Consider the following 52,387-nt stretch of genomic DNA (forward strand, 5'->3'; position numbering starts at 1 on the left):
TCTCCTGCTGCTTGCCAGCCCAACTAGTCTTTAGGTGACAAAATGCCTCCATGCCAACAGCACACGCTATTCCTACTGAATGGAAACATCACCATCTCTTGTTTGCTGGCTGATAAACTTCTGGCCCCATTAAATGAGGGCTCAAACGTTGTCTTCAGGAACCTTCCCAGAGGCTACAAGGCTTTGGCCCTCTCCTAATTTCCACAGTGCCTTGTTCAGGCCTCTTTTTGGGAACTTGTTAGATGTGGGTAACTGCCCATTTACAGGCTAGCCCTTCCCTAGATGCTGAATCCTCAACGGCCAGTACTGGCTTCTCTTCTCTGGGGCCCCAGTGCCTCACACAAGTGGCTTTCAGTAAAGTTTTTCCTAAGGAAGGACTGTCCTGGGTGGAGATGGGCGGAAGGGGAACGGTCACAGGCAAAGTTACCAGTGTTTGAAGCAAAAAAGAAAAAAAAGTTGCCAAGCTTTATTTAGGCTGCAGTGGTTACAGACAACACTTCTAACCCTATACCCCACCCCACCCTACTTGGGCCCCTGAACGGGTTCGTCTCCCCTTTCCCTCCAGTCTCACTTCTTGTCCTCCTCCTTCTTGTCCTTCTTGCCGTCCTTGGTGGCCTGGGAGGCCAGGGAGCCCATAGCATTTCGAATGGCCTCGTTGTTGGGATCCACGCCTGGAAGGTTCTCCAAGACACTCTGGAGGAACTCAGGGTCCTGCATCACGTCATAATCATCCTCCTCCTGAAAAGGTGGCAGTGTCAGCCCAGTGAGGGGGGCTGGCTGCAGAGCAAGCCCATGTAAAAGACGGGAGTGCACTGCCACACGAGCCCCTCTCCCCACTTGACTGGGGTGGGGGGGCACCTCTGGCCAAGGACAGGAAGGAGGGTTTAGGAAAATACCCAGTGCCTATACATAGTATGCTGGGGTAGGAAAAGGCAACCCACTCCAGTATTCTTGCCTGGAGAATCCCCATGGACAGAGGAGCCTAGCAGGCTACAGTCTATGACGTTGCAGAGTCAGACACAACTGAGCAACTAAGCACATACACAGTACGAACTTCAAAACACTTATTTTATTCTATTTTGTTGTTGTTGTTGTTGCATAGGCATGGCTTTCCAGATCTTAGTTCATTGACCAGGGACTGAACCCCAGGCCTCCAGTAGTAAAAGCACTAAGTCCTAACCACTGGACCACCAGGGAAGTCCCCCCAACATTAAATTACCGACCAATTAGAGGAGAAGCCTGAGAACATTGCTTTTTGAGCTCAAAGGATAAAAACAGATGCCATGACCTTTAGGTTTCCTGCTATTAGACACCTACTCCCCCACTTTTCTTTTCCTGGACCCTCTTTTCACCCTCCTGGAAGATGGTATCACTGAGAATTGTCCAGACTGCTCCCACCAGCAAGGAAGGGAAATTACAGAATACTTAGGACATTTCTCCAACTCTGGCCACGTTCTCCTTAGCAAGATTTACCCACAAGAAACATTACCTCCATGGGTTTCTTTCCTTCTGCTCTAGAAAGAGCTCATCTATGAAACCCTGAGAGAGGAACGGTTCCAGCCCTAGCAGGCTGAGGATCTCAACACAAGGGGATTCTAAGGCTGATGGCGGCATGGAGTCATCACTGGCCCTCACCTTGGTGGGCTCAGATGTATCCATGGCTGAACTGGCATCCATGTCAGCTGACTCTGCCTGGCCAAACTCTGAGGAAGAAAGGTCAGTTTGTTCAGTTCCACTTCTTCCCGCAGTGTCTCTGTCTCAGCACGCCCACCCAGGCCCTGGCTCACCTGCACCCTGGAGGGACATCTGCATGGCGTAAGCAATCTGCTCTTCCTCAGTCATACTGCTTAGGTCAGGGAGCCCAGTGCGGCCAAACTCCTGCTGGCTGATAGTCATCTTCAGCAGGGCATCGTCCGAGTCTAGGAAAAGGAAGACAGCGGCAGGGTGGAACTGTGCCCACCTCCAAGCCCACGTGTTTCCACACTGCCAGAACCCCAGCCCCATCTACACCAGCCCTCCACAAAGCACCCTGCAGTCCCGGGACTTCAGATTCCACCTCTTTCACCTTCAGTCCCGGTTGTGGCTATCCCAGCCTCAGCGGCAGAGGCGGCAGCTGCCCGCCGGGCCTCTTCCTCTTGCCGCTGCCGCTGCTCTTCCATAGAAACACGCAGGGCCTGGTCAAGGGTGAGGAAGGTCAGACATTCTCCAGCCCTCAGTCCCCTGGGGCGCTGGGGAAGGCAGCTGAGGGGTGGGGACAGACTGTAAAGGGGCAGCTTCTGGTTTATACCCATGGGGAAGCAGCCGGAGAGATGACAGATGACACAGGCAAAAAGGATGGACTTGGGAGAAACCCGGGGTTTTGTGGGGAGAAGCAAACAAGAGAGTCTGACAGTGGTGCCCCTAGAGATCAGACAGAATCATGGGGAAGAGAGACCTAGAGGGGGTCTGGGAACACAAGCAAGGGTCCTTAGGACGGTCTAGCCCTAGAGAAGCTGGATGCTGTGTGAGAAGGATCAAGAGGCCACCTGGGCTCTCCGGGAGGTCAATGTTTGCTCACCAGGGCCAGCTCAGGGTCAGCGCTGGGATCCACTCCAAATTCAAAGTCACTGGCACCAAGACCCAGCATGGCACCACCTTCCCCAGCCAGTATGGGCGAGCTGATGAGGGCATCGGCCAGGCTGGGCCCAGGAGGCACTGTAACCAGGTGAGACCCGGTTCCGTCTTTGCCATTCAACGTGTTTACAAAGGCGGTCAGCTTTTCTGTGTTCACCTCCTGGGCAAGAAGAACACAGGAGGCTCTCCTTCCCGCCCTGCCCCCACTCTCTGCCACCAGCTCCTGCCTGCAGCTCCACACCCCCATGCAGACACTCCTCTAGGTAAGGACTGTTCCCTAGTTACAAGCAAAGCAGTCATTGGCCCCCAACTGGTCCTTACTCACCTTGTCCCCCAAATTGATAATGTCAACATTTACTTTCCCTTACTCACCTCTTCCCCAAAATTGATAATGTCAACATTTACTTTCTCCTTCTTGAGGCGTTTAGCCAGTTTCACCAGCTAGGAAGAAGGGGAGAGAAATGGGGAAGTCCGTTCCATACTACGAGGGAAGGTGACACACATCACAAGCATACAGGAGTGGGTGAACCTCTCCAAGGCCCCCTGACAGAAACACTGAATTCTGCACAACCTCCTTTCCCCAAACTGATGGACCCAATGCTTCTTCCTGACTCCCCCGAGAGCCAACAGAAGCCCCCTCCCAAACATGTGGTGGCCAAACTCCCACACTGCCACTTAGACTCACATCCTTCTCATTGTCCTCCACAGGGCTTCCCACAAAGGCAATGATTCGCATCTTGTGATTCTTGCCCTGCCGGTGCTTCAGGGCCAGCTTGAAGAGGAAGAGGAAGTTCTTGGAGTCAGCCACAGGAATCCTCCAGCTCTTTCCTATCACTCTTTTCCTTATGGCTTCCATATACTTTGAGCCTATCATCACACTCACACCAGATCTACACCCCTCCCTCCTCCCTTCCCTTCTTTCTGTGCCTCTCTGTAGATAAGGAAGAGGGGTGAATTCTCTAGGGATCTTCACCGATCATCCCACTATATCCTTTCCACTCTTTTCTCTAGATCATCTCTCTTCCCCGGTGCTGGTTCTCACTCCAAGAGTCCAGGGGGAAAATGAGTAAGGGTGAAGGCTGAATCCCAGAGCAAGGAGGAACCACCAGAGGGATCCAGCAGGACTCACGTGGGCCACGCGAATGCCAGTGCAGAAGGTGATCTTGCCCTTGGGCTGGACAGTGTGAAGCTTAGACAGGATGCGGCCAGTGTCTGGGGTGAGTGTGGTCAGCACTTCACAGTCACTGGAATGGGGCAAGAAGCACTTTTGTGATTTCAGGGCAGGACAACTGCCTCCAAACTGTGTTCGACTCATCTACTCATCTTTTCTTTAGAGACCTTGATAATAACTGTTATCTCTATTTTTCCTGAACACCTACTGTTTAGAGAGTAGATCTTCCAAGTTCTTATCACAAGGAAAAAACTTTTAACTATGTGAGACATGGATATTAATTAAACTTACTGTGGTGATCATTTTACGATATACACATTATCAAATCATTATGTTGTATACCTTCAATTTACACAATGTTACATGTCAATGACATAAAACTAGAGAATAACTGGAGAAAAATCTCTAATGTGTGGATATGAAACACAGAAAATAAGAAGGGGGTGATTTTGAGAGAAGCTTGCCCTCTTCCAGTATTTCACCCAACCTCTCTCATGCCATCTTCCTCTCAGGGCCCTGAGAATTCTCTACAATAGCTGGATGTTCCTTCTTCTCTCTCCTATCCTCTTCATTTTTAGACTCATTTTCTAGCTAATAACATGAATGCTGGGATGGGCAGTCACTCATTTGAGGATTATCAGTTCCTAAAACAAATTACTTTTGGGGTAACACGATGTGTGACATATGCCCTGGGAAGCTAACCCCAAATCACTTTTTATTGTCTTTAAAATACAGTGAGGACTGCCCTGGTGGCAGAGTGGTTGAGAGTCCACCTGCCAATGCAGGGGACACAGGTTCAATTCCTGGTCCAGGAGGATTCCACATGCCTCAGAACAGCTAGACCTGTGTGCCACAACTACTGAGCCTATGTGCCACAAGTACTGAAGCCCGTGTGCCGAGCCTGTGCTCCACAACAAGAGGCTTGGGCTTAATGAGGAGCCCAAGCACCACAACTAGAGAGTAGCCCCAACTAGAGAAAACCTGCATGCAGCAACAAAGAACCAGCACAACCAAAAAATTAAAAATAGAAAAAATAAATAAAATACACTGTGAAATTTTATCCCAGGAAATTAAGCTTCACAATTGTATTAAATTCATATGGAGAAGGCAATGGCACCCCACTCCAGTACTCTTGCCTGGGAAACCCCATGGACGGAGGAGCCTGGTAGGCTGCAGCCCATGGGGTCGCGAAGAGTCGGACACGACTGAGCGACTTCACTTTCATTTTTCACTTTCATGCACTGGAGGAGGAAATGGCAACCCACTCCAGTATTCTTGCGTGGAGAATCCCAGGGATGGTGGAGCCTGGTGGGCTGCTGTCTATGGGGTAGCATCGAGTCAGACACGACTGACGCGACTTAGCAGCAGCAGCAGCAGGTTAATATTAACTTTTTTAAAAACAAGTTCCTGCTTATATTTATATGGAATAGTGAAGAAGGTAGTCTAGGAAGGTGATGGGCAAAAGCAGACTCATGGAATCTACAAAAAGGAGGTGCCCTAAGCACTGTAGCGGGTCACAGACAGGAATCAGCCCGCCTCCCCCATACGCCCTCCCACTCTGCCCCACCTACTTGGCCAATGTGATGAGGCCCACGTTGTTCTCAGGGTTGCTGCGGGTCTTGGAGTGACAGACTATATTGACAGCATCCTGTTGGGCCTGTAGCCGGGTGGGTAAGAAGTCCCCATTCCGCATGTACTCACTGTTGTCCACGCTGCCAGGTTAGGGGTGAAGCAGGAGAGAGAGGCCACACTGTGAGGCCTGTCTGAGACATTCCCTCCAGTCCCAGAAACTATCCCCCCTACCCCCAACAACTCTCCCATGAGGGGTGCCATGGTATATGGCGGTGGCTCTCAGTCTTTGTCGAACAGAATCACCTGCAACTTTTTTTTTTAATATACACATGACCAAGCCCTCCTCTAGACTTACTGACTCAAAACCAAAGGCGAAAAACCTTTCTAAATCTCCACAAGTGATTGTACAAGTATCCAAAGTTGTGATCTATTAATGTACCATGTCCACCTTTTTATAAGGTGCCTTAAGTGTTATCAATCATGGTCATGGAGAAACATGCTGTCTGCTATTAACATAGGAGTATTCCAAGGCAGGAAATCAAGAGGGCAACTGAAAAATATTTAAGAAATAACACATACTTGGCAGCACTGAGTGCAGGAAAGTACAATCTAAATTATCTGGCTAAATTTTCAACAGCTTTGACAGCTGGACTGAACTGCAAAAATGAGGTTTCATAGATCTGGGGTCTCATCTATTCTATCCTTGTAGTTTTTCACAATCTGTAAGAATCCAAATAACATGAAATACAAGTGCCAGGTTCCTGGAGACCAAAGGAAGGTGAGGAAGTGAATAAGTTATGTACACCCCAGAACAGAATCAATTACGAACTGAGGTCCCTCAGAACACTGAAAGAAAGCAGCGTACTCAAAGAGACAGCTCATCTCTACTGGCAAGCAAAACGGGCTTGGGGGCAATTTTTTTCTTTAGTATCCTTCGCCAGGCAATAAATACAAACCAAAAATGATGAAGAAAAGTAATTAAGAAGCTACTGGAAGACAAGTAGAAAGGGTTGGAAGGATAGTGTTCAGGCAGATTCAAATCCCTACTCTGCTATTTACTAGTTCTATGATCCTAAGGAAGCTACTGAACTTCTCTAACGTCCAGTTACCTCATCTGTAAAATGAGTTTTATTATACCTACCTGCATAGTGCTGGCTATGAGGATTAAACTCATGGAAAGTACTTAGCACAATGCCTAACAGTAAGCATGATACACAGACTAGTTCTTACAGAGGAAACTCAATCTATATAAAGGAGGTCAAGGGCAGACTTTACTGACCATGCTATATTCTTTTTTCCCTGATAACACTGTTTCCAATTACTCTCCCAGCAGGGAAATAACTGCCTTCCCAGCTTCAAATACAGTGGTGGCTAAATATATGAAACAATGGAAGCTTTGAGGATCATCCGGATGGGATAGCTACTAAGTACAAAGGCTGTGGGCAAGACCAGCAGATGGATGAAGGCTGGAAGAAAGATGTCAGAGGAAGACTGGGGGGTGGGGGGGTGGGGGTGGCTTGAGAGGGAGGGAGAACCTACTGTGCAGAACAGGACAGCAGTTCTCATACTGTCATGAGTGCATCAGAACCACTTTGAGGGTGACGGTGCTGGCACTGTTAAAAACACAGATGCTTGGACACCTACACGTGCATCCCTAAAAAATGCAGTTTGGTTTTCCCAATGTTGAACTTTATACAAACAGGATAATACATGCATTTCTAGTGACTACTTTTGCTCAACAGTAAGTAATTTTTCCCAATAAAAATTCATATCAAAATAAGGGCTGACAAAATTATCCAGCTATTCCATAAAGTTTTCATCAAAAAAAAAAAAGAATACAGATGCCTAAGCTTCCCTGGCTGGGTGTCTGAGCCACCAGATCAAGTAGAATCAAATATACACAACTTTTTAATAAGCTCCTCCAGAGAATTCTGAGGGACAGCAAAGCATGAGAAAAGGAGTGGCTTTCACTGCTATTCTATGGCTGGGCTGTTAAAACAGACCTAATTTTTCCTCCTATACCTCAAGCCAGGTCAGCATTCTTACGTCCCATTTTGTATATAGCTCTGGCTCCGCCAGCCTCAGAACGTTTGCAGTAGTCCTCTACTGAAGGGTAAAGGGCAGAATTCAACCTCCTCAACCTGACATCTGTGCTCTTCTACCTGGCTACATCCCCTTTCTCCAAAAAAGGGAACCACCTTCAACCAACAACTTAATAATGAAGTCACACTAATCCATTTTCTACTCCCTAAACAAGCCTTGAGCATGTACACTTCAGCAGCTTTCCTTATGCCCTTCTCTTTACACGTAATGGCCTCTCCTTAACATTTGTCTAAGTCCCTTCAAGGCCCCTCTTAAATTTTTTCCTGAGGACTCCTTAAGCATTATGGCAACTAACAGACGTACAGTGCTGCACAGTTTACAGAGCCCCATGACACACATTTTGCCTACCTGTGCTATGAGAAAAGTAGATGTTACTATTATATTCTCATTTTATAGCTAAAGTGAAAGATTTACTACATTCTCAAGAACATGCAGCTGGAAAGCACCCAAAACACAGGTGTTTGGATTCCAAATCCTGTCCTCTTTCTGCTCTTAACTTGCTTTCTCCCAGAGGCTGCCATATTTAGCAAATGAAAATACAGGGCTCCCAGAACTCCCTGGTGACACAGTGGTAAAGAGTTCGCCTGCCAATGCAGAGGACATGGGTTCGATCTCTGGTCTGGGAAGATCCCACATGCTACACAGTAACTAAGCCCGAGTGAGCTGCAACTACTGAGCCTGTGTGCCACAACTACTGAAGCTCTGGTGCCTAGAGCCTGTGCTCCTCAACAAAAAGCCACAACAACAAGAACCCTGCAAACCCTCACCACAACAAACAGTAGCCCCCGCTCCCAGCAACTATAGAAAGCCCAGGCAAAAAGCAATGAAGACCCGGCACAGCCAAAAATGAATAAATAAGAGAAAATCCAGGACTCCCAGTTAAATCTGAATTTCAGACAAACAACAGTAACTTTTTAGTGAAAGTACGTCCCATGCAATATGTGGGACATAATTCAAATTTTACTGGGCATCCTATGTGTTATCTGGCAACAGTATCTTCCCAGCAAAAAGAAAACCCTTAGGTGTGTGTTCCATGCAACTGGAGATTTGTGTGTGTTTGTGTACTATTCTGTTTTCATTCTAGGCTCACACTTGGAAGAAACTCTTGAAACCTTGCAAAAGTGTGGTCCTCAGTTCCTAACAGCTACTCAGCCAAGTCTGAGACTGATGAAGCCAGAGAGTTCACTGGATAAGAGCCGAAGCGTCTTGGAGTCAGATAATCCGGGGTTTAAACCCAGGCTCCACTACTTAATCGGCTGTGTGATTTTGTGTAAGTCATTTAAAACTGCTGAGACGCGGTATCCTCATCTGTAAAAGGGAGGGAGTATTGTGAGGCTTAAGTGAAATGAAGCAAATTAAATGCCTAACATTTAGAAGGTAGCTTAGTCGGTAAAGAATCTGCCTGCAGTACAGGAGCCTCGCGTTCGATCCCAGGGTCGGAAAGATCCTCTGGAGAAGGAAACGGCAAACCACTCCAGGATTCTTGCCTGGAAAATCCCAGGGACAGAGGAGCCTAGCGGGCCACAGTCCATGGGCCAAGAGTCCGACACGACTTAGCGACTAAGCCACAAACACTTATGATGTATTCTTCTAGTGCCTTGACGGTAACACAAGGAAAAGCAAAGGAGTCAGCGACAAGTGAATGGGGCGAGGAAGGGATTTTTAACTCTCTTCCTAACTAACACCCATCATTTTGAAAAGAAGAGAGGAAGACAGAAGACTATCGTGGCGAGTCCGAGAAGCAGGACTCTAGCTAAAGACAGATCTAGGTTGGTCTAGACAAGACGACGCTATAATGGAGAAAAACAGCAGGGCAGGTCAATGACTGTCCGCGGACTGGGGGTTAAGGGGGGTACCTCGGGCCCGCCCGTCGGGAACTACCTCTGGGGCCCCGGGATGACTCAGGGAGTCGCTGGAGCTCCTTTCCTCCCGGCCAAAGGCCTCATCTCTTCCATCAGGCCCTTCCCCCTCCCCGGGCCCGCCCGGCCTCCGAGCTACAGGCGCCCCCGACCCAGTCCCGCTCCCCAAGGGGGCCCGAGGTGGCTCCTCACCAAACCATAGTGCTTTCCAACACCATCGTGCCTCCTTCCTCCCACCCCGACCGGTTCTCCTGGACCGCCTAACAACAACTCCTCCAATTGGCCCAGCGCGCATCACCAATCACTGATCTCGGTTGGTCCAGCTGGTTCCGCTTACCTCCACGTGTGGCTTTCTGGGAGTTGTAGGCGCCGCCAGGAGAAAAAAAAAAGGTGGGAGCTGTTTGGGGCGGAGGGAGGGGCCAAGTAACACAAAAAAGAGGGCCACGCCTCCACCTGCCATGCTTTTCAGGTTTTCTGGTGGCGTTCCTTGCCGAGAAGATCTAAGAGAAAATGTGAAGGAACTTCTGAAAGTGCTGAAGCTATATCTAATTCCAGCATCATCGTTTTTAAAAAGGGGTGGGATGACTACTGACTTTCCAGCTCCCCCGGTTCCCCATGGCACTCTGTTCCTCAAACTTCTAAGCACTTACACCTCTGAATTGCATTTATTTGTGTATCTGTCTTTCCCATTTCATTAAGGGCAAAAGAAAGTGAAAGTGTTAGTCGCTCAGTCGTGTCCCACTCTTTGCGGCCCCATGGATTGTAGCCCGCCAAGCTTCTCTGTCCATGGAATTCTCCAGGCAAGAATACTGGAGTGGGTGGCCATTTCCTTCTGCAAGGGGATCTTCCCTAACCCAGGGTTCGGACCTGATCTCCTGCACTGGAGGCAGGTTCTTTACCGTCTGAGCCACCACGGAAGCCCCCATTAAGGGCAAGAAAGGTGTCAATCTCTGCTATCCCTGAGTCCACTACAAAGCCTGACATATGATAGGAAGGCAGAAAAAAGTTTGATGAATCAATAATTTTAACTAATCTCCCAAAGAATGGGAGACAACCTAGTCAACCATTTTGGTTTTTTAATCAAGAATCACGTTTTAGGGACTTCCCTGGCGGGCTAGTGGCTAAGACTCTGCGCTCCCAATGCAGGGGGCACCAGGCTCAAGCCCTAGTCAGGGAACTAGATCCCACAGCCACAACTAAGACCCAGTGCAGCCAAAAGGAAAAAAGAATTACATTTTTAAATGTCTTAGGGGATTTCCCTAGTGGTACAGTGATTAAGACTCTGCACTTTCAGTGGAGAGGCTGTGGGCTCCATACCTGGTGGGGTAACTAAGATCCCACACCTATCATGGTATGGCCAAAAAATAACAATAAAATTATTTTAATTAAAAATGCCTTGGCTGGAAATTCCCTGACAGTTCAGTGGTTAGGACTCTGTACTTCCACTGCAGAGGGCACCGGTTTGTTCCTTGGTCAGGGAACTAAGATCCTGCATGCCTTGGCCTGGCTATAAATAAATAAATGCCTTGGCTTGCCTACACACACACTCCAAAGAAAAACTGGAAATTCCAGGTGTCTATTTTGCAGGAAGTGGGGGAAGGAGCAGGGGACCCAGACATGACTACAGAGATGGTAGATGGAGATGGCAAGTGTGTTGTAGACATTTCATAGATATTGATAAAGTTTTAATGGATATGTTCAAAAGTTATTGGTGACCATTAAAGGTATATGAGTAAAATCTCTGTATTACTATGGGGAAAAAAAATCTGTTACTATAATCATAGACAGGAAAAGGAAGAAAAAGCACAGAAAAATCATTAGTGAAAAGTTCAAATATAAACAAAATACTTAAAAAACAAGACATTAAAAAAAAAAACCTACAGAATGTAGGACCTACAAAACTGACAAAAGGTAAAAAAATAAAAGGAAAGGAAAAAACAACATATCAGGCAATAGTAATAAAAGAAAACATGTGTAGCTATATAAATATTGTACAAATAGAATCCACGGTCTCCTGAATTGCAGGTGGATTCTTTACCAGCTGGTCTACCTGAAAGCCCAGCTGTATACATATTGTACAAATAGAAATCAACACAAATAGGTCAAGTCAGATCCAAAGTATTTCATAAAATATAAGATTCAACAACAAAAAATGTTCTGAGTTAATCAGGATAATGCAACTCTAAAGACAATTTGAACATCAGGAATTATTATAAATTAGTATTCTTCTAAAATATATAAGTAAATAAACATTCAGCCCAAACTAAAGGAAGTGAATAGGAAATGAATTAATACTCTCATCACTGTTTTGGGATTCATGATGTCTATACAGGGAAGTGTCTGTCACCATCTCAGCTTTAGTCAGATACTTAACAGATTGTGACCAGTTTTTAATTACACTTTGAAAAGTCTTTGTAGATATTGCAAATACAAAATAAGAGTGGTCATAAAAAAATGAGTCAGTAAATAGGTCCTATATGATGGATTTGATTCAACCTGGAGAATGCAGAATTCATACTCTCTTCATACAGAAGATATCCTGTTAGAACTATGTCAGAAGCTTTTCAATGAAGAGATATGTGAGTTGCAAGAATGATCATGAGATCATGAGAGGTGAAATCTAATAGGATCAGAGTTCAGTAAAACAAGAGCTCTAATATGAAAAAAAGCAAAAACAATTCATTTACCTGTGGGTCAGACACTATTCTAGGCGCTTGAAAGGGAACAAAATAAAGTCTGCCTTTGTGGAGCTTGCATTCTATGGGGGAAGGCAGATAATAAACCAATAAGTCAATGTTGAATAATGATGAAACTAGAGTGGATGTGTGGGTGTATGTTTATATATAAACAGGATATTAGGGAATACTTACAATTGAAAAGAGACCTGAAGGATACCTGGGGAAAAGAGAAAGTGCAAATGCTCCAAGGCAAGAGTGTATTTAAGAACATGATGGCCAGTAGAGACTAAAGTAGAGGGAGAGAAGAAATGAGACCAGAGAGGCAAAGGGAGAAGAAAGGTCAGATTACATACAGCAGTAAAGATTATTCTTAAGGACTCTGAGATAGGAGCTGTTGGAAAGTTTCAGCAGAGGGTCTGTGTTTTAACAGATCACTCTGGCTTCTGCATTGAGAACAGACTGTGGGGGAAAGAACAGGATATAGACCAGTTAGGAGACCATTTCAATGATCAGGTATGATGGTGGCTTACTGTAGGGTGGTAACAAGATGTGAAAATAGTGACATATGGATGAATTTTGCATATGCCATAAGATATAAAAGTTAGGGATTTCCCTGGCAGTCCAGTGGTTAAGACTCCATGCTCCCAATGCAAAGGTCACGGGGTTTGATCTCTGGGTCAGGAAACCAAGATGTCACATGCCGCTTGGCCCACCCCACCTCCCCCTCCAAAATTCTAAGATACAAAACTTAGAAAATTTGCCAATGGATTTGATGGAGGATGTAAGGAAAGGGGGTGTTAAGGGGTTATTAGAGTTGGTTCTAAGCAACTAGAAGAATGGAGTCACTATTTCTGAAGATGGGCTAGGAGGGGCAGGAACCAGCTTTCAGTTTTGGACATATATTAGGTTTAAGATGCCTATTAGACACCTAAGTGGAGATGTCAAGTAAGTGGGTAGATATGCGTTTGCAGTTCAGAAAAAAAATCTGGGCTAGAGATAGAAATTTGGGAGTTTTCAGTTGATCATGAGGTGACAGGGGAGCTGGACAAATGATACAGGGCCTTTAGGACTTTGAGAGTGAATGTAGACTGAAAGAAGGGGTCCTATGTTGAGCCCTGGACTTAATCATACATTTTGAGGCTAGAGAAAAGGAGGAACCAGAAAAGAGGATGGACATGGAGCAGTGCAGCAGCACCTTGGTAAGGACAACCAGGAGAAAGCACGTGGTATCCCAGAAGCTAAATGAAGAAAATATTTATTTCTAGGCGTGAGTAATAAACTGTCAGATGCTGCTGACCTGTCAAGTAAGATGAGGACTGATATATTTAGCAACATGAAAGTCATCAGTGACCTTAGAGTTCAAGAGAGATTGGGGTCATATCTCTAAGACAAGTTTTCTAACTTTGATCACTGGATATTATTAAGGAATTATTAATTTTTAAAGGCATGATAATATTGTTGTATTGTACCTTTAGCTCTTGACCTATATGTTGAAATGTTTATGCATGAAATGATACGATGTTTGGAATTTTTTTAATTGGGGTATAGTTGCTTTTGTCTGGGATTTTAAAAACAGTATTTATTTATTTGGCTGTGCCAGGTCTTAGTTGCAGCATGTGGAATCTAGTTCCCCAACCAGAAACTGAACCCAGGCCCCCTCCACTGAGCAGAGTCTTAGCAACTGGACCACCATTTAAGTCCAGGTGAGTCCCTGTGTGGAATTTAACATAATCCTTTGGAGGTGCAGAGAGAAGGGAAGGGTGGGGTAGAAGGAGGTATAGATGAAACAGATTGGCCTTATTTACAGACAAGTATTGAAGCTGGGTGATGCATACATGTCAATTTACTATGTTTTTAGCTTGAAATTTTCCATAAAATTAAAAAAAAATTTTTTAAAAGAGAGGATAAATTGGAAACAGCTGATGCTTTTTAATGAACTTTAAAAAGAATTTATTTGGCTGCACCAGGTCTTATTTGCAGCAAGAAGGGTCTAGTTCCCTGGCCAGGAATCAAATCTGGGCCCCCTACATTCCCTACAGGACCACCAGGGAAGTCCCTTTCATGAACTTTTAAGAAATAATTTTACAAAAGATACTTTGTTTTTGTGTCCTTGAAAAGCTAAAGAATGAACAGTTTAATCTGAAATCTACTTTAACTAGCAACTCTTTGTTTAAAGAATGAGACTCCAACTGAGGTAAACAACTTTTTTGACTAGCTGAGATTGACATGCTTCAGAGTAAAACATTTGACTAGGATTTCCAGGTTATATTTCCTATAGTCTGATTTTCCTCATTTTTGAAATAGGCCCTACTTGCAAGTGAATATAGATGGCAGGGTATAGCTGTAAAGTAGTGGCTGCTGCCCACCACTAGAGGGACCCCCTGACCAACAGAGGGTATCGAGTGCACCCAGCAGTTGCCTGGGTATGTTGGGAGTGACAAGCTAAGAGCAGCAGCAGGATCATTTTTCCCCTAAATTATGTTCAGATTCAATTCCTATTTGGGAAAAAGTCTTCTTATCCAGTCTAAAGGAGGACTGAGCCTCTGGCTTAAATTCAAATTCAAAACTTTGAGAATCCTCAATTCCTCCTTCATTCCAGTCACTTGTTCCATCATAAAATTTATTACCATCTCAATTCCTTCCTCTCCAGTTGGTATCGCCATCATCCTAAATGCACATTACTTCACACCTAAATTATCCTTCTAAATTGTCAACTTTTTCTATTTGCTGTGATAGAACTGTCATCAGATTGGCTTTGGAATTCTTTTACGTTCCACTTATGGACAAAAACATTCTACATTTCCCCCACTGACTGCAGCTTAAAATAAAAATCCCTCAGCTTAGCACCCAGGGTTTCGTGTTGCCTCCATCCATGTTTATTCCAATATTTTCCCTCAGGTCTCCCTCCACCATTGCTTTCACCATGGTCTCTTCATTGCTCTCTACAACAGACCATTCTGTTAGGAGTGGAGACAATGCTGCTGTCTTCAACTCTCCCAGCACTCATGCCCATTCTCATACTTCTAGGCCCTTGTGCTCAAGTGAAACTTTCCCCAACACTTCAGGCCCAGAGTAACCTCTAATTTTCCTTCTTTAAAAAAAAAAAAGTATTTTTGATTGCAGTGGGTTTTCCCTGCTGCACATGGGCTTTCTCTAGTTCCAGTGAGCGGGCTCCACAGCACCAGGCTTAGTTGCCCCTTGGCATGTGGAATCTTCATGGAGCAGAGGTCGAACTCATGTCCCTTGCTTTGGCAGGGGGCTTCTTAACCACTGGACCACCAGGGAAGTCCACTTCTAATTTTCTTCCATGTTTTATGCTCTGTACCATTCTTTCAGAAATCACATCTCATGTATTCTTTTTGTGTGCATGTATGTTGTACTCTTCTGGACTCGGTACACCCTTTAAGGTCAATTACTTCTTTTAACCTTCAACTGCCCAGTGCATTGACTGTTCTTACTCATTAGCTGCTACATAAATATCTGTAGAATGATCTTAACCAAGTAGGGAATAGTGGTGTGGAAAGGAACATCATAAGCTCAACCTTACAGAAGTTAGAAAAACACATAGCTGAGAAAACCAGTCTCGATGCTTTTCTAAGAAAACTTGGGGCCAAGTTGAGGGAAGGAAAGGGAAAAAACCCTCAGGCCAACAAATCTTAAGCTTCCTTTTCCCACTGTCCCTCTCCTTTCCTCCTAAAGCCAAGCAAAATTTTGAGCTTTGGATCCCCAAATCCTTAGGCAACAGACCTACATTAATTCCCTTTCTAGTCATTCATAACTTTTCCTTGTCAAGTTTAAGTTGTTAAGATGGAGGAGGTGGCCAGAAGGTAATGAACGAAATCATTTCTCTCAGCCTGAGTTAGTCCAAAGCTGGAGTGAGGAAAACTGCAAAGGATGCATTCATTCTGGGCAATATGAACAAAGCAGCCTGGGGTAGAAGGATGGAGTAGATGGTGTATGAAAAAGAATCAAGAGGAAGCAAGAAGTCTAAATAACTGACAAAAGTTTAATGCATTAAAACAAGAATACTTATCGCTTTTATATTGTATTTGCCATTTCTGAACAATACAAAGTAGAGGCAAATATTGACACTTCATAAAAATGTTGACTCCCCCATACCCATCCTTAAGACCCAGCCTCCCTCAAATATTCCCTCCCACCCCTGACAGAACTCTGTCCTGAATAAAACACTTAAATACATCATAAATAGTAAATTATGAAAAAAAAAATAGCAAGAATTGTTTCTTTCCTTCTTGTAAAAAAGAACATGGCAGCAAAGACAGGCAGCCAGAAACTGGCTGGGGGTGTCTAATATAGACAGTTACTCAGGGTGTGGACTAAGCTACTATCAAGGCAGGGTGGGATGGAGAGGGGACAGTACAGGGATTCAACAATCTGCCAGACACACCAGGATCCCTTCGTCCCCTGACAGGAGGAGGAGGATCAGATGGTGAACACAGGGAGAAGAGGGATTACACAGCCCCCATTTCCACGTTCTCTGCGTGAAGAGGGGCGGCAGGGCATGGGGCACAGCAATGACTGCACTAAGGCAAGACTCTGCTGGCTCCCTATGCATTTAAGAGAACATTCTCTAGACTCACAGTTACCTGTTCAACAGACAGGCATCCCCGTCTCCATCTCAGCTCCACTAACAGCAGAACACTATAGGAAAAGGTGGAAAGAGCAAGGAAGACATCTCCTTTGGAGAATAAATCTAAAATTCATTTGATAAGTCTTCATATTTAGAAAAACAAGCAGAATACATTTCAAATTGCAAAACAGTAATAATGATTATGGCCTGGCAGTAAGTAGGGTTCTGCCTAGGAAGGGTTCTGACCTGTGAGCCCCAAGAATGCACCACTGTTTAACAAAAGGGGTAAAGACTACCCTGTGTCCCACTCTCTCCATTCCTTCAGCCTTAAGAAATTCATTAAGAGAGGAGGAGTTAAAGAGGAGCTGCTCCTAGCAAAGCAGTCACTACTTGTTTCTCAAATACCAGGGCTCTTCTGATGGAACCCTGTGAATAGGCATCTCTCCAATACTTCTGGAGTTTTGATCTGAAAACTGGTTTGAAATTGTGTGCTATCTTCCTTTTCCTTTTTTAAGGAAACAAAAGGAGAGGGTTGGGAGGTTAAACACCCCCAAAAAAACCTTTACAAAGATTACAGGAGTCTTTTTCCAGAGAAAGAGTTAAGGTAGGGATAATGTACCAGCCAGTCTGTCCTGAGGAAATTATAGAGTCCAGCTCCTGATGAAAGGTAGATGAGGGGGGAAGAAAATCGCCAAGTCCAGCAACCCCACTTCCAACAGGAAGAAGGGGGATCTGAAACCATTCAGTTGTGGAAGTCACGGCTGGTGAGTTGAAAACTGGTTTCACTCAACTTGGGAGTGGAGAGGATGCTGCTGTCCTCAACTGTCCCGGCACTAATACCCATTCATGAGGAAGGGAAAGGAGAAAAGGTTCTTCTTCAGGGGGAGATGGAGAGCTTTCCTAGCTTCCACTGCACTCCTTTTTTGATGACCAAGAAAAAGAAAACTCAGCATTGCTGGGTCAAGGGCTGACATCTTGGGATCACAGAGGTGGTAGAGTCTCGCTCCAAGTCTTCTGAGGATTTTTGCTCACTGAAAAGGTAAAGGGTACAAAGTTAAGGATGTGGAGTATGAGATAGGGGACAAGAAAGGAATTCAAGTTAATTTCAACCTAGATGGCAGACCTAAAAAGTTTCCTTCTAGTCCAGTCTCAGCTTCCAAGTACACAGTACCAAAACCAAAAAAAGAAATATCCTCCACCCCGCCAAAACCAAAAAATTTTAAAGTAAGATTTAGGAGAGGGGAGGCACCCAGTCCCCTAAACCCTGATAACTACTTCCTTGCTCTACTCCATCAGTGATGCTGTTTATACCCTTTCCAAGCAGCCACCTCCCCCACATCCCAGAAACTTACATGGACGAACTCTGACTCTGGAACTTCATGCTTTTCCAAGAGGGTTGAACTAACAACAGGAGTGGGGGAAAAAACGGGGGCAGAAAGAATTAGTAAATACATGAGAAAAAGAACTCTCAGGTCAAATCTCAGACTGCTTCTCCATATTTCACTGGCAATCAACTTAGAATTCAGAAAGAAGGGACTAAGGAGTTACCAGATCTGGAAACACATTCTTTTAATTAACAGTTTCTTGACTTCTATAAAATACTTCCTTAACACCCTCCTACTACTACTTTCAATCCCCAGGTGTGGTAGGCACCCAACAATCACTGCCACCTGACAGTCATGCTATCGTGTCATTTTCTCCTCTTGAGTGTGGGCTGAACTTAGTGAACTACTCTTTTCTAGCAAAGAGCATGCACCACAGGTGTTGGAAATCAATTCTGAGATTAGGCTATGTAGCTTCCTCTTGGGCACATGCTCTCCAATTTGTTTGCTCTGAGGAAGTTGTTGCAATGCTGTGAGCTGCATTATGGAGAGGACCATGTGAAAAGGAACTGAGGGAATACCACCAGCCAATAGTCAACAAGGAACCCTTAGCCCAAGAGCCTGCAAGAAACTGAATCCAGCCAACAACCACATAAGCTTGGAAATAGATCTTCCCCCCGGGCAAGCCTTCAGATGAGACCACACTGCTGGCTAATAGCTTGATCGTAATCTCCTGAGAGACTCTGAGCCAAAGGCACCCAGCTAAGCCATACCCAGATTCTTAAGCCACATAAAATCTGAGATAACAATATTTACTGTTTTTAGCTGCTAAAATTTGGGGTAATTTATCTCACAATAGGTAATACAGATTTTTGTACCTGGAAATGAAGTGCTGCTGTAATAAAAATCTAAAATGTAGAAGTGGCTTTGGAAAAGAAAAATGGGCTTTGAGGATAGTTTCAGTGAAAGTGTAAACGTATCCTGAAGAATTCTGGATTGTAAGGGGTTTGCCAGTAAGGCCTTAAAGGGAAGTGAGAAAAATCTTATTGGAAATTGAAGGAAGGGGGATCTTTGCAATGCAGTGGAACAAAGTGTAGTGACAATGTCATCTATACTTATGTGGAAAGTAGAATATATGCCTAATGAACTGGGTGACCCAGCTAAGAAGATTTCTAAACTAAATGCTGAAGGTGCCACCTGGTTTCTTCTTAATGCTTACAGTAAAATATGAGAGGAGAAAAACAAATGAAGGGAAGGACTAGGAAACAAAAAGAAGCCAAGACTTGAAGGTTTTGAAAATTCTGAGCCTCTCTAGATAGCAAATAATGCTAAAATTAAGAAATGGATAAAATCTAAGGCACTGCTAGTAAAACGTGGTCTACAGATGAAACCACAGGTATGACTATAAAACATCTGTTAAGAACTCAAAGTACTATTCAGTCATACGAAAGGACATTCAAAAGATTAAGGGTATGTCTCTCAGATCCTCTCAACTTGAACAGGATCTCTAAGAAGCATAGAGCTTATAAGAAGGTATTTGTGGGTATGGCTTTGGTCTAACAGTAAATCCCAATGAGATTCATAGGAAGCCCACAAAATCTCTGAGGGCATTATAGCAACAGACACAGTCCTGCTTGGACTAAAAAAGACAGAAATAGTACACAATGAAGAAACCACTGGATCCTCAAAATTCTGTCAAGTAGGCTGAGAAAATGACTCAGCTGCAAGCACATTCTAGTTTTCATGAAGACTCAGAAGGCAAAACCTAGAGTCCAAAAGGTAAAGCCAAAAGCCATGAATTATTCTCAGGCTTTGAGACATGATAAAAGAAAACTCCAGCATTTGCTGGATTTTAGGCTCCTCTGTGCCTTCTGTTCTCCCTTTTTTGTGCAGGAATGTGTCAAGAAGTTATCTCTTGTCTATCTCATCATGGTATGCTGGTGTGTGGGGAAAAGATAGCCTGTCTCTTTTACTAGTTTCATAGGTCCAAAGTGATCCCTACTTCCTGATACACGCTTAGGTACATGCACTCTCACTTGCCTATGCTAAGTGAAGCCGGCTACCATGTTCTGAGTTGTCCTCTGGAGAGGCTCATGTGGCCAAGAAGTAAGGGAGTCCCCCAGAAAACAGCCAGCAAGGAACTAAGGCCCTCAGTCCAGCAACTCACCAGAAACTGAATCCTGTCAAAGAGCACATAAATGTAAAGTGAAGCCTCTCAGTTGAGCCTTAAGATGAACCTAGCCCTGGCCAACATGTGACTATCATGTCATGAAAAACCTTGAGCCAAGAACCCAGTTATACTGCACCTGGATTTCTGACTCACAGAAGCCATGATAATATGTTTGCTGTTTTAAGTCACTAAGTTTTGGGGTAATGCATTATGATGTAATAGATGATCAACACACCAAAAACAAAACTCACTCACAATCCATATAACGGATCCTTTTGAAAGGCTGACTGTTGACTGTCTTCAGTGCCTAGGAATCCTCTCAGCCTTAAATCCTAAGCTAAGAATGCTCACTTAACTCATCAGGAAATGAAGCACTAATTAAGATATTCTGATTGAATATCAGAAAAGTTTGTACATAAGGGTTTCCCACCACCCCCTAAAAATACAGAGATGTTGATACACTTTTCCAAATCACTAAAGATGAGCTCTTAGGAAGATGAACATGCAAAAATATAGTGAAGAGCAAAAGACAATAAAATCTAGGGAACAAAAAAAACAAACCAACAGAATTATGGAAGTTCTCAAAGACCTGAAGAGAGAGATCAGAAGATTACATGGAGAAAGGGATCAAGGAACCAACCTTGTAGTTAGCGTTTGCAAAGTCTCTCCAACTACAGGTGAGAAATAGGGGTCAGGAATAGTCGAGACCTCACTGATTTTCTCCAAAGGTGGAGTCTGAGGTAAAACATCAGGACGACCCAAGTGGACGCCTGGAAAAAAGAAAGAGGAAGAAAATCAATAAATCAAAAAGAAGAGAAAATGGGGTGGGGGAAATATAGGAAAAAATATGTAGCAACTTGGCTTTTCATGAACAGGAATGGGGAACAGAGGTCTTAAGCAGAAAAAGATAAGGACTCAGAAGGAAGGGAGGGAGTGCCCATCACATGGGACTCCAACCCTGGCGCTGACCTGGCTCCACTTCCGCCTTTGTTGTCACTTGTGCCTTGTGTTCCCCAGAGACCGATGGCTGGTAAGTTACGCAGGAGTTGCCGCTGGGGCCTGCTCGCCGAGAGAAAGATGAGCCAGACCGAAACTTTTTGGAAGGAGAGGGCTTCACTTCAAAAGGGAAAGAGAAAGCCTACTTAGCACCTACCTCAGAAACAGTCACCAAGACATAAATACAACTTGCTAGTGTCCCCAACAAAAACCCAAGGTTGTTCTTCTGCAACGCAGGAAAAATGGTTAATGTCAACAAAGATGGGCTCTATGAACTGCTTATCAAAGGAGGGGGCATCTCACGTCACTTTGGAAAAGAAAGCAGAGAATCCAGAGGAAAGGAGATGCGTATTTCTCCCCTCCTACAACCTTGATGGCTTTGCTTCCACCTGATGACATGTCTCCTATTCCATAATTCCTTTTTCTTTAATAGTAGCCTTCAGTTAAACCAGATACTCTATATGCTTGTAGAACTTGACACACATAGCACCATGATGATACTTTACACTTGTCTATATTATCACTTTAAAAAGACTCTGAAAAGATTATTCTATGTTTGTTAAGACTGTTTGGCACACATAGGTCCTCTTTGCCTCACTGAGGGATCACTAATGGCTATGAGGAGGAGATGGAGATAGGAGGGAGGAGCTGGAATTTGCCAGTGGCAGTAGCATGGAAGGTTTGCAAAGAAGAACATTGGCACTTCCCAACTCCTCTCCCTAGGCTGAGACCCTAGCAAAAAGGTAAAACCCACAAATGAAATAGGATAAAAGGAAACTGAGGGGGCAAATCAGAAGTGAGAGACAGAAAGAGGAGCGCCTCTAGCTGACTACCTGCTAAGCAGACATGAGTAAATGCTTCTCCAACCTTCTGATTCTAACCTGAGAACTCCATGGCCTTGGGGATACAGTAATATTCTTGCCTATCTCTGTCCACAGAAGTCTGGCTTTGCCTACCTCAGCCTGTGGCATGGATCCTACACCCAAAATTAAGTATTTTTACAATCTCACCAGTTTCTCAGAAATGCCCCTCACCTCCACGACACATGTAGGGATTGCCAGGGGGGAAAGCAACAACTTGGTAACGACTGGGGCAGAGTGACTGACATAAGGATGGGCAGCAGCTCTCAGGGGATGTGGGTAGAGGAAGAGAAGTCTCTGGCTTTGGCAGTTCCCTGACAGGGAAGTCCTGCCCCCAACTCCTGAAGTAAGAGAGCCATTGGAGGGTCATCTGGCAGAAGCCACTTACAGGGGATCTTCTTAAAAACTGTAGTGCACATGAAACGCTGAAACCGTTCAGCGTAGAAGCTGGGGCGATGCACTGACACAGTGTCCTGCAGAGGAAACAAGATGGCTGGAGTTAGAGAAGGGGAGGCCCAGCAAGAGAATCTCTAGTCCAAGGGCCGTTTTTCCCTAGGGGGAGACCCTAGCAAAAAGGTAAAACCCACAAATGAAATAAGAGGAAACTGAGGGGGCAAATTAGAAGTGAGAGACACAGAAAGAGGAGCGCCTCTAGCTGACTGCCACTCACCCCATCATGTACCAGAGCTTTCCAAGAATGCTCCAACTTCTTGACAAACCTGCCAAGAAAAATGTATACATCATGAATTCACATTAAATGAATGACCTTATAGATTGTATTTTACAGACTTGAGCAATGATAGTGGAAAAACTTGAAAAGACAGAAGCCAGGAAAGCACTCTCACTATTATGCTATAGTTTTCAAAGAACAGACAGGGTAGTGTTTATTCAGCATGGAGATCAAAGCTGTTTCTAGAGTAAGTCAACTATCCTCTCACTGGAAAAGGATACTTAATACACCCTGGCAAGTCAGGAACAAGAATACTTATTGTAAAAGGGGAACTGTAGGGACAGACAGGCAAGCCTGGAGGGGGGTCAAATATTGTCCAGTCCCTCAGTAGTGCCTGAAATCTTACAGGAGCAAAACCGGGGTCTAACATTTCCAGCTCTTCCCTCACTACCATCCACTGCTTTAGTCCCACAGGCTAATTATTTTCACAGAACAGTGATCCCTTTGTTTTTCTTCCATGGAAAAGAGGAATGTGTTTCCAACTGTATCCCAATGTGGAGTATGACTCATCTCACAGGTTTTCCACAAAGAGCCAGCAGGATGGCGTATTCCACCCTACTGCTTCTGAGGACTGAGTCAGCTTTCCACAAAGGTGTATGCTGTGTTTGCAAGATGGTGGGTAAGGAAGTCAAGAGACAGGCACAACCAAGGAAATAAACCATCATTTGAAACCCAGTGAGGCAAGCAGCCAGACTACAACTCACTGTTCTTGCTTCAGGAAGAATTTGGTGACAAACCCATCTAAAAGAACAAGGTGAGTAAGTATACATCCACTCTGACCCTGGGATTGATATGTTTCTCACCTGTAAGACTGAAGAATGTCAATGATCCCAATATAAAGCAGCAGCCTTTCCCCTTTACTATTCCGGGCCGGGATGCCACCCATACTGGGGAAGACAAGAAGGCAAGAATAACAATATCTTCTGGCTAGCAGGCAGGAACTTGTGCTCAACTCAAACCCAATCAAGACCTGTAACTGAGACCTAAACACAACTGTCCCATCTTCCAAAAACGGGAAGAGTGAGAGCCTTCACCCAACCCCAACCACTTTAGAGTATATATTATATACAACCTCTTGCTCTCCAAATTTCACTTGCCTGCCTCTCCCACCCCAATTTCACCAAAAAGAATCTAAAAATCACCCCCTATTCAGCAATTTTAGGAATACTCTCCCAATTAACTCTAAACTTTCTTAGTACTCTCTCTTTTTTTGCCCTGCCATGTATCTTGTGGGATTTTAGTTCCCTGATCAGAAATCAAACCCCAGGCCCTCAACAGTGAAAGCAGAGGCCTAACCACTGGACCGCCAGCAAATTCCTCCCTAGTACTGTAATTTATGCCCACTAAGACACTTGAGAATCATGATAAAGAATACTTTAAATGAAACCACCCAAAAGACATTTGATACTTCAGTAACTACACTTCTTTGGTCCATGAATGTAACAAAGATGCCTTCCATAAAAAACTGAAAGTCGCTCAGTCCTGTCTAACTCTGCGACCCCACGAACTGCAGCCTACCAGGCTTCTCTATCCATGGAATTCTCAAGGCCAGAATACTGGAGTGGGCAGTCTTTCCCTTCTCTAGGGGATCTTCCCAATCCAGGGATCAAAACCAGATTTCCCACACTGCAGGCAGATTCTTTACCAACTGAGCCATTAGGGAAGCCCCAGAATACTGGAGTGTGTAGCATACCCCGTCTCCTGGGGATCTTCCCAACCCAGGAATCAAACCAGGGTCTCCTGCATTGCAGGCAGATTCTTTCCCAGCTGAGCTAGTTCTTGAGAATCATGATAAAGAATACTTTAAAATGAAACCACCTGAAAGATACTTGATACTTCAGTAACTACTTCTTTGATCCATGAATGTAACAAAGATGCCTTCCACAAAAAAAAGTCTGTAATAAATTGTTTTTGATGAAGTTCTTACAATTTACAGGTATGTATCTAAGACTCTGAGCCAGGTTTTTTAAGAGTCTCTTAATTTCGAATGGCACTCCTTCCAGGTTTACAAATCCCAAATTTAAGAATCTTCCTTTCCTTTTACATTCTTAGGAACGCTCACTCTATAGTTCTGCAAGTATTAATGTTGACTTCACTGCTGAATAAAGGCTACTCCTTCTCAGAAGCTGTGCACCCCTCTCCAGAAAAAAATGCTCTGAGTCTACACACTCCTTCCTGGTGCCCGAGTCCACTCACTGGTCATCGGTCTCCACGGTGCCACCTCTTCGAGCCTCGCCCTGGATAGATTCCATGGCTGTGGAATAGAGAGCCTTTTGGGGGGCTGGTCTGCGAGTGTCAGCTGAATATTGTGCTTCACTGCCTAAAGGCTCTCGTTGTGCATGATCTATGTTATGGATTGACACCAGGAGGCTATAGTCCATTATCTTGAAGCTCTGCAGCACCTAACGGAAGGAAAAAACATGATCTGAGCCTTGGGAGGTATGAGAATCTTTTTTTCAGGATCTTACAGCTTTCCTGGTCTAACTACTCGAGTCAACCTCCAGAGCTAACCACAGGATTATCCTTTGCTCCTCCCACTCCTTGGAGAACAGTACATTGACCTTCTCTGCTCTCCCATCACTGATACTCCTTCAGCTTTTCTTCACCAGAGTAAATACAAATTAGACCACAGCCTAGTCCACAAGACCTTCTTTGTTTGTTCTTTCCTTGTGTCTCTTCATGAAAAGAACATTATATACTCAATGAAAGAAGAAACACGTATCTGAGCTCAAAAAAAATCCACAGGAGGGTCAGGTAAAAGCATACTTTGTGAGTGCAGATCTGTGGCAGGACCTTATATGGCCAGCTTCAATTCGGTTCAATATTTCTGAAGCCTCACCATCTGCAGCCATTGTGTCTGCTTGTGTGGATATAGACACTTAAGAGACCGTCTGTCCTCATGGATATCATAATTCAGTAAGGGAAACAAACATAAAAATAAATACAATACAATCTAGTATGTGTAACAATGGAAGTGCATATATGGTTGAGGAGTACTACAGAGGAGGTCAGGAGGTATATTAATAGGTTTATGAGGGATAGATTAGAAAGAAAATAAGTGCCTGTAAACAAGGAAGGAAAGAATAATGCAATAATGCCAAGGCCTGGAGGCATGAAACAGCAGGCTGTGAGCAGATGGGTATAATCTGGTGGTGTTGTCTAGTCACTAAGTCATGTCCGACTCTTTGTGACCCCATGGACTGCAGCGTGCCAGGCTTCCCTGTCCTTAATTATCTCCTGGAATTTGCTCAAATTCACGTCCATTGAGTCTGGTGAAGCAAAGTGTAGGCGTTTGGCATATGCAAGAGGATGGTAGGGGCAGGACAATGCCAGGCCTGATGAGCCATATTAAAAAGTGTGGATTGTCTCTCCAGTTCTCAACCTGGTATACTTCCACCAGTTCCAGTAGCTCACTTTGGTGGTACAGCTCATCCAAGGCTGTTTTAGTAGGTGGGTAAAGGATAACGAGAATACAGGACTGATTTTTATGTGTAATTTAAAAAACCTCTCTGCTCCACTAAGTCTCCAGTCCTCACAACCAAAAGAGCCAAACTAAAATGGGCATTATCCTGGAAGAAGATGCAGAGTAAGCAAAGGAAAGCAAGGATGATAACATTATGGACTGAGTAGATGACAATCCTACAAAAGTAGCTTGCAAAAAAAAAAGATGTGGAAAAACAAGGGAAAGATGTCACAAAACCCAAAAGATGTTAAGAAAGTGGAAACAATCAACTGTCAAACACTGCAGAAAACTCAAGGAAGGATTTAGAAGTACTCTCTACTTGGCATTCTAGGTGGTCGTTAGAGAGAGCAATTCAACTGGAAGTGGTATGAGCAAAAGCCAGGACATAGAGGGTTAAGGCATGAAGAGAAGAGAAGGGCAAAGGAGAAAGGAAGGCATCATTACACGAAGACATTGAAAAAAATTCTCCTCAACTTCAAGTTGATGATGGGGGCAGGATGAAAGGTACAGAATAGAAAGCTGAGGTAGCTTGTTGAGAAACAAGACTGGGGGGATGGGAGTTACACAATTGTTTGACGAGAGTACCAATCACTTGGAATCTCTGAGAGAAACAGGAAATGCATTAATGAGCAACACTGACGGCCCAAGTAGAAGTGGATATCATAAGTCTATAGATGAACTTCCTTGATGGTCCAGTGGCTAACACTCCATGCTCCCAATGCAGGGGGCTTGGGTCTGATCCCTGGTCAGGGAAGGAGATCCACATGCCACAATTAAAGATCTTGCATGCAACAAAGATCGAAGATCCAGCATGCTGTAACTAAGACCTGGTACAGCCAAATATATAATTTTTTTTAATGGTATTAAAAAATCTGTAGAGATGCCAGTATACATAGCTGTGTGATTTTTTTCCAGCAGCACTCAGCTTCCAAGGTATAAATTTGAATTGGCAGGCAGGATCAAAATCTGAGCAGTGATGGTGTTGGTATGGAAACAAGGAGAATGTATGATTATGAGGCCCAGGACAGGTAGAGTGAAAAAAAAGACAAGGAGGGGAGTTAGACCAACAGGGAGAAAGTAAAAATGTAAAGGCATAAATGGTCTAATGTAAAAGATATTGTAAATGAAGTTTGACACATACTTAGAAATAGAGTCCCATCTCTCACAGTTTAAATGCCTTAGAACCACCAAGCTGTTTTAGTCACTGAAATTTCTGGTGCCTGAGAGAGAAGGAAATATGACAAACTTACCAAACAGTCACGCTGCAGGGTCTTGCATAGAGCATTGTACATATCTGCATCCAAAAAGAGACCATCAGGGATGTCTTGTAAGAAATCCAGATCTTTAAGGGTAGGGAGAGGTTTCTCTCGCTCTTTTTGGGAAGCTCGCCTTTTGTATGTTGAGCCCTTGAGGTCATACTTGATATGCATCTTAACTGACCGTGGTAAGAGATTGTTCATCACGACAATTCGAATATTCTTACCACCTGCCTGCACACAGTACAGTCCATAGAACTTAGGCAGCAAAGTCCGAGGGTTCTGGTTGAGATTCTGAAGGCAAGAAAGTAAAAAAGAAGTAGAAAGGCAAGTCAGCTGATTTTCAATGAAACTCAAGGGCAAAACCTGCCACCCACCTTCCTCTGTCCGCTCATGTGATTTCAGATACAATCTGCCTGCCCAGAAGCCCCTATTGTAATTGTTTTAAAATTTCCCAATGTATCTATCTCAATAATGGGATCACCACCAAGCCAAGTAGCAGATCCTCCAATATACTAAGGAGTCAGGATACTACATATATGATGAATATATTCCTTTAGAGAGGTTTAAGGGAAGACAGCACTGAAAAAGTCTTAGCCCTTAGCCTTCTTTACAGTATATTTTTGTTGAGTATGATGGGAGGCAAAGGCGAGTTCTCTAACTTCTCCAGAACTTCCAAGAGGTATCAGTAAGAATGAATATAGTACTATCAAGAGAAGTAACCAACCTCATTCCCTGACTTAGGAGCTGGACTAAGAATGGAAAGCAAAATCATCACTGAGTAAAAACAAAAATAAAACAAATGGGATCTAATTAAATTTAGAAGCTTTTGCAAAGGAAAACATCAACAAAATAAGAGGAAATCCCCAGAATGGGAGAAAATATTTGCAAATGAAGCAACCAACAAGCGATTAATCTCCAAAATATACAAACAGCTCAAGAAGGTCAATAACAACAAAAAAACAACCCAGTCAAAAAATGGGTGGAAAAAAATAAATAAATAAAATAAAATAGAATAAATGGGTGGAAGATCTAAATAGATATTTCTCCAAAGAAGACATACAGATGGCCAAGAGGCACATGAAAAGATGCTCAACATCACTAATTATTAGAGAAATGCAAATCAAAAAAACTACAGTGACGTATCACCTCACATAGTTCAAAATGGCCATCATCAAAAAATCTACGAACAATGACAGAGAGGGTGCAGAGAAAAAGGAACCTTCCTACATTGTTGGTGGGACTGTAAACTGGTACAGCTACTAATGGAGTATAGTATGGAGGTTCCTTAAAAAATTGGAGTTACCATATGATCCAGCCATACCAATCCTGGGCATGTATCCAGAGAAAATCATAATTTGAAAGATTACACATACCCCAATGTTCACTGCAGCACTATTTACAATAGCCATGACATGGAAGCAACTTATATTCCACTGACAGAGGAATGGATAAAGATGTGGTACATATACACAATGGACTATTCTGTGTGTGCGCTCAGTGGTGTCCAACTCTTTGCTACCCCATGAGTACAGCCTGCTAGGCTTCTCTGTCCATGGAATTTTCCAGGCAAGAATACTGCAGTGGGATGCCATTTCCTACCTCAGGGGGTCTTCCTAACCCAGGGATCAAACCCAAATCTCCTGCATTGGCAGGAGGATTCTTTTACCACCTACGCCACCTGGGAAGCGCCACAATGAACAATTACTCAGCCATTAAAAAAAAAGAAAAGAATGAAATAATGCCATTTGCAGTGACATGGATGGACCTAGAGACTGTCATACTGAGTGAAGTCAGTCAGAGAAAGACAAATATGTATCACTTTTAAGTGGAACATAAAGAAATGGTAATAATGAACATATTTCAAAACAGAAGTTGAATCACTGATGTAGAAAACAAACTTGTGGTTACCAGAAGGAAAGAGAGGGGCATAAATTGGGAGACTGAAATTGACATATACACACTACTATAAATAGAATAATTAATAAGAACATACTGAATAGAACAGGGAACTCTGTTATGACCTATACATGGGAATAGATTCTAAAAAAAAGTGGACATTATGTGTATGTATAACTGACTCACTGTGCTGTACATCAGAAACTAACACAACATTGTAAATCAACTATACTCTAAATAAATAAATAAACATCACTGAATTTTGTCTTTCGGTAGGAAGATCTAAGCTAGGTAACACTTAGAATAGGAAAGATAAACAAAACCCCCTTTAGCCATAGAGACGCAAAAAAGATGGGACCAAAAGCACAAAGATGAACTACATCCCTAAGACAGATGCGCGGACATTGCTTTCCCCCTCACGTCAGCCTCCCCAGCCTTGTCCAGGAGTGGAGTGGGCAGCTCGGGCAGTCGGTGCTCCTTGTCCTCTCACCATGTAGTATCCTGGAAGCAGCTTCTGCAGAAACTCCGCCTCTTTGTGCTGGACGGTTTTTATGATGAATTCGTCATCGCTGGACACATAGAAGAGGGAACCACTAGCCCCAGAGTTGCAGAGTTCAATCAGCGGTTCATTGCAGAGGGAGTACTGGGGCCCAAAGAAAAGAGAGCAAGAGGTTCAGAGATACCAGGGCCTCCCCATTCAGAAATCAACTACAGATGCAATTCTATTCTAAAAAAAAAAAATTAAAGCAAGAATGTGAAGAGGTCTTCCTTTGGAAGTACTCCTCTGATACTGGAGTCCCAGGGTCCTGAGGTTCGGAAGCTTACCAAGTAATCATCAGGCCGGATACCAAATAACTCCCGAAAGTATCGGAAGGCAACAGGTGCGTAGGTCTTGAATCGAAAGTCATTGTAGTGATGAGCAGGGGTCAGGTTGCTTCCTTCACTGTGGGGTTAAGTAGAAGAAGCCATAACTTACCAGTCCCTGTAATTTAGGGAGTCCACAACCCTGGGAAGACACTCAGTCACCCAGAGGCAAGTCAATACATCCCTCCTGAGAGAACCAAAGGGACTGGATGGGTCAGTTACATAATGTGACAAAGGTGCAACACAGGGATTAAGACATGGAGCAGGGAATCATACTACCTCCTACCCAATACCCTGAATTGCTTTTCAGGGCTCAGTCCAAAGGCCAGAGGCTCACAGAAGCATCCAAAGTATAGCATCTGCTGTCCAAATGCTCCAGTCCCACATCACACTGATTAAAATCAGGCTAAGGACTGGATGCATGCTTAAATTAGGTATGAATTTCTAAAATGTCCTAATGTTGATATAAAAAAGCCACATTTCCCAGGACATTCTTCTGAACATTAATTAACCATTATACCTTGGGAAGAAGATACTCTCCACCACGTAGAAATCTTGCATGAGGACATCCCGCTCTGGTTTGGTACTCAGGCTTCCCACAGTGTGAGTAATGCCTAACTGGATGGCACCTTTTAAGGCTGAAGAGGTTGTCTGAAACAAGAGTTAAGTTTCTAATATTAAATCTGATTATAGCAATAAAAACTCAGGAGAGAAGAACCAGAACAAACAATGGAAACCAAATGCCCTTCCAATAGTTCATTCTAAACTGGGGCAATCCAATTTCCCCATCCTCATGGCTCCACATGGCAGTGAAGCCTGCAAAGACTGGAGAGGCATGAAGATACAGAGTAGCAAAGGAGTGACTATGGGAGCCAGCTTTCACTAGGCAAAGTGTTCCCTCCAACCCACATCTACATCTGGAAGATACACTGAAATGAGAGAACAATCTTAGGTCTCACTCCAAAGGTTCCTGCCCCCGGAGCATACAAAGTCCTCCAAATATTTTATTCATCAGATACAGAATGTAACTAAAATTAAATGATATTCTGACTGGCTGAAGCTCAGTCCTCTAAGGCTAGGCCTGAGTGATGTCCCAAGGCCAATAAAGTGGCAAAAAAAAGCTACTAACAGATTAAAAAAAGCCTGAAAGATTAAAATTATTTCTGAGAGAAGTATTTAGCTTTAAAATTAGCATGTGTGTGTGCTTAGTTGCTCATTCGTGTCCGGTTCTTCGTGACCCCATGGACTGTAGCCCTCCAGGCTTCTCTGTCTGTGGGGATTCTCCAGGCAAGAATACTGGAGCGCGTTGCCATGACCTTCTCCAGGGGAACTTCCCAACCCAGGGACTGAACCCTGGTCTCCTACACTGCAGGTGGATTCTTTACCATCTGAGCCACCAGGGAAGCCCATTATCAAAATACAAATACAAGAGCCCCATTCTTGCAATCCAGGATTCCAATGTCAGGAGAAAACGTCTTATTAACTAGATCTGTGTTATCTAGTACAGTAGTTAGTAGCCACACTCAGCTATTTAATTCTAAGTTAATTAAAATTTAATTTAATTTAAAAATCACTTCTTCAGTTCTTCTAGACACATTCAGGTATGATTAGTGGCTACCACACTGGATAACACGGGTATAGCACATTTCAATCACTGTAGAAAGTTCTATTGGACAGTTTTGTTCTAAACAATTTCCCTTATCCCCAACCCTTACCAAGTATTACTTGTCTTTGTACTTAGTCCTCATGGGGCATTAAAATTATAATTAATTTTTTAAGTGCTTGCCTCTCTTAGACTAGAAACTCAGCTTTCTGTCTCAGTGTTCAGCACATAAAATGAGCTCAATAAATGTCTGTTGAATTGACATGGGCCTCAGAGCCCATTCCTGGGGAAAGTCAGGTCCCTGACGGAGAATGAGTGAGTCTACCTGTATCACTTCGGACAATGCGGTAAGACAGAAAATAGACACAAGAAAAGGGCCAGACAAGGTACAGGTGCCACAGAGGGGTTTAACACTCTACCCCAGGAAACCTAAGCATCTCCAATTAGTCCAGAACTGAAGAATTGGATCACCCAAGGATGCTTCTCTTCTGTTTTCCCTTCACCAGTTCAATTTTCTCTTCTTGGTTATTACTACTATCTTTTCAATCCACTTGATATCTCTAGCTCAAAATCAGGTGCTATAGGCTCTATTCACCAACTAAAACTATAATCTTAAAAAAACAAAACCCAGGAGCTTCCCTGGCGGCTCAGTGATGAATAATCTGCCTGCCAATGAAGGGGACGCAGGTTTGATCCCTGGTCCAGGAGGATCCCACATGCCGTGGAGTGGCTGAACCTGTGCGCCAAACTATTTTGCCTCTGCTCTGGAGCCCAGGAACCACAACTACTGAGCCCATGTGGCACAATTACTGAAGCCCGTGAGCCCTAGAGCCCGTGCTCTGTAACAAGAGAAGCCACCCCAATGAGAAGTCCACCTACCACAATTAGAGCGTAGCCCCTGCTCACTACAACTAGAGAAAAGTTCACAAAGCAACAAAGACTCAGCACAGCCAAAAACAAATAAATAAATATTAAAAAAAAAAAAAAGACACACAAAGAAGAAAGAAACACATTTGACCTGCTGTCTATAGCACCAGGCTGAATTGGATCCAGCCCTCACTTTATGTACATCCAGCACCAGAGTAAAGACAGAAAAACTTCAAAAGACACGGTTCCCCAAAGTTAGGTAAAAATGGCGTTGAGGGCTTACTGTTATTTGTTTGTTTAGTTACTCAGTTGTGTCCGATTCTTTGTGACCCCATGGACTGTAGCCCACCCAGTTCCTCTACCCAAGGAATTTGCCAGGCAAGAATGCTGAAGTGGGTTGCCATTACATGTTTATATCTAACAGGGAAACACAATTGCTTCAGCTCAGTGAAAATTCATCTAACATCAGATTTGTCCATTAAGAACATTCTCATTTAAACACATATACAGATGGTTAGATAATTCACCCTTTGTGATGTAAATTCTAAAATTCAAGTTGTATGATGGCTATTGTGCGAAGGTTTAGGGTATCAAGAAATGGGATAGAATGTGGAGAATATAATCAAGGGGACAAAACTAGCCCTTTCTGGAATAAGATGAAAGGGTTCCACTCAGACACACCTTTTTATATGTTGTCTCTCCTGAGGAATCAACACCTCGGTGACCTATTTTCTTCATGGACATGCTAGAGGAATAAGGCACCTATAAAAAGAAGAGTCAAGATTAGTATATAATTCCCACGTAACACATCAAACTGCTACCATGATAGTACATCAAAATAAAACACTGAACATACCCTTTTTAGGATCAAGAACATTTTATAAAATCTTCAGAAGATCTACCCCATGCAAACACAAAGTTACAGTGCTGCTACCCAAAGAATTACAGCTGACTAAAAGAGCACTCCAAAGGACACATATTTCACCTGTTGTCCTCAAAAAGATGACAAAGAAAATTAAAATGATTATCACTCAAGAAAAGCAGAAACAGGGGAAGTAGGAGATATTAATAGCAGCCCCAAGAAAAAGGAGAGACCCCCAGTGTACAAAGGCAAGACAGAAACAGAGCTTCACAGACCCAGATTCCTTTCAGAAATTACCCCTCCTCTAACTTTCAACCCAACCTGAATAGTATTTGCTCAAACTGACTTCACTAGCAGAAATGAACTAGCCACTGGCAAATACAAGTACTGTGAGTCCAGATATTAAAAGGCTGAGGCAATGAGACCAATTCTCTAAGAAAAGGGCCTCCCTGCCTCAAAGAGATCCCTGAGAATATGATACGGCTTTCTTTTCTACTCACGTGACAGCCTCAGAAAAAAGGAAGAAATAACACCAGTGGAGCAGAGCCTAGAAGGCTATTCTCCACAGCCAAGATGTCAGCACAATAAACATGAAGGTATTCTTCATGATGCCAATATTCATTAAGTTAATAAAGCCAAAAGGCAAAAAAAAGACTACTGGAAATAGCATGTTACCATTTTAGGACCTGATATTTAAGTTCTACTATTCTTACTAAGGCCCTTAGTGGAGAAAATCCCCAATAAATAACCTGACAGACCTTGGAAGATGTTCTGAGAGAAAAGCCTAAAATCCTATGCCAAAAGGGTCCACATTTGGCCCTGTCACAAAACCCAGGAGAGATGCAAGAGGTAAAGAGAGAGTTGGGAAATGCATCATGAGAAGAAAATTAAACAAATATAAGATACTCTGCACAAAAAATACATACAGGAAATCAACAGCTTCAGTATGGTTAAAAGAAGTTTGCCCGATTTACTGAAGCTATGCAATCAGGAGGTATTAACAACAAAACAACAGAGTGAGTTTTAGTGTCAGACTGGCTTTGAATCCCAATCTTCTTAATGCCATATTATTAATTATGAGATCTTGGGCAAGCTAAAGAACCACTAATCCTCACTTTCTTCATCTATAAAACATGGATAAGAACAGTACCTACCGTAATAGAGGTTCTTTGAAGGATTAAATAAGAATACCTACTTAGATACATTATTTACATTTTGGTACACCACATTTGGTACATTTAAAAATGCTCAATAGTGACTTCCCTGGTGGTTCAGGGGCTAAGATTCTGTGCTTCCAATGCAGGGGGCCCAGGTTCCATTTCTGGTCAGAGAACTAAATCCCACATGGGACAACTAAGACTGATGCAGAGATATAAATTAAAAAATTAAAATACTCAATAAATCTGAGCTATTGTTAATATTCATAGTAAACTGTGACAAAAGTAGAGCTGTATAACTACTAGCCTACCAAAGAGATGTGAGAACCATACCTGTCAACAGATTTCAGACCCCAGTAGCGGGGAAATAAGGATGTCATAAACAGGTATCCTTCCATTCCAGAATTAAGGTTTTGGAACCACTGTTGTGTCAATATATAAAACTCACCTCAGATGCTGTGGGTCTCTTGATTCCAGATGCTGTTAAAAAAAAATGAACAAACATAACTCTAAATATGTACACACACTCGCATGATCTCTATCAAGCTCACTGAAACAATCAGGATTCGAGTCAAACTAAACCTGACAATGGGTTCCTGCCTCTTGCTCAGTGATACCAGATCCTTTTGGACAGGGATTTTAAATGTCCTTTCCTTTTCCTCCTCCATACTCACAGAGCCCTTATACATATTCCAGTCTTCTTCTAGTTCCTTTTTCTTATCCAAGTGTTCATATTTTCTCTAGGAAATACATCTGTTCTTGATACATTTAACCATCAGAGCCAAAGTGTCTCATTTGATACCATGGTTGAAAGAGAAAGGACATAAAAGATACCAAAGACTTAGTGGACAGACTGGACTTGATTAATTTTTCCTGTAGAGCTAAAAGGGTAAGAAGCTTTAGAGCACATCTATGGTGCTTTGCACTCCTACTAATTATTTCAGAAAAAAAGGTAAAGAGTGGATCTACAGAAGCTTTATATACAATAGCCAAGATATGAAAGCACCTAAGTGTCCATCAACAGACCAACGGATAAAGCAGCTGTGGGTGTTTATGTGTGTGCATGTGTGTGTGTGTCGGTATGCAATAGAATATCACTCAGTCATAGAAAAGAATGAAATCCTGCCATCTGCAACAATGTGGATGGACCCAGAGTATTATGCTTAGTGAAATAATTCAGAGAAAAACAAACACTCTATGCTATCACTGATATGTGAAATCTAAAAAATAAAACAAATGTATATAACAAAAACAGACTCACAGAGAACTAGCGGTTACCAGTGGGAAGTGAAAAGGGCAGAAGGGCAAGCTGGGGCAGGGGATAAGAGACACAAACTATTATGTATAAAATAAATAAGCAAATAAATAAATAAGCAAGGATATATTGTACAGCATAAGGAAATATAGCAGTTACTATGTAGTAACTTTAAATGGAGTATAATTTATAAAAATATTGAATAATTAACTGTATACCTAAAACTAAAATAATATTGTAAATCAACTATGCTTCAATTAAAAAAAGAGTTGGTCTGTAGAGATGAAGAAGCTATGGATGGGAAAATACAATGGTGAAAAAATGAAAAAGCATTCAGTGCAGGCAAAACCTGATTCTATATCCTTACATCTTCATCTTGATCTGCTGTAAATGCAACAGGAGATGTGTAAGATATGTGTGTAAATATTATTTATGACTTTTATGAGTTTAAATGTAGAAAAGATTTCAAGAATATGTTTAGAAAGTGACTAAAAGACCACTATCCATAGAAAACTACTCCAAAAGGTTAAATCAATTCTTTTTTTTCTTAAGGTTAAGTCAGTTCTTAAGGGTATGCCATCCTAAAGACTTCACCCATGATCACACTGGAGACACATGATCACTCAGAGAGACAGACCTTTCTCCCCTTCATATTGAAAATTGTTGGTCTTTTTTCTTCAAAGACTACTGATATATTACTCTGATCTAGTTCAAGAATTCAAAGAGAATAAAGATTAGCCACATTCAAGAAAATTAAAAAGAATCCAGGGACTTCCCTGATGGTCCAGTGGTTAAGATTCCACCTTCCACAGCAGAGGATGCAGATTTGATCCCTGACTGGGTAACAAAGATCCCACGTGCCACGGAACAACCAAGCCCGTGTACTGCAACTACTGAGCCTCCACACCACAACAAGCGAGTCCATGTGTCACAAGCAAAGAGTTCGCATGATGCAATGAAGATCCAGTGTCGTGCAACTAAGACCTGATGCAGCCAAGTAAATAATAAATAAAATAAAGTTTAAAAAAAGGAGAACCCAAATGGGACGAATTCTCAATAACATAAATTAGTAGTTGAGTAAGAAAATCTCAGTTCTGGTCCATATGTAAGGTTTAATGGTAAAAACATTTCTGGTACCAATAAGCAGAGCAGCAAAATTTCCTTCCCCTTAATGAGTCAGAGTAGCAAAATTATGGGGAACAGATGGTTTTCATTCCTCTTTCCGAAAACGGAGGTAAGAAAAATGTCATCTAGCTGTTAGGAAGATGTGCTGCATAAAATGACCCAGAAAATTAGAAAAACAGCAAAGCCCAAAAATCTACGCTTTTTGCAGGATGCTTCATCTTCAATCAGGTCAAGTTCAGGTAGGTGAAAGACCTGGAACCTAGGACTGGAACCCTAAGGTAAAGCTTCCAAGGAACAATAAGTCAGCACAACTCAGATTCAAGATTAAAACTGCTGACTTAACTGTAAAACTTAAGGCACTCACTAACAAAAAATCAGTCAAACCCTTTGAATCTTAGAACCCTTCAGATGAGAGCCAACATGCTGAGCGGGGTTCAGATCCCTGTTGTGTGTGTGTGTTAGTTGTTCAGTCATGTCTGACTCTTTGTGACCCCGTGGACTGTAGCCCGCCAGGCTCCTCTGTCCATGGAATGTTCCAGGCAGAAATACTGGAGTGGGTTGCCATTCCCATCTCCAGGGGATCTTCCCAATCCAGGGATCGAACCTGAGTCTCCCACACTGCAGGCAGACTGAGCCACAAGGGAAGTCCTCAAATCCCTGTTACATCAGGCAAATTATTCTCTATTAATAACTAAAAAAGAAGAATCTGTATTAGAAGGTTTATGTAAAGATTAGATGAGATAAACTAAATCAAAGTACTTCATGGACTGTGATATGCTACACAAATATGTTGTCATATGTGAGTTCTAATGGAAGAGCAAAGTTGGGCCCTCAGGAAGGTTTAGTGTTCAATTACCTAGACCATCATGAAATTCTAATTAGTACCGCAAAGTTCTTGGCTGCTCCCCAAACCCTTAGCCTCCCCATATCCCCAATAAACCCTTGTGCAAGTATACACACAACAGCAGAATTAGTGATTCTCAATGAAGAAATCAGCATTCTTTCAGTTGAGACACTGATTCTGGACTCCTTGGTCAATACTTGGCTTATTTCTTCCTCTTTTACCCCAAAGGAAGGGATTTGGAGGGATCTGACAGAACCAAGAGCCAATGTCCAATCCTAGGCTAACAGTTTCTCCTAGAACAGAGTCACTGGACCAAGTTAAACAATGAACAAAAAAAGCAGGTAAGTGAGTTCAAGGCAGAGTGTAAATTTGGGGCCTTCTTACTCCCTAAAAAGTTCTACCTTGCTACCTTTCCTAGTTTTATCTCACAAACACAGAGCTCCAGGGCTGCTACACTCCTGCAAAGTACCCAGAATGAGGGTGGGAGGACCTAATTCAGTGGAATATGGTGCCAATTACTTAGCTATCTGCAACTGCAAAACTTGGATTAATCCCAAAAACAGTACAGCTGAGGCAGTTGGAAGGATACTGGGGTCTGAATAATAATAGAATTGGGGTCTAGCGGTTAAGAATCCATCATGCAATACACAGGACACTGGTTTGATCCCTAGTCTGGGAAGACCCCACATGCCGAAGGGCATATAAGCCCGTGAGCCAGAACTACTTAAGCCTATGCACCTAGAATCTGTACTCAGCAACAAGAGAAGCCACTGCAGTGAGAAACCTGCAAGAGCAGCCTCTGCTCACAGCAACCAGAGAAAACAAGTGTGCAGTGACAAAAACCCAGCGCAGCCAAAAATTAAAATTATTTAAAAATAATAATCAAAACAAGTAACAACAGGGCGGAGAATCAGGAACCAAGACTCATTCTCTTCCTTGTCTGAAGTTTTGCCCCTAGGGTACAGGTCAGAACTCCCAAACTACCAAAGAATGGACAGGAAGAGAAAAGTAGAAAATCATATCAATGTTGCTATAACATCCAGCTTGGTAGAGAAGAAACCCAATGAACAGCAGAGTAACATTTTAGGGGAACAAATTACCAACTGCTAAGACTTGATGGCTTGGGTCACTTGGCTCATGCCAATGAGAAAATGCCTACTGAAACTGAAGAGTCACCAGCACTGTACCTGTTCACCTCTTCTTAATCAAGCTTTCTCTTCAGAAGGAAGAGCAGCAGAAACAGGAAAGCGGAGATGGGGGGGTGGGGGATTGGAAACAAAAAGAAGAGAAAAGAATACCAACTCAGCAATGGCAACACCCATCCAGCCAATGTTTAAGGAGAATGAGATTTATCCGTAAGTTAGGATAAGATTAGAGCATCAGCCAACAGAAAGTTTGTTTTCTAGCATCTATGTCAAAAATACTCTGATAAGTATAAACTACCATCTTATGATCCATACCCACAATCCATATATAGCATCCTTTCTTGGGTGAGGAAACTGTAGGTCAAGAAGCAACAAGAACCAAACATGGAACAACAGACTGGTTCAAAACTGGGAAAGCAGTGCATCAAGGATGTATATTGTCATCATGTTTATTTATTTAACTTATATGCAGAGCACGTCATGAGAAATCCCAGGCTGGATGAATCACAAGCAGGAATCAAGATTGCAAGGAGAAATATCAATAACCACAGATGTGCAGATGACACCACCCTCATGGCAGAAAGTAAAGAAGAACTAAAGAGCCTCTTGAAGGTGAAAGAGAGTGAAAAAGCTGGCTTAAAACTCAATATTAAAAAAACTAAGATCATGGCATCCGGTCCCATCACTACACGGCAAATAGGTGGGGAAACAGTGGAAATGGTGACAGACTTTATTTTCTTGGGCTCCAAAATCACTGCAGACAGTGACTGCAGCCATGAAATTAAAAGATGCTTGCTCCATGGAAGAAAAGCTGTGACAAACCTAGGCAACATATTAAAAAGCAGAGACATCACTTTGCAGACAAAGGCCTGTCTAGTCAAAGCTATGGTTTTTCCAGTAGTCATGTATGGACATGAGAGTTGGGCCATAAAGAAGGCTGAGCACTGAAGAATTGATGCTTTCAAACTGTGGTGCTGGAAAAGACTCTTGAGAGTCCCTTGGACTGTAAGGAGATCAAACTAGTCAATCCTAAAGAAAGTCAATACTGAATATTCACTGGAAGGACTGATGCTGAAGCTGAAGCTCCAGTACTTTGGCCACCTGATGCAAAGAGCCCACTCACTGGAAAAGATCCTGATGCTGGGAAAGATCGAAGGCAGGAGGAGAAGGGGACAACAGAGGATGAGAGGGCTGGATGGCATCACTGACTCAATGGACATGAGTTTGAGCCATCTCTAGGAGATGGTGAAGGACAGGGAAGCCTGGTGTGCTGCAGTCCATGGGGTTGCAAACAGTCAGAGACAACTGAGGGACTGAACAACAACTACTACTGAGTTCCAATGTTAAATTTCCTCCTCCTCAGGGAAAAACATTTCTATAGTCTGTTTCCTTCATGATCATGTAGTTCCTACTTATTAACAGGCCCTGGACCAAGAAGCATTCTAAACAAAAGGCTCATGTTGCTTCACTGGCAGCAAAAAAGAAAGCCATGACGAACAGGTTGTGTCAGAAAAATAATTGCATAAACAGTTTAACTCTAAATGGGTCAATACATGATGCAGAGCCAATCATGGTGATTTCTTCAAGTCCCAGTTCCTCTGTAGAAAGATGGAAATGTAAAAGACTTAGGGGATATAAACAAGGACCAATGTATAAAACTGTACTCAATTACATATTTACTAATAAAGACTGGCTTGTTGTTCACTAATAACTAAACAAATAAATAAAAGACCTAGAGAAGCAAGAATATACTCACTTCGGGAATTTTTTTAAAATTCTGACCAAGGCAGGTTCAATCTGACTGAGATCTATAGATATCAATGAAAATTGATTTTTAAATAGAACAAGTTAAGAACTTAGTCCCTTCAGCCACATATGAACCTATATGCCCATTTAAGCTAACAAATCAGTAACAATTTATATTAAGAAAAAATCATTCAACAAGGGCCTTTGAGATTTTAACCTATTCTTAATGTGAAAGTTGCTCAGTCGTGTCCGATTCTTTGGGACCCCATGGACTATACAGTCCTTGGAATTCTCCAGGCCAGAATACTGGAATGGATAGCCTTTCCCTTCTCCAGGGGATCTTCCCAGCCTAGGAATCAAACTCAGGTCTCTCGCATTGCAGGCAGATTCTTTACCAGCTGAGCCACAAGGAAAGCCCAATTCTTAATAGTAAGACCTATTTAATCTATTTTAAGTAAATAAACAGAGCATAAGGGATGTGCTCAAAATTAAAGAGCAAAGGTGGAAACAAAGCCTGAATTGGAATTCACACTCCCAATTCCCCAGTTGAACTCTCTTTCTTCTAAACCATATTTTGTTTTCAATTTCCTGGCCACTCAGAGTCTAAGGGGGAAAGGAAAGCACCAAAGGAACTAGAATGCTTTTACAAACTAAATAAATCTCACAACTGCTAATGGACAGGTATGAACACATATTTTCTTCCCCTGAAGTATTCCCTTCCCTTCCCACTTTCATTGATAAGAGGATAAAGAGTCCTCCTTTGGTTCCTCTCAATGGAATTAACAATACCACCACTCCAGCAACAGTCATCAATGTCACTGGCAAAAACAGTAGGAAAGTACCTTTCATTTCTTTCAGTGAGATTATACTTGTTTTGAAACAGACAATGCCATATTCTAGAGGAACAGAAGCTGCCTGTCAAAACTGATACTTGACAGAGCAATTTCACAGATGTTAAGGTCCTCACTAGCAGTACAAAGTACCTCTTTTCTTCATAAAAGACATGAACAACTTTAACAGAAAGTTTTTAATTCTTCTCAGATTAAGAGTTTTCGTTTTGGGGTCAGTGGGACCATGACTCGCTCTGATTAAAAGCATTAAGAGTTATGATCACTGAATCTGCAATGACAAAAAGAGGGCATCTGATAGGCACTCTTATTGTTTTAATGATCTTAGAATTGACTGTACAATCAGTTACCAATCCTTGGCAAAAATCCACATTAACTTCTAAAATATTTTCTGAAAGAATGATCAGTAACTCCAGGTATTACACATGGAGGAGCTCAGAATTTTGACAGCTCAAGTCAGAAGGGGAAGTTCCCCTCTGCACTATTCTTTGTTGAACAACAAATATTTAATCTGGTTTAAAGTCAAGTTAGTTCACACAAAGACTTTTAGATTAGTGAGAGACCAGTAAGGTATTGTGGGTAGGAATGTGGGCTCTGAAATCAGCACACCTAAGTTGGCTAGGTTTGAATACTAGATCTACATTTACTAACTAGATAACCTTGACAAGTTGGTTTAAACTCTCTAGGCCTTGGTTACCTCATCCATAAAATGGAGATATAAAAACACGTACATCATAGGATAGTTATGAGAATTAAATAAATCCTATGTAGTACTTAATATGTAATAAATGCTCTGTAAATACTAGCAATTATGATTATCATTGTGAATTATAAAACACCATCTACAGGATGAGAAGGGTCAGGGGAAATGAGAGGTACACCAGAAAGGGAAAAGAAAAAGAGACATTTACTGAAACAAAAGGAAATGGAGTTATGGGAAGACTTTGCGGGAGACAAAAGATAGTCAATGGATTCATCTTACATTGTGGAACTGTGAGAAAAGAAGTTGCTATGTTAAGGTAGCATTTTTTTTTGGAGAGGGTAGAGGGAAATGGAAGCTAAAGTCAAATAATCTCTGCAGGACATTCACAGCCTTCTCAAAAGGCCATGCACACTACTAAAAAAAAAAAAAAAAATTTGCAATTGTTATGGGGAAGAGGAGTCCGCTGCTAGTAACTGCAAGGAGCTCATGCTTCTTCAGCACAGATACACATCAGATCTACCTCTCTTACGGTTGACCCCACAGCACAGAAAGTGGAGACCTAAATGAGGAAAAACAGAAAATTATCACTTACTTCTGGGGTTCTACTTGCTTACAACAGAACAAGCATATTAAAAAAAAAAACCTACACAACATCTCTAAAGTTTAAAATTATAAACAGGACCTGACCCGATCCCCAGTACCATACTGTGAAATGTGAGAAGATTTTCTGCAGTTCTAGGCAGAAGTCAAAAAAAAAAAAAAAAAGCAGCAGCTCTGGCAGAAAAATTCCAGGAGTGATCACAAAACTTGTAACCCAAACAATTTCACTATTGCATGATTTCAGGTTGGCAAAAAATTTCAGGTATAAAGTTCCTTGCACACAGGCTTCTATTGTATAAGAATGTACAAAATGTATACATTTTACTTGAGAGTCTTCCACTCATGAGGGCAATTTGGTAATATTTAGCAAAAAGCCTTAAAAGCAAATATGTACCATCTGTCCCAGAAGTGAGAATTTATCCTGAGGAAATAATTGGTCAAGTGGACAAAGACATATACAAATATATTACTGTAGCATTGTATGTAACAACTATAATTGGAAAGAATCTAAATGTACAATATAGGTGATATAAGTTGTAGTATAATCGTAAAATGGAATAGTATAGAACCATTATCTTTATGTTCATTTATGGATAGGATGTCACAATAAACTGTTTAATGGAAAAAGCTAAATAATTATATAGTACAGTATTTTTCTAAAACACTGATCTATAAAGTCACATGTATTTATACACATAAAAAGGTCCAGAAGATTATATACTAAAATGTTAAAATATGACTATATTGAATAGTATGATTAAGGTGATATTCTAAGTTTAAGTTTCTATTTTTCCTTATCTATATAAATTTTCTATAACAAACAGATAATTTAACAATTAGAGAGACATGTGGGAATGGCTTTATTGTTCTGTTTTATAACCCATTTTCCCCAGTAAACTAGTACTCAACAGTCCCACACGTACAGATCACCATCAATCCCCTCCCCACACATTACCTTGAGCTCATTACAAGATATTATGCTGCTACAGAGATAGACTAGAAGGAAAAATGTGAAAGATGTTGTCTAGAAAGCTGCTGACAATTGCAAGCTACAAATAAGCATGACTCCTATACACTCACTCTCATTCTCTATTATTACTTTGAGATGCCCATACAATCTGAAACAAACCTGTATCAGTGCATATGCTAAGAGGTTCTCTCTGAAGAATTTATCTCTCATGTCCTTTATAATATCAATATTCTCCCATAAAACAGGCATCCCTAATTTCAGCGTATCTCCTGGATATTTGAAAAATAAACATCTAACCTCTAAATTATGAAAATTAGCTGAGAAATCTTTAATGTTACTAAAATAATTTCAAGACAACTAAACCAGCCAGTCAAGTGCCACAGAGGAAATAATCCAATCAATTCTTGCTAAAATACCAAGTTGAATCATCATACTATGTCACAGAAAATTTTTCTGAGTAACTCTGAATAGTCTTAAGGAAGCACTCCATTTCGGTCCTTAGTCCCGGCCTAAATTGTGTTTGTGATGAAAAAGGTATCAAAGGGTCTGGTTTCTAGTCACTTGGCAAAACATCTCTAGGACTCTCCATAAACTGGTTTGCAGCTACTAAAGCACTGGCGGCTATGACTTACTATTGACAGCAAGGAGAAAATGTAGAGGAAGAAAAGAAAATTAATACAATTCTGAGAAGTGTGAAAAAGGTAAACTTTAGAGGGGAAATGAGTTGGCCTTAAAAGAGGAGACAATCAAAACAGAGATATTTTCAGACAGTACACAGCTCCAAAATAAGAGTAGTCGTTCCCCTCCCCTGCTCCCCCTCAGCATGTGGAACAAAACAAGAGTTGGCCTTAATACCAGAGCCTCTCCCAGTGCTTTCAGAGCAGAAACATTTCTGTCAAAGATGAGATGACATCATCTTCCAGATGAGAAATTAACAGGCAGCCTGTGACTGACTTTAATGCTTGAAGTATACACATAATTTCAGGACGCAAGAACCGGGCCGGATATGCATTCCTCAGAGGAGTTTTGTCTGAACAGGTCATAAAGAAGAGATTCCAGAGACTTAGCTTAATGAGCTACCAATACTACTACATAAATCTGTCAATCCCTATAGAAATCAGAAAGAGACAAGCAGGCTTTTTGGAAGCAAAATTATAATTCTGAGGGGGTATTTTGGTTGATAATATTGACAGCCAGAGATTTTTAAAAAAAAAGCAAAAACCTGCACAAAGCAGTCATCACCCAGTTATTTGCTGGACTATCTCAAACAATCTCTCTAGTCCTCTTTAACCTGAAATACTGAACGCCACTTTAATTATACCCCTGCATGTAGGAGGCATAATATGTTATCCAAATGAAAATACTCAGAAATGGCAGCCTGCCTAATGAGAAGCATTGCTGAGCACAGCTCTAAGAGATACGGTTGGAGGGTGAGGGTCGAGCACTGTTACCATACCCTCAGTAAGAACTAAACAAAGTCAATTACGAAAATCAAGCCACATCTTAGAGAAAAGTTAAATTTTGTTCCTTCAGTTCAGTTCAGTCGTTTGGTCGTGTCTGACTCTTTGCAAACCCATGGACTGCAGCACACCAGGCCTCCCTGTTCATCACCAACTCCCGGAGTTTACTCAAACTCAGGTCCATTGAGTCGGTGATGCCATCCAACCATCTCATCATCCTCTGTCGTCCCCTTCTCCTCCTGCCCTCAATCTTTCCCAACACCAGGGTCTTTTCAAATGAGTCAGTTCTTCCCATCAGGTGGCCAAAGTACTGGAGTTTCAGCTTAGCTTCAACATTAGTCTTTCCAATGAATATTCAGGACTGATTTCCTTTAGGATGGACTGGTTGGATTTTGTTCCTAGCAGGTGTCAATTTTCCCTAAGAATTTTCTAGAAGAAAGTCTGAAAGGCAAGGATGCTCTTAGAAACAAAAGCTCAAAACTCATTGATCTACCAGTCCTGGGGTCAACCTGGCTCGGCTAAGAGCCAAGTAGCAAGGAATGAATCACAAATTTACTAAGACTCATCGTGATAACATACAGACTTTATGCAGTCTTTGCCACTATTAACAATGTCTTTGAACCTCAGTTTCCTAATTTGGAAAATAAGAGGGTTAAATTAAAATATCTCTACACTTCCCTTTAATAAACTTTTCCTTCTAGTTCTATAAGCCACATTTCATGATTCTCAGTCCACAAATACGTATTTCTTAGCACTAAAATTCTGGTTGAAATTTGGGAGGGGGGGATTGGATATCTGAGTCCTTCTTTAAAAGACCTGAGTCTCTTGGATAAACCAATCCAAAGCTAAGGAGCAGTTACGATTTCCAGCAGTTCACCACCTCCCAATTCTATTTCCAAACCTGGTTCTGTCTTAAAAAAAAAAAAGCAGTATTGCTGGCCTGGAACATACATTGAACTGAGAAAGTAACTTAAACGATACCACAATGGGTATTAATTGCCCCAACAATGCACTTCAATCACCTCCCAGACCCTAATGCAAGAATATTACAGAGATATGACCAAGTTACTTCTCTACCATTTCTTTTATACAGATTCTTGTCAATGAGAACTTGAAGTTTACCAGGCATGCTGTGCAAAGGCAAGTTAGTATTAAGCTATCCATATATCCTAAAAAAAAAAAAAAAAACTTCTCATTCTCTCCCTGCAACTTCCCTTTGCTCACTCCCCATCAATGTTACTGATCCTTTGAGATGGTGTTTATTCTGGGTTAACTCCATAAAGCTCAGTTTAATACACGGCAAATAGTAAGATATACTTAACTGCCTACAAGGAATCTATCTTTCTCTCTCTTTTCACCAGTCTTCCTCAGACTCCAACAATAAGGGGACTTTTGGGAATCAGATATTTAAAAATTAATATATTTTGCATATAGCCATCATAAATAAACAGACTTATTTAATAGGAGAAGTAAGAAAAATAATCAGTGACAAAGTTTTAAAAGATGGAGGGGCTGAGGGAAAAAAGTTCACTTCAAACAGAAAACATTAAAACAACAGTTCATAGAAGATATGAATAAAACAGGATCAACACATATGTAAAAACTAAACAATGTTCTCTTTTGATAGGAAAGGGTGGAGAAGTGAAGTGCAATAGGGGAAATGAGCCAGAAAGGGGTTTCCTCTAGGAAACACCATCAGTCCAATCACTCTCTCTTTGAGACTGAGTGATGGGCTGGGGTTTAGAACACAAAGAAACAGATTCCCTCTGCCTGGCTATCAGAAAATAGCATACTTCCTGAAGTATACTTGTATCCTTGATCAAGAGGACACACTCAGTAAAAAGAAAAACAAACTGACAACTTTGGTCTTTTTGCTTTCTTCATGTCAAGTAAGAATATGCCAAAATTCTAGGAAAGTAAACATCCAGCTTAAAGGGTAAAATATCCCCCACTCCCAACTCAGAACTTCTCACCAGTTACCTGAGTTTGGCCTGGTGAAGTTGTTCACTTCACAGGCTGTAGTTTCCATATATTTTTATTCAAAAAAAATAGGCTGATAAAACATGTAATAACTCGTAGCTAGCACTTATTTGAGCACAGTTACTAATCAGAAGAGTTTTACCTCAACTTAGAACAGCACACAGAAATTAATAAAACAAAAAAACAAAGAAATTAACAAAACATAACATGTATTTTGATATTCAAGGCTAACTTGTAAGTACACATTACCAATTAATAACAGATATTGGATACCTATTAAGTCTATGTAATTATACTTGACCCTGGGCTTGATCAGTCATGGCAAAAAAAAATGGATAATTAAAAAACAGTGACATTCTGATGTCAGTTTTCTGGAAGAATCTACCAAGCGGACAAAATAAAAAAGAAGGGGTATGTGGGTGTAAACCCTCTGTGGAAAAAGCAAAAAGAAAAATCTCTCCCTACTTATAAAATACCAATTAAAATGATAGCTGTTGATATTCTCATTACATGGCATTCGGTTCTGTCTTCACATTTCCAAACTCCAGTTTCTCCCCCCAATAATGTGGCTTAAGTTGCTTTACTTTTCGCTAGTATAGAAAAACTAAAGGGAAAGAGATCAGTCTACACAAATGGCTTACACTGTACACAAAGAACACAAACAAAAAACCCTCAACGAAATTCTTACCATTTGGAGTTATCAGATTACAGCATACATTTACCCGTGGAGCTCAGCTGGGAAGGACAAAGCCACCAGAATCAAGGATTGATGAGACTGGCTCTACTACAAAAGTTCTGGGCAAAAATGTTTCTTTACTGTGTCTTTTGGGGTCTCCCTCGGCAGTTTAAGGGAAAATCAGAAAAGGAGCTATAACTGTTACCTCCAAATCATCTGTATTCATGGTAGAATCATTTGGTAATGTGTGACAATTTCAGAAATGTTCTGGTCTGAAGCAAAAGGAGCTACAGGTTCATGATTTTCTAAGGTTTCAAGTGCTTTTTCTTAGGGGAGTCACACAGGATTTTATCACAGCTCTTATTTCAGGGGAGCAACGGACACTTTAATACTCTAACTTTACTTTTTAACTCCTCCACTAAATTCAAATCAAGTTGCCAAAACAGAAACTTTACTCCCTTTCTGGTAGTAAAAAGGAGACTTGGTGGCTTATTTTCAAATTCTTGATGAACTAGTCAAACTGCAGACAGGGGAACAGGCTCTCTAAACTGTCACTAGTGTGACAGATGGTAGCACTGTCAACAGCATCTCATCAGTGCTTTTATTTTTTAAGTGGTACCACTGACCAAATAATGAGGTTAGGACAGAAACGAAGAAAAGGAATAAATTTCCTTTACACATCGAACAGCTGAGAGCAAACTGCATCACCTTTTATTAACAAAGTATAAGAACAAGGAAATGATGATGGTTCCTATCAGATTGATATTAATTTATAATCACCTCCCTCTAATCCAAACATGGTAATTACTCCATTGGGAAAATATCTCTCTAACATCTCTCAGAGTGTATGGTTTGCTTTAACTCCTGTATTTAACCTGTCAGCAGCATAAAAGACCAGCTCCAGCTTACTGATTAAACAATATAGATGGGGTTTAATACTGGCAGGGAAGAACTGTTTTAAATTACCAATCATTTCTAATTTGAACGCCAAAAGATTTTGAACCTTCAAAGGTTATGAATGATTTATCTAAAACATCAATCTGTCCCTGAATCCTAACATTCTTGTTTTGTATACACTGCCAGAGAATCTTACCTTTACGATTTCAGTTTCACCAATATTTAAGTGAGTTCAGCTAAACATCTAAAGACAGTAAGTTGATTTTAGAATGATTAAAACACAAACACACACACTCCTACCTTGAATTTCTACAAAGCTAGCCTTTTAGCCTTTAACAATTTAGGAGACCATAAACCAATGTATTCCTGCCAGGGCCTTAATTCCCCTGGTACTATCCAGATAGAGCACCACTCTCCTGCAATCACAAAACACATTCTCAACAGCCTTTTTGGTATCTGAATCAAACACTTTATCCTCTTCAAAAACATATCCTTGAAATGAAATATGAAATATTCTATTCAATTCAGTAAGCCAAAACTGAAGTGAACGTACAGATATGCGAAAGAAGTCAACAATGTGTATCTCCACACAATAATTTCATGTTTTCAGGAATATTTATGAAATTTTTTCTTAATTTCTTAATCCAATAGCTTCAATATTTGCCAAAGAAACAGAGAAACAGTTAAAAAAAAAATTAAAAAAAAAAGGAATCTTAAAGCAATTTGGTTTTAGTCTTTTTTTTTTTTTAATTTTTAGCCATTTTTGTATCTTGACCTCACATATGAACACAATAAATCCAAGAAGCTGTAAAATTGACTGAAATCTATTATTTTATTTTCTGGTGAAAACACAACAGCAAAAAACATTTACACTATCTGAATAACATCCTGCTAGTCTTAGGATCTGACAGAAAATATAAAAACATACAAAAATATCAAATAGTGACACCTAAAACAGATAGCAGGACTATCTGAAGTAGGAGCAAAAACCTGAAGGCATCACTATGTGACAGAAATATTTTCTTTTACTCCTAAATCTGTCCACGTGGACAATATTTTCATGAGATAGAGGCTGAATCAAATTCTGGGATATAAACACAAAAACACAAGGCTTTTAAGATTAACAGGTTTCTAATACTTGATCTGATGGTTAAGAAGTTTGCTTAAAAAGACTGTACACAACCATTCTTGTTTCAGCACTGGGGGAGAGGAAAAAGAGGTTTTAAATTAAGGAGCTACTGAATTTAAAAACTTTCATTTTAACTTTATTCTTCTTCACACTTAGAATGCAACAGGAGTTGTTCTGGCCCACTAATCCTTTATGGGAAAGGCAAAAAACACCTCTCAAGAAACTAAAAATAGACTGTACATAAACAAAACTCCAGTTTGTGAAGAAGATATTTATGACCAAGTATGTGCTCATGTGAACTGAACAGGAAAAGGTGGAACCCTCTATTTAGTCAACTCAAAACAGTAGGATGCAATCCCAGGATTAAGCAAGTGTCAATGTCTCGGGTAAAGCATCCATCATCTGGCGGCCTCTCCTGTCACAGTGCATAGGCAACAGTCACTGTGGAACCCCAGACATTTCTGATGGAAGCTCTAGAACAGTTTCTGACTCAAACTCCAACCCCCCCTCCCCATCATACATCCCAACACCACACATTTTCCCCTCCTACACACAATCTGTTGCCTTTCTTGTGGGCTCCTTAGCCCTCCCTCAATCTTCAACAGTTTCTAACTACTTTGAGCTAGATTCCCTGGCTCCCTTCTCCAAGTGCCAATTTCGTGCCTAAGCATTCTTCCAGTCCATTTCCTATTATGCAATATTCCTACACAGCACTTAGAGCCATCCCCACCCTATTCTTTTCAAGCCTAAATTCCAGCATCACCTCCCTCAACTTCTACTGCAATTCGAGACTCCATCGTTTCGCCTTCTCCATCTGTTTTCAGTGTCTTTTAAACCCTGCTTTTCCACATACCTCAGGCTCTCTTCAAAAACTTCCCATTCCTTCCCAAAGCTGGGCAGTCAAGAGATGGGAGTCTCCAGAGGAGGATGTTTGATAAAACGGGTAGGTGTATCTGTCCGTGCGAGCGCGCGCGTGTTTGGGGGAGGGGAAGCATGAAGTGAGAAGGAATGACGCATTAGGTGGAGGCTCTCAGGAGCCTCCAATAACTCCCACCTCCAACAAAATCCCCAATCCCCTAACGCCCCAGCACTGAAAAGCCTCCCACAACGCTTCCATACCTTTTAAGTCCCATGGTTTCTCTTCCTCGTTTTTATCCAATTAACCCCGCAATCAACGTGGAGTCCACCTGCCTTTCACACTACGTTAATTCATATGAAGCCTCTATTTACTCTTTCTCTCCTCCCTTCGATTCCTTTTTTCTTTCCTCTCTACTCCCACCATCAATCTCCATCCTTTTCTGACCCTACTCCTTCAAAGTCCTCAATTCGGTCTCCTTGAAGACAGCCAGTGTTTCTGACAGCTTCCCTTTTCTCAATCAAATCCATCCTTTCCTCACATTCCCTCTGCCTGCTCTGAAAGCTACAAGAAAGCCTAATTCTCGGTCCTCCTTACCAGCAACGCCTCAAACACGCCCAGCTACAGGTGCCTTTCCTGGATCTCGCTCTTCCTGCCATCGCACAGTCATCAGCCCCCAGCCCACGCCATGCCCTGATTACCTGAGGCCGAGGAGCAGGGAGGGACCCCGGAATCCGCGGATGAAAACCCGACCGTCGACGGTCCAGAGGAGGCAGACGCCATCTTGGCAGCCCCCTCCCCCTCAGCGGCCTCTCGCTTTTTCTATCGCGCTCTTCCTCTTCTCGGAGTCGAATCTTCCTCACGTATCTTCACAGAACCCGCGTTCTGCGGGCCACCTCCCCGCCCCCTCCGGGGCCTCTCTTAGATACGTCGCGCCGGCTCCGGGACCAACTCAGGGCGGAACCATTAGGATGGCATGGGGGAGAATTCTCGTCTCGTACCGTTTTAGCAACTTTAACCCCTTTCCGCAGAAGCTACTTTCTCCTTTCACAACAGAGTAAGCTCAAGCGGCTGCCGCGAAACTACGTCTGGATCAAACCACACCTAAAAGAAAAAGGTAGGGAATGAGAAGTCCCTGCGGAGCGAGCTCCCCCTCCCCCTTCTCCCTAGCCACAGCCTGTTTATCGCCCAACCCCACAGCTTCACTCCCGGTGGCCAAGGAAATCCGGGCAGCGCGCATGCGCCCAACCTTCTCTTCAGCGGCCACCCCATCCAATGGGGGAGGAGGGAGGACCTGAGAGGAGACAAGCCAATCAGGAGGCTGAGTCTGGTCACATGACACAGGTCTTTCGCGCCCTAGCAAATCCGAGGAAGGAAGACAGTGCGGCTCTGTCTACGGTGGCTTGGTGAGTCAATATAGAAGGGAGTCTTAAAAGGGACTAGATCGAGAAGTCTGAGCTCTAGAAAAGAGTGTGCCGGGCTGGCATTCACAGTCCAGGAAGACCTCCCGACTGAAG

At 42.1% G+C, this 52,387-nt stretch overlaps 2 protein-coding genes across 21 annotated transcripts; both read right to left on the reverse strand.

Annotated features, from left to right (window-relative positions):
- Positions 1 to 432: 432 nt before the first annotated feature.
- PSMD4 (proteasome 26S subunit ubiquitin receptor, non-ATPase 4) lies at positions 433 to 9,562 on the reverse strand. Of its 2 annotated transcripts, none has more exons than XM_081487615.1 (10): positions 9,511 to 9,562; positions 5,356 to 5,496; positions 3,743 to 3,857; positions 3,299 to 3,385; positions 2,986 to 3,054; positions 2,558 to 2,773; positions 2,066 to 2,174; positions 1,788 to 1,919; positions 1,636 to 1,703; positions 433 to 738 (listed from the first exon to the last, which is right to left on the reverse strand). In XM_081487615.1, the coding sequence occupies exons 1-10, from the start codon at positions 9,534 to 9,536 to the stop codon at positions 568 to 570; spliced, it is 1,134 nt and encodes a 377-aa protein (XP_081343741.1). In that variant the 5' UTR covers positions 9,537 to 9,562; the 3' UTR covers positions 433 to 567. The 2 variants fall into 2 exon arrangements, with proteins under 2 accessions (XP_081343741.1, XP_081343740.1); XM_081487614.1 differs by having other exon boundaries at positions 2,057 to 2,174.
- A 6,420-nt stretch (positions 9,563 to 15,982) lies between these two features.
- On the reverse strand, positions 15,983 to 52,087 carry PIP5K1A (phosphatidylinositol-4-phosphate 5-kinase type 1 alpha). 19 transcript variants are annotated; one of them, XM_081487601.1, is made up of 17 exons: positions 51,572 to 52,087; positions 50,868 to 50,967; positions 42,823 to 42,861; positions 35,085 to 35,116; positions 33,299 to 33,379; positions 30,668 to 30,798; positions 30,109 to 30,226; positions 29,774 to 29,926; positions 27,379 to 27,678; positions 24,862 to 25,067; positions 23,469 to 23,552; positions 22,606 to 22,654; positions 22,324 to 22,408; positions 21,049 to 21,195; positions 20,720 to 20,849; positions 17,940 to 17,988; positions 15,983 to 17,618 (listed from the first exon to the last, which is right to left on the reverse strand). In XM_081487601.1, exons 5-17 carry the CDS (start codon positions 33,359 to 33,361, stop codon positions 17,616 to 17,618), a joined length of 1,518 nt encoding a protein of 505 aa, XP_081343727.1. In that variant the 5' UTR covers positions 33,362 to 33,379; positions 35,085 to 35,116; positions 42,823 to 42,861; positions 50,868 to 50,967; positions 51,572 to 52,087; the 3' UTR covers positions 15,983 to 17,615. The 19 variants fall into 19 exon arrangements, with proteins under 19 accessions (XP_081343727.1, XP_081343729.1, XP_081343718.1 ...); XM_081487603.1 differs by lacking the exon at positions 51,572 to 52,087 and adding an exon at positions 51,134 to 51,213; XM_081487592.1 differs by lacking the exon at positions 50,868 to 50,967.
- Between the last annotated feature and the right edge of the window lie 300 nt (positions 52,088 to 52,387).

The sequence above is a fragment of the Giraffa tippelskirchi genome, chromosome 5, assembly GCF_054371585.1.
Source record: "Giraffa tippelskirchi isolate mGirTip1 chromosome 5, T2T-mGirTip1v1.2.pri, whole genome shotgun sequence".
In the NCBI taxonomy this organism is placed as follows: Eukaryota; Metazoa; Chordata; class Mammalia; order Artiodactyla; family Giraffidae; genus Giraffa; species Giraffa tippelskirchi.

Excerpts from the sequence above, each read along its gene's own strand:
- PSMD4 (XM_081487614.1), bottom strand. The coding sequence starts at position 9,536 with ATGGTGTTGGAAAGCACTATGGTTTG. Across the intron at positions 3,386-3,742 it reads CTGGCATTCGCGTGGCCCAC|CTGGCCCTGAAGCACCGGCA; the intron begins GTGAGTCCTGCT and ends TTCCTCTTCAAG. Across the intron at positions 2,175-2,557 it reads CTGACCCTGAGCTGGCCCTG|GCCCTGCGTGTTTCTATGGA; the intron begins GTGAGCAAACAT and ends ACCCTTGACCAG.
- PIP5K1A (XM_081487592.1), bottom strand. The coding sequence starts at position 51,653 with ATGGCGTCTGCCTCCTCTGGACCGTCGACGGTCGGGTTTTCATCCGCG. Across the intron at positions 29,927-30,108 it reads TCCGGCCTGATGATTACTTG|TACTCCCTCTGCAATGAACC; the intron begins GTAAGCTTCCGA and ends TTTGGGCCCCAG. Across the intron at positions 17,989-20,719 it reads TTGCAAACGCTAACTACAAG|TTCAACCCTCTTGGAAAAGC; the intron begins GTTGGTTCCTTG and ends TCCTGTTGTTAG.